The sequence below is a fragment of the Ranitomeya imitator genome, chromosome 6 (genome assembly GCF_032444005.1).
Source record: "Ranitomeya imitator isolate aRanImi1 chromosome 6, aRanImi1.pri, whole genome shotgun sequence".
NCBI lineage: Eukaryota > Metazoa > Chordata > Amphibia > Anura > Dendrobatidae > Ranitomeya > Ranitomeya imitator.
Genome location: NC_091287.1, coordinates 19,014,112 through 19,086,200, shown reverse-complemented (window position 1 = coordinate 19,086,200; position 72,089 = coordinate 19,014,112). Strand labels below are relative to the sequence as shown.

At 44.5% G+C, this 72,089-nt stretch overlaps 1 protein-coding gene across 3 annotated transcripts; it reads left to right on the top strand.

Moving 5' to 3' along the window:
- The first annotated feature begins 27,257 nt into the window (after positions 1-27,257).
- NKTR (natural killer cell triggering receptor) lies at positions 27,258-61,147 on the top strand. 3 transcript variants are annotated; one of them, XM_069729268.1, is made up of 17 exons: positions 27,258-27,365; positions 33,646-33,722; positions 38,655-38,729; positions 38,915-39,022; positions 39,539-39,583; positions 44,333-44,420; positions 44,665-44,694; positions 47,057-47,202; positions 47,599-47,812; positions 47,894-48,043; positions 48,129-48,219; positions 48,345-48,493; positions 50,763-53,381; positions 53,536-53,631; positions 53,903-53,950; positions 59,634-59,732; positions 59,814-61,147. In XM_069729268.1, exons 2-17 carry the CDS (start codon positions 33,665-33,667, stop codon positions 59,884-59,886), a joined length of 4,089 nt encoding a protein of 1,362 aa, XP_069585369.1. In that variant the 5' UTR covers positions 27,258-27,365; positions 33,646-33,664; the 3' UTR covers positions 59,887-61,147. The 3 variants fall into 3 exon arrangements, with proteins under 3 accessions (XP_069585369.1, XP_069585368.1, XP_069585370.1); XM_069729267.1 differs by having other exon boundaries at positions 53,900-53,950; XM_069729269.1 differs by lacking the exons at positions 27,258-27,365; positions 33,646-33,722; positions 38,655-38,729 and adding an exon at positions 39,951-39,978 and having other exon boundaries at positions 38,967-39,022; positions 53,900-53,950.
- The last annotated feature ends 10,942 nt before the right edge of the window (positions 61,148-72,089 follow it).

Below are 72,089 nucleotides of genomic sequence, written 5' to 3'. Positions count from 1 at the left end.
GGGGGCACACAGGAAACATGGCGACCACCCCCGAAGGAGCACACAGGAAACATGGCGACCACCCCCGAGGGGGCACACAGGAAACATGGCGACCACCCCCGAAGGAGCACACAGGAAACATGGCGACCACCCCCGAGGGGGCACACAGGAAACATGGCGACCACCCCCGAGGGGGCACACAGGAAACATGGCGACCACCCCCCGAAGGAGCACACAGGAAACATGGCGACCACCCCCGAAGGAGCACACAGGAAACATGGCGACCACCCCCGAAGGAGCACACAGGAAACATGGCGACCACCCCCGAAGGAGCACACAGGAAACATGGCGACCACCCCCGAAGGAGCATACAGGAAACATGGCGACCACCCCCCGAAGGAGCACACAGGAAACATGGCGACCACCCCCCGAGGGGGCACACAGGAAACATGGCGACCACCCCCGAAGGAGCACACAGGAAACATGGCGACCATCCCCCGAGGGGGCACACAGGAAACATGGCGACCATCCCCCGAGGGGGCACACAGGAAACATGGCGACCACCCCCGAAGGAGCACACAGGAAACATGGCGACCATCCCCCGAGGGGGCACACAGGAAACATGGCGACCATCCCCCGAGGGGGCACACAGGAAACATGGCGACCACCCCCGAAGGAGCACACAGGAAACATGGCGACCATCCCCCGAGGGGGCACACAGGAAACATGGCGACCACCCCCGAGGGGGCACACAGGAAACATGGCGACCATCCCCGAGGGGGCACACAGGAAACATGGCGACCACCCCCGAGGGGGCACACAGGAAACATGGCGACCACCCCCGAGGGGGCACACAGGAAACATGGCGACCACCCCCGAGGGGGCACACAGGAAACATGGCGACCACCCCCGAAGGAGCACACAGGAAACATGGCGACCATCCCCGAAGGAGCACACAGGAAACAAGGCAGCCATCCCCTGAGGGGGCACACAGGAAACATGGCGACCATCCCCCGAGGGGGCACACAGGAAACATGGCGACCACCCCCGAAGGAGCACACAGGAAACATGGCGACCATCCCCCGAGGGGGCACACAGGAAACATGGCGACCACCCCCGAAGGAGCACACAGGAAACATGGCGACCATCCCCCGAGGGGGCACACAGGAAACATGGCGACCATCCCCCGAGGGGGCACACAGGAAACATGGCGACCACCCCCGAAGGAGCACACAGGAAACATGGCGACCATCCCCCGAGGGGGCACACAGGAAACATGGCGACCACCCCCGAGGGGGCACACAGGAAACATGGCGACCACCCCCGAGGGGGCACACAGGAAACATGGCGACCACCCCCGAAGGAGCACACAGGAAACATGGCGACCACCCCCGAAGGAGCACACAGGAAACAAGGCAGCCATCCCCTGAGGGGGCACACAGGAAACATGGCGACCACCCCCGAAGGAGCACACAGGAAACATGGCGACCATCCCCCGAGGGGGCACACAGGAAACATGGCGACCACCCCCGAAGGAGCACACAGGAAACATGGCGACCATCCCCCGAGGGGGCACACAGGAAACATGGCGACCACCCCCGAAGGAGCACACAGGAAACATGGCGACCACCCCCAAAGGAGCACACAGGAAACAAGGCGGCCATCCCCTGAGGGGGCACACAGGAAACATGGCGACCACCCCCGAAGGAGCACATAGGAAACAAGGTTACCATCCCCGAGGGGGCACACAGGAAAAAGGGTGACCATCCCCTGAGGGGTCACACAGAAAAACAAGGTGACCATCCCCTGAGGGGGCACACAGGAAAAACAAGGCGACCATCCCCTGAGGGGGCACACAGGAAACAGGGCGACCATCCCCCAAGGGGGCACACAGGAAACAGGGCGACCATCCCCTGAGGGGGCACACAGGAAACAGGGCGACCATCCCCTGAGGGGGCACACAGAAAAACAAGGCGACCATCCCCTGAGGGGGCACACAGGAAACAAGGCTACCATCCCCCGAGGGGGCACACAGGAAACATGGCGACCATCCCCTGAGGGGGCACACAGGAAACAAGGCTACCATCCCCCAATAGTAATCCCCCGAGGGGGCACACAGGAAACAAGGCGGCCATCCCCTGAGGGGGCACACAGGAAACATGGCGACCACCCCCGAAGGAGCACACAGGAAACAGGGCGGCCATCCACGAGGGGGCACACTGGAAACAGGGCAACCATCCCCTGAGGGGGTACACAGAGAACAGGGTGATTATTCCCCAAGGGGGCACACAGGAAACAAGGCAACCATCCCCGAGGGGGCACACAGGAAACAAGGCAACCATCCCCGAGGGGGCACACAGGAAACAGGGCAACCATCCCCGAGGGAGCACATAGGAAACAGGGCGACCATTTCCAAGGGAGCACACAGAATACAGGGCGATTATTCCCCAAGGGGGCACACAATTAACAGGGCGACCCTCCCAGATGGGGTGCTCAGATCATAGAGCTCCACCATGATATCCTCTTAGGGGTGGGAGCTGCCCCCTAGACTCAGTCATGGGAGGAAACAATAATTTCGCCTGTAGATTAAAAAAAAAATAGTTTCTGATTTGGCTTTTTATCCTGTCATGCTCATTAATAAGACCCTGACAGCAGATACAGTGCCTTGCGAAAGTATTCGCCCCCTGGAACTTTTCAATTTTTTTCCCACATATCATGCTTCAAACATAAAGATACCAAATGTAAATTTTTGGTGAAGAATCAACAACAAGCGGAACACAATTGTGAAGTTGAACGAAATTTATTGGTTATTTTACATTTATGTGGAAATTCAAAAACTGAAAAGTGGGGCGTGCAATATTATTCGGCCCCTGTAACTTAATACTTTGTTGCGCCACCTTTTGCTGCGATTACAAGTCCCTTGGGGTTTGTCTCTATCAGTTTTGTACATCCAGAGACTGAAATTCTTGCCCATTCTTCCTGGCAAACAGCTGGAGCTCAGTGAGGTTTGATGGAGATCGTTTGTGAACAGCAGTTTTCAGCTCTTTCCACAGATTCTCGATTGGATTGAGGTCTGGACTCTGACTCGGCCATTCTAACACCTGGATACGTTTATTTGTGAACCATTCCATTGTGGATTTTGCTTTATCTTTGGGATCATTGTCTTGTTGGAAGACAAATCTCCGTCCCAGTCTCAGGTCTTTTGCAGACTCCAACAGGTTTTCTTCAAGAATGGTCCTGTATTTGGCTCCATCCATCTTCCCATCAATTTTAACCATCTTCCCTGTCTCTGCTGAAGAAAAGCAGGCCCAAACCATGATGCTGCCACCACCATGTTTGACAGTGGGGATGGTGTGTTCAGGGTGATGAGCTGTGTTGCCTTTACGCCAACATATCATTTGGCATTGTTGCCAAAAAGTTCGATTTTGGTTTCTTCTGACCAGAGCACCTTCTTCCACATGTTTGGTGTCTCCCAGGTGGCTTGTTGCAAACTTTAAACAACACTTTTTATGGATATCTGAGAGAAATGGTTTTCTTCTTGCCACTCTTCCATAAAGGCCAGATTTGTGCAGTGTCCGACTGATTGTTGTCCTATGGACAGACTGTCCCACCTCAGCTGTAGATCTCTGCAGTTCATCCAGAGTGATCATGGGCCTCTTGGCTGCATCTCTGATCAGTCTTCTCCTTGTTTGAGATGAAAGTTTAGAGGGACGGCCGGGTCTTGGTAGATTTGCAGTGGTATGATACTCCTTTCATGTCAATATGATCGCTTGCACAGTGCTCCTTGGGATGTTTAAAGTTTTGGAAATCATTTTGTATCCAAATCTGGCTTTAAGCTTCTCCACAACAGTATCACGGACCTGCCTGTTGTGTTCCTGGGTCTTCATGATGCTCTCTGTGCTTCACACAGAACCCTGAGACTATCACAGAGCAGGTGCATTTATACGGAGACTTGATCACACACAGGTGGATTATACTTATCATCATTAGGCATTTAGGACAACATTGGATCATTCAGAGATCCACAATGAACTTCTGGAGGGAGTTTCCTGCACTAAAAGTAAAGGGGCCGAATAATATTGCACGCCCCACTTTTCAGTTTTTGAATTTCCACAAAAATTTAAAATAACCAATAAATTTCGTTCAACTTCACAATTGTGTTCCACTTGTTAATTCTTCACCAAAAATTTACATTTGGTGTCTTTATATTTGAAGCATGATATGTGGGAAAAGGTTGGAAAGTTCCAGGGGACGAATACTTTCACAAGGCACTGTACATGCTGCCCGATCAAATCATAGATGAAAAAGGAAACATTTTATAATCAACTTGGTTCATTCATAAATCCCGACACCTCTTGCTGTCACTAATGGTCGTATGAGAAAGGTTCTGCTGCTTAATGCACTTGGGCAAATCATCAAGATCCGCTGCTGGCAGCTCCTGTGTAATCACAGACTGATGATGTCCCCAATGTGCTGGATGGAGACAATTCTGGGTACGCTGCAGCCACGGGAGCAGGTTTAGGCCACACAGGTTGCTCAAAATAGCACCAGCAATATGTGGCCAGGGGGTGTCTCGCTCTTGGGGCCATTTGGAGAAATGGATGCCCTTCCTCAACCTCAGTGATAGCAGCCAAAGCTGTAACTGTGGAGATTTGTGTAATGGGCTCAGACTACACACTAAATAATCCAGAGGTTTAGAAAATGTTGTTTCCATTCACCATTTGTAGATAATTGACGTCTCCATCCTGAGATTTCCATAATTCCAGCACTTTGCCTTCATGGTGCTGTAATTTCTCTGTTGAGGAGCGTATCGTAGGATGTGCAGGGAGCTGTTGATAAAGTACGTCTAGTACTTTATCAACAGCTCCCTGCACACAGTATGATGCCCCCCCACACAGTATGATGCCCCCACACACAGTATGATGCCCCCCACACAGTATGATGCCCCCACACAGTATGATGCCCCCCACAGAGTATGATGTCCCCACACACAGTATGATGCCCCCACACAGTATGATGCCCCCGCACACAGTACGATGTCTACACACAGTACAATGTCCACACAAAGTACGATGTCCACACACAGAGTATGATGCCCCTGCACACAGTATGATGCCCCCTACACAGTATGATGCCCCCTTCATAGTATTATGCCCCCCACAGTATGATGCTCCCAACACAGTACGATACCCCTGCACACAGCATGATGCCCCACACACAGTATGATGCCCCCTAAACAGTATGATGTCCCCTACACATATAAAAAAACAAAAAATGGGGCAAAAAGTACGGTATATAAGCTTCGCCATAAGGAAAATAGCAAAACAACAAAGAAGAAATTGACACAAGAGCTACTAAATAACTGAAAAATGTATTGACAAAATACTCAAGGATTATATTCAAATGAATAACAATCATATATAAATGACGCAATGAAAAGGGAAAAGACAGCAACCTAGTACCACACACAGGTGAAAATTGTAGCAGGACTATTATACCAGCCACTTCATATTGCATTGAAATGATACATGTAGCAGAGTAGATAGTATCAGAGTAGTAACTCTCAGTGGATAATACAATACTGCATGTAGGCTAAAGGTCCAAAAGTACCATACTGGAATAATGTGTAACCATAGATACTGGGAATATATGTAAAGTGCCTATAGTGCTAAGAATAAGTGATCCCAAACAGAGTTTCACAATATTAAATCAATCCCTCACTGAGGGTACACAGTAAAAATAGAAATTCCTATATATAGTAATTAAATACAATATCTCTATATATAAATATGTTTCATTTCTGTGTTTGTGACTTTCATCTTAACTCACAGTCAATATATGTGGGGGGCTGCCTTTTCCTTTGGGGAATTTCTCTGAGGCAAGGTAGGCTTTATTTTCTATCTCTAGGGCTAGTTAGCTCTTAGGCTGTGAAGAGGCGTCTAGGTCGTGTTAGGTTCGCTCCACGGCTATTTCTAGTTGTGTGATAGGATTAGGGCTTGCGGTCAGCAGAGCTCCCACTTCCCAGAGCTTGTCCTGTGTGAGTTTAACCATCAGGTCGTTCCGGGTGCTCCTAACCACCAGGTCATAACAGTACAGCTGGCCCAAAGTATTAAAGCATCTCAATAGAGGGATAAGAGAAGTTCTGAGACCATTTTTTTTTTCTTTGCACTGTGTTTTGTCTTTCTTTTCCCCTAAACCTTTGGGTGGTTCAAGACACAGGTGTAGATATGGACATTCAAGGTCTGTCCTCTTGTGTGGATCATCTCACTGCAAGGGTACAAAACATTCAAGATTTTGTGGTTAAGAATCCGATGTTAGAGCCTAGAATTCCAATTCCTGATTTGTTTTCTGGGGATAGATCTAAGTTCCTGAATTTCAAAAATAATTGTAAACTGTTTCTAGCTTTGAAACCTCGCTCCTCTGGTGACCCCGTTCAACAAGTAAAAATCATTATTTCTTTGCTGCGTGGTGACCCTCAAGACTGGGCATTTTCCCTTGCGCCAGGAGATCCTGCATTGCGTGATGTTGATGCGTTTTTTCTGCCGCTTGGATTGCTTTATGATGAACCAAATTCAGTGGATCAGGCAGAGAAAATCTTGCTGGCTTTGTGTCAGGGTCAGGATGAAGCGGAGGTGTACTGTCAGAAGTTTAGAAAGTGGTCTGTGCTTACTCAGTGGAATGAGTGTGCCCTGGCGGCAATTTTCAGAAAGGGTCTTTCTGAAGCCCTTAAGGATGTCATGGTGGGATTTCCCACGCCTGCTGGTCTGAATAAGTCTATGTCCTTGGCCATTCAGATCGATCGGCGCTTGCGTGAGCGCAAAGCTGTGCACCATTTGGCGGTATTCTCTGAGCATAGGCCCGAGCCTATGCAGTGTGATAGGACTTTGACTAGAGCTGAACGGCAAGAACACAGACGTCGGAATGGGCTGTGTTTTTACTGTGGTGAATCCACTCATGCTATCTCCGAGTGTCCTAAGCACACTAAGCGGTTCGCTAGGTCTGCCACCATTGGTACGGTACAGTCTAAATTTCTTTTGTCCGTTACTCTGATTTGCTCTCTGTCGTCCTATTCTGTTATGGCATTTGTGGATTCAGGCGCTGCCCTGAATTTGATGGACTTGGAGTTTGCTAGGCGCTGTGGTTTTTTCTTGGAGCCCTTGCAGTATCCTATTCCATTGAGAGGAATTGATGCTACACCTTTGGCCAAGAATAAGCCTCAGTACTGGACTCAATTGACCATGTGCATGGCTCCTGCACATCAGGAGGATATTCGCTTTTTGGTGTTGCATAATCTGCATGATGTGGTCGTTTTGGGGTTGCCATGGCTACAGGTCCATAATCCAGTATTGGATTGGAAATCTATGTCTGTGTCCGGCTGGGGTTGTCAGGGGGTACATGGTGATGTTCCATTGTTGTCAATTTCGCCTTCCACTCCTTCTGAAGTCCCTGAGTTTTTGTCAGATTACCGGGATGTATTTGAAGAGCCCAAATCAGGTGCCTTACCTCCTCATAGGGATTGTGATTGTGCTATTAACCCCTTCATGACCAGGGGATTTTTCGTTTTTCCGTGTTCGTTTTTCGCTCCCCTCCTTCCCAGAGCCATAACTTTTTTATTTTTCCGTCAATTTGGCCATGTGAGGGCTTATTTTTTGCGGGACGAGTTGTACTTTTGAACGACATCATTGGTTTTAACATGTCGTGTACTAGAAAACGGGAAAAAAATTCCAAGTGCGGTGAAATTGCAAAAAAAGTGCAATCCCACATTGGTTTTTTGTTTGGCTTTTTTGCTAGGTTCACTAAATGCTAAAAATGACCTGCCATTATGATTCTCCAGGTCATTACGAGTTCATAGACACCAAACATGGCTAGGTTATTTTTTATCTAAGTGGTGAAAAAAAATTCCAAACTTTGCTAAAAAAAAAAAAAAAAAAATTGCGCCATTTTCCGATACTCGTAGCGTCTCCATTTTTCGTGATCTGGGGTCGGTTGAGGGCTTATTTTTTGCGTGCCGAGATGACGTTTTTAATGATAGCATTTCGGTGCAGATACGTTCTTTTGATCGCCCGTTATTGCATTTTAATGCAATGTCGCGGCGACCAAAAAAACGTAATTCTGGCGTTTCGAGTTTTTTCCCGCTACGCTGTTTAGCGATCAGGTTAATACTTTTTTTTATTTGATAGAATTCTGAGCGCGGCGATACCAAATATGCGTAGATTTGATATTTTTTTTATTGATTTATTTTGATTGGGGCGAAAGGGGGGTGATTTAAACTTTTATGTTTTTTTTATTTTTTTCACATTTTTTTAAACTTTTTTTTTTAACTTTTGCCATGCTTCAATAGCCTCCATGAGAGGCTAGAAGCAGGCACAAGCCGATCGGCTCTGCTACATAGCAGCGATCTGCTGATCGCTGCTATGTAGCAGAATTGCACGTGTGCTGTGAGCGCCGACCACAGGGTGGCGCTCACAGCGACGGGCAATCAGTAACCATAGAGGTCTCAAGGACCTCTATGGCTACAATGGAGACGCATCGCCGACCCCCGGACATGTGACGGGGGTCGGCGATGACGTCATTTCCGGCCGCCCGGCCGGAAGCGGTAGTTAAATGCCGCTGTCTGCGTTTGACAGCGGCATTTAACTAGTTAATAGGTGCGGGCAGATCGCGATTCTGCCCGCGCCTATTACGGGCACATGTCAGCTGTTCAAAACAGCTGACATGTCCCGGCTTTGGTGCGGGCTCACCGCGGAGCCCTGCATCAAAGCAGGGGAGCCGGCATCGGACGGTATAGTACGTCCGATGCCGGTAAGGGGTTAATTTGATTCCTGGTAGTAAGTTTCCTAAGGCCCGACTGTTTAATTTATCTGTGCCAGAGCACGCCGCTATGCGGAGTTATATAAAGGAATCCTTGGAGAAGGGTCATATTCGCCCGTCGTCATCACCGTTGGGAGCAGGGTTCTTTTTTGTGGCCAAGAAGGATGGCTCTTTGAGACCTTGTATTGATTACCGCCTTCTTAATAAGATCACAGTCAAATTTCAGTACTCTTTGCCGCTGCTGTCTGATTTGTTTGCTCGGATTAAGGGGGCTAGTTGGTTCACCAAGATAGATTTTCGAGGGGCGTATAATCTTGTGCGGATTAAACAGGGCGATGAATGGAAAACAGCATTTAATACGCCCGAGGGCCATTTTGAGTACCTGGTTATGCCATTCGGGCTTTCTAATGCTCCATCTGTGTTTCAGTCCTTTATGCATGACATCTTCCGAGAGTACCTGGATAGATTCATGATTGTATACTTGGATGATATTTTGGTCTTTTCGGATGATTGGGAGTCTCATGTGAAGCAGGTCAGAATGGTGTTCCAGGTCCTTCGTGCGCATTCTTTGTTTGTGAAGGGGTCGAAATGTATCTTTGGGGTTCAGAAGGTTTCATTTTTGGGTTTCATTTTTTCCCCTTCTACTATCGAGATGGACCCTGTTAAAGTTCAGGCCATTTATGATTGGACTCAGCCGACATCTGTGAAGAGCCTGCAGAAGTTCCTGGGCTTTGCTAATTTTTACCGTCGCTTCATCGCTAATTTTTCTAGTGTTGCTAAACCGTTGACTGATTTGACCAAGAAAGGTGCTGATGTGGTCAATTGGTCCTCTGCGGCTGTAGAGGCTTTTCAGGAGTTGAAGCGTCGTTTTTCTTCTGCCCCTGTGTTGTGCCAGCCAGATGTTGCGCTCCCGTTTCAGGTCGAGGTTGATGCTTCTGAGATTGGAGCAGGGGCTGTTTTGTCGCAAAGAAGTTCTGATTGCTCGGTAATGAAACCATGTGCCTTCTTTTCTAGAAAACTCTCGCCTGCTGAGCGCAATTATGATGTTGGCAATCGAGAGTTGTTGGCCATGAAGTGGGCATTCGAGGAGTGGCGACATTGGCTTGAAGGAGCTAAACATCGCGTGGTGGTCTTGACGGATCACAAGAATTTGACTTATCTCGAGTCTGCCAAACGGTTGAATCCTAGACAGGCTCGATGGTCGCTCTTTTTCTCCCGTTTTGATTTTGTGGTTTCATACCTTCCGGGATCTAAGAATGTGAAGGCTGATGCCTTGTCAAGGAGTTTTGTGCCTGACTCTCCGGGTGTTCCGGAGCCGGCGGGTATTCTCAAAGAGGGGGTAATTTTGTCTGCCATCTCCCCTGATTTGCGGCGCGTGCTGCAGAAGTTTCAGGCTGATAGACCTGACCGTTGTCCAGCGGAGAAACTGTTTGTCCCTGATAGATGGACTAGTAGAGTTATCTCTGAGGTTCATTGTTCGGTGTTGGCGGGTCATCCTGGAATCTTTGGTACCAGAGATTTGGTGGCTAGATCCTTTTGGTGGCCTTCTTTGTCACGGGATGTGCGTTCTTTTGTGCAGTCCTGTGGGACTTGTGCTCGGGCTAAGCCCTGCTGTTCTCGTGCCAGTGGGTTGCTTTTGCCCTTGCCGGTCCCGAAGAGGCCCTGGACGCATATTTCCATGGATTTTATTTCAGATCACCCTGTCTCTCAAAGGATGTCGGTCATTTGGGTAGTTTGTGATCGCTTCTCTAAGATGGTCCATTTGGTACCCTTGTCTAAATTGCCTTCCTCCTCTGATTTGGTGCCATTGTTTTTCCAGCATGTGGTTCGTTTGCATGGCATTCCGGAGAACATCGTCTCGGACAGAGGTTCCCAGTTTGTTTCGAGGTTTTGGCGGTCCTTTTGTGCTAAGATGGGCATTGATTTGTCTTTTTCTTCGGCTTTCCATCCTCAGACAAATAGCCAAACCGAACGAACTAATCAGACTTTGGAAACATATCTGAGATGCTTTGTTTCTGCTGATCAGGATGATTGGGTGTCCTTCTTGCCTTTGTCTGAGTTCGCCCTTAATAATCGGGCCAGCTCGGCTACTTTGGTTTCGCCTTTTTTTCTGTAATTCTGGTTTCCATCCTCGTTTCTCTTCAGGGCAGGTTGAGTCTTCGGACTGTCCTGGTGTGGATACGGTGGTGGACAGGTTGCAGCAGATTTGGACTCATGTGGTGGACAATTTGACATTGTCCCAGGAGAAGGCTCAACGTTTCGCTAACCGCCGGTGCTGTGTTGGTCCCCGACTTCGTGTTGGGGATTTGGTTTGGTTGTCATCTCGTCATGTTCCTATGAAGGTTTCCTCTCCTAAGTTTAAGCCTCGTTTCATTGGTCCGTATAAGATTTCTGAAGTTCTCAATCCTGTGTCATTTCGTTTGACCCTTCCAGCTTCTTTTGCCATCCATAATGTGTTCCATAGGTCGTTATTGCGGAGATACGTGGCGCCTATGGTTCCCTCCGTTGATCCTCCTGCCCCGGTGTTGGTTGAGGGGGAGTTGGAGTATGTGGTGGAGAAGATTTTGGATTCTCGTATTTCGAGACGGAAACTCCAGTACCTGGTCAAGTGGAAGGGTTATGGTCAGGAAGATAATTCCTGGGTTTTTGCCTCTGATGTTCATGCTGCCAATCTAGTTCGTGCCTTTCATTTGGCTCGTCCTGATTGGCCTGGGGGCTCTGGTGAGGGTTCGGTGACCCCTCCTCAAGGGAGGGGGGGTACTGTTGTGAATTCTGTTATCGAACTCCCTCCTGTGGTCATGAATGGTACTTCGGTGAGTTCTGTCCATGGACTCCCTCTGGTGGCTGTGAGTGGAGCTGCTGCTTCTGAGGTTCCTTCCACAGGTGACGTAGTTTATTCTTTGGCTGGCTGTCCTATTCAACTCAACTCTGATCGTTACTCCATGCCAGCTGTCAATGTTCTTGTACTGGTTCAGTTCGCTCTTGGATCTTTCTGGTGACCTGTCTACTCCAGCAGAAGCTAAGTCCTGCTAGTTATTTATTTGTTCATTGTTTCCTTGTCCAGCTGGCTATCATGATCTTGCCCTGCTAGCTGGAAGCTCTGGGATGCAGAGTGGCACCTCCGCACCGTGAGTCGGTGCGGAGGTCTTTTTGCACACTCTGCGTGGTCTTTTTGTAGGGTTTTGTGCTGACCGCAAAGATACCTTTCCTATCCTCAGTCTGTTTAGTAAGTCTGGCCTCCCTTTGCTAAAACCTGTTTCATTTCTGTGTTTGTGACTTTCATCTTAACTCACAGTCAATATATGTGGGGGGCTGCCTTTTCCTTTGGGGAATTTCTCTGAGGCAAGGTAGGCTTTATTTTCTATCTTTAGGGCTAGTTAGCTCTTAGGCTGTGAAGAGGCGTCTAGGTCGTGTTAGGTACGCTCCACGGCTATTTCTAGTTGTGTGATGGGATTAGGGGTTGCGGTCGGCAGAGCTCCCACTTCCCAGAGCTTGTCCTGTGTGAGTTTAACCATCAGGTCGTTCCGGGTGCTCCTAACCACCAGGTCATAACAGCTCCCCACACAGTATGATGCTCCCCACACAGTATGATGTCCCCTACACAATATGATGCCCCCACACAGTATGATGTCCCCTACACAGTATGATGTCCCCTACACAGTTTGATGTCCCCTACACAGTTTGATGCTCCCCACACAGTATGATGCTCCCCACACAGTATGATGCTCCCCACACAGTATGATGTCCCCTACACAGTATGATGTCCCCTACACAGTATGATGTCCCCCTACACAGTATGATGTCCCCTACACAGTATGATGCCCCACACAGTATGATGACCCCTACACAGTATGATGTCCCCTACACAGTATGATGCTCCCTACACAGTATGATGCCCCCTACACAGTATGATGCCCCCACACAGTATGATGCTCCCCACACAGTATGATGCTCCCCACACAGTATGATGCCCCTACATAGTATGATGTCCACTATTCAAAGTGTGATGCTCCCCACACAGTATGTCCCCTATACAGTATGATGCTCCCCACACAGTATGATGCTCCCCACACAGTATGATGCCCCCTACACAGTATGATGTCCCCTAAACAGTATGATGCTCCCCACACAGTATGATGCTCCCCACACAGTATGATGCCCCTTACACAGTATGATGCCCCCGCACAGTATGATGTCCCCTACACAGTATGAAGTCCCCACACCGAATGATGCTCCCCACACAGTATGGTGTCCCCTACACAGTATGATGCCCTCCTGCACAGTATGATGCCCCCACACAGTATGATGCCCCCACACAGTATGATGCTCCCCACACAGTATGATACCCCTTACACAGTATGATGTCCCCACACTGAATGATGCTCCCCACACAGTATGATGCCCTCCTACACAGTATGATGCCCTCCTACACAGTATGATGTCCCCTACACAGTATGATGTCCCCTACACAGTATGATGCTCCCCACACAGTATGATGCCCCCTACACAGTATGATGCCCCCACACAGTATGATGCTCCCCACACAGTATGATGCTCCCCAGACAGTATGATGCCCCTACACAGTATGATGTCCACTATACAAAGTGTGATGCTTCCCACACAGTATGATGCCCCTACACAGTATGATGCTCCCCACACAGTATGATGTCCCCTACACAGTATGATGTCCCCTACACAGTATGATGCTCCCCACACAGTATGATGCCCCCACACAGTATGATGCCCCCACACAGTATGATGCTCCCCACACAGTATGATGCTCCCCACACAGTATGATGCCCCTTACACAGTATGATGTCCCCTACACAGTATGATGTCCCCACACCGAATGATGCTCCCCACAGTATGATGTCCCCTGCACAGTATGATGCCCCACACAGTATGATGCCTCCCTACACAGTATGATGCCCTCATACACAGTATGATGTCCCCTACATAGTATGATGACCCCTACACAGTATGATGTCCACTACACAGTATGATGCCCCCCACACAGTATGATGCCCCCACACAGTATGATGCTCCCCACACAGTATGATGCTCCCCACACAGTATGATGCTCCCCAGACAGTATGATGCCCCTACACAGCATGATGTCCACTATACAAAGTGTGATGCTCCCCACACAGTATGATGTCCCCTATACAGTATGATGCTCCGCACACAGTATGATGCCCCAACCCAGTATGATGCCCCCACACAGTATGATGCGCCCCACACAGTATGATGTCCCCTATACAGTATGATGCTCCGCACACAGTATGATGCCCCCACACAGTATGATGCTCCCCACACAGTATGATGCTCCCCTACACAGTATGATGTCCCCCACACAGTATGATGTCCACTATACAAAGTGTGATGCTCCCCACACAGTAGGATGTCCCCTATACAGTATGATGCTCTGCACACAGTATGATGCTCGCCACACAGTATGATGCCCCCACACAGTATGATGCCCCCACACAGTATGATGCTCCCAAACAGTATGATGTCCCCTACACAGGGTACAGTACGGTGGCTCAGTGGTTAGCACAGCAGCCTTGCAGCGCTAGAGTCCTGGGTTCAAATCTGCAAAAGTGTTTGTGGGTTTCCTCCGGGTTCTCCGGTTTCCTCCCACATTCCAAAGACATACTGATAGGGAATTTAGATTGTGAGCCCCAATGGGGACAGCGATGATAATGTGTGCAAACTGTAAAGCGCTGCGGAATATGTTAGCGCTATATAAAAATAAAGATTATTATGATTACACAGTATGATGTCCCCTACGCAGTATGATGCCCCCCCACACACAGTATGATGTCCACACAAGCACTGTCTAATAATAAACAAAAAAATATTTCTTCTGGTTCCCCTGCTCCGGTCTGTGCAGTGTGGACTGAGGCTATGCGTAGCACGTGCGATCTAGTGATGACACCGTGCGTTCTCTGCTAAGGCTCACACGCACAAGATGAATGAGGTCAGAGGAAGACGAGGGCTCTGTGTTTCACCACTGTGTTCATCTGCATTTGTATCCCGAGAACGTACATTAGATACCACTGAAATTGAGACACCGGGTGGGGAAACCAGCGCAGTGCGGTATGCCGCTGTTTTTAACCCTTTGGTTGTACCTGTCCATGGGTTGGACCGAAACAACCAAAAGGTGAGTTGTGGCTGTGGACTGCAGTTTGCTCCGTCTGATTGACAGGATTTTTCCCATCTTCAGACATGGATTTTGTCAGAGAGTGCATACAAGCACAAGAAACATTGCAATTTACAGCTTAACATTTTCAACCATTTTTGAGATATTAACACTTTTCTTGTGTTTACAGCTCATTGCCGTGGAGACCGACCACCGATGCTAGAAAGCAGAACATGCGCAGCGCTTACAAGCTCTAGTACTGTTTTGAATATGGCCAGGATCACTAGAGTGAACCGTTACCTCCTAATCCAGGCCAGCCTGAGTGCAGTGCTTACAAGCTAGACAGCAGCGGTGGTCGGTCCCCCAGGCAACAATCTGTCAACAAAAGAAAAGTAAAAATATCTCAAAATTGCTGCAAATTTTACTACTTAGTAAATTCCAAAAAAGTTTATATTTACAAGCACTATCGGACAATATCCATCGATGACGATAGAATCAACCCCGAAGTTCGGGTCAGATGACCCACGGCTGGTCCTGGCCTTGTGGAGGTCCATACTCCGACCGTGAAAGTAAGAAATTGGCCTGACTGCAACAAGACAGAATGGATCCTATTGTAACAAACTCTCAGCTGTAGAGAAACTAGATCAGCTTCTAGTTTCCATAATGAAAATGTAAATGAGAATGTTGTGTATTAAAATCAGAAGGTATGGAGGGGTCCACACAGCAGCAGGACCCCCCAAGTATACGGAAACATTATGGTGATATACCGTATTTAGTAGGATGGGGGCGGTGGACAGTCTGGTGTGGAGCTCTGGGTGATACAGGTGATATAATGCTGCCATATTGTGCCACACTCTGCTGCAGAAACACTAAATATCTAATATTTATTTTCATTGTCCAGAGCTGATGGCGCTCAACATTATCTCCTGCCAAAATCACGAGCCTTAAACTTTACACAGGAATGCGACACCCGGGCACCGCGACAGATCTACATGAACCCTTCAACTGCCTAGGTAGATTTTATTTAGTGAATGCGATAGATGACAGACGTGAGATAGAAATGTATGTGGTGGAAAGAGACATTGATATAAGATTATTATCCATCTTTTCCATTACTGATCCTAGAGTCCTAAACCCTCCAGGATACTACACTACATAGAGGATAGTATGTGCCCCTCCATATCCAGCTCCGGGGGCTTCTCTGACCTCCATCCTTACACATAATATGGAGTCGCTCCACTGCACGTATAACGGCTCTCGGTCTTGCGGGAAGAAATACTACTAGATTTTGGTGTCTGTGGGAATTTTTGTCCCTTAATCCAGAAGGACATTTGTGGGGTCAGGCCCTGATGTTGGGGGTCCGGGCACACAATCTCCATTTTAGGATGGGGCTGGGGTCCGGGCTCTGTGCGGCCACTCATGTTCCCTCCATGTCTATATGGACCTCTTCATGGGGGGCAGATAAGGGTCTTCCCCAAACTGTTCCCACAAAGCTGAAGCTACAATTGTCCACAATGTCTTCTGCTGAAGATTAAGATTTTCCATCACTGGAGCTGAGGGTCCGAGGCCGCCCCCTGATAACAGCACATGGCATTATCCTCCTCCAGCAACAGTTCAGGGGGCACAATGCAGTCGGGGGGTAACGTCCTCCTGGAATCACAAAACCCAGACCCCTCCATCAGCCGTAGATAGAGAAGTGCGATCCGTCACTGCACAGAACACGTCTCCTCCTGAGTCTAGCAGTGGCGGCTTTACACCACTCCATCCGACGCTTGGCATTGTGCTTGGTGATGTACGGCTGCATGCAGCTGCTCGGCCATGAAGCTCACGGCGGGGGCGCAGTGTTTGTGCTGATAATAGAGGGGGTCTGGACTCTGCAGTTATGGGGTCAGCAGAGCGTTGGTGACATTTCTGCCCTCTGCTCCTCAGCACTCGGCCCCCCACTCTGTAACATTACGGGGTCTACATTTCATGGCTGAGGTTCCTTCCACTTCTCAATAATATCACTCACAGGTGATGGGGAAGATTCAGGAGGAGAAATGTCATGGACGGACTTGTTACCCTGTTGACTCCAATTGCAAGACTGCGCTGGTATCATGAGCTCCGCACCCCCGGCCGCTCTGTCGCATGGTAGTAAAAGACGGCATATTGGGGGGCTGGAGGTTATACAGGTCCTTCTCAAAAAATTAGCATATAGTGCTAAATTTCATTATTTACCATAATGTAATGATTACAATTAAACTTTCATATATTATAGATTCATTATCCACCAACTGAAATTTGTCAGGTCTTTTATTGTTTTAATACTGATGATTTTGGCATACAACTCCTGATAACCCAAAAAACCTGTCTCAATAAATTAGCATATTTTACCCATCCAATCAAATAAAAGTGTTTTTTAATAACAAACAAAAAAACCAACAAATAATAATGTTCAGTTATGCACTCAATACTTGGTCGGGAATCCTTTGGCAGAAATGACTGCTTCAATGCGGCGTGGCATGGAGGCAATCAGCCTGTGACACTGCTGAGATGTTATGGAGGCCCAGGATGCTTCAATAGCGGCCTTAAGCTCATCCAGAGTGTTGGGTCTTGCGTCTCTCAACTTTCTCTTCACAATATCCCACAGATTCTCTATGGGGTTCAGGTCAGGAGAGTTGGCAGGCCAATTGAGCACAGTAATACCATGGTCAGTAAACCATTTACCAGTGGTTTTGGCACTGTGAGCAGGTGCCAGGTCGTGCTGAAAAATGAAATCTTCATCTCCATAAAGCATTTCAGCCGATGGAAGCATGAAGTGCTCCAAAATCTCCTGATAGCTAGCTGCATTGACCCTGCCCTTGATGAAACACAGTGGACCAACACCAGCAGCTGACATGGCACCCCACACCATCACTGACTGTGGGTACTTGACACTGGACTTCAGGCATTTTGGCATTTCCTTCTCCCCAGTCTTCCTCCAGACTCTGGCACCTTGATTTCCGAATGACATGCAAAATTTGCTTTCATCAGAAAAAAGTACTTGGGACCACTTAGCAACAGTCCAGTGCTGCTTCTCTGTAGCCCAGGTCAGGCGCCTCTGCCGCTGTTTATGGTTCAAAAGTGGCTTTACCCGGGGAATGCGGCACCTGTAGCCCATTTCCTGCACACGCCTGTGCACGGTGGCTCTGGATGTTTCCACACCAGACTCAGTCCACTGCTTCCTCAGGTTCCCCAAGGTCTGGAATCGGTCCTTCTCCACAATCTTCCTCAGGGTCCGGTCTCCTCTTCTCGTTGTACAGCGTTTTCTGCCACATTGTTTCCTTCCAACAGACTTACCATTGAGGTGCCTTGATACAGCACTCTGGGAACAGCCTATTTGTTGAGAAATTTCTTTCTGGGTCTTACCCTCTTGCTTGAGGGTGTCAATGATGGCCTTCTTGACATCTGTCAGGTCGCTAGTCTTACCCATGATGGGGGTTTTGAGTAATGAACCAGGCAGGGAGTTTATAAAAGCCTCAGGTATCTTTTGCATGTGTTTAGAGTTAATTAGTTGATTCAGAAGATTAGGGTAATAGGTCGTTTAGAGAACCTTTTCTTGATATGCTAATTTATTGAGACAGGTTTTTTGGGTTATCAGGAGTTGTATGCAAAAATCATCAGTATTAAAACAATAAAAGACCTGACAAATTTCAGTTGGTGGATAATGAATCTATAATATATGAAAGTTTAATTGTAATCATTACATTATGGTAAATAATGAAATTTAACACTATATGCTAATTTTTTGAGAAGGACCTGTACACTGGGGTAAATTAGAGGCCAGATGTTATATACCAGGGGAGCGAGTGGCTGGATGTTATACAGTGGGGTATATTGGGGGCCAGATGTTATACACTGGGGGAGTGAGGGAGCCGGATGCTATAAAGTGGGGTATATGGGAGGCCGGATGTTATACAGTGGGGGAGCGAGGGGGCCGGATGTTATACACTGGGGGAGCCAGATGTTATACACTGGGGGAGTGAGGGGGCCGGATGTTATACAGTGGGGTATATGGGAGGCCGGATGTTATACACTGGGGGAGCGAGGGGGCCGGATTTTATACACTGGAGGAGAAAGGGGGCTGGATATTATACACTTGGGGAGTAAAGGGGCTGGAATTTATACACTGAGGGAGTGAGGAGGCCGGATATTGTACACTGGGGGAGTAAAGGGGCTGGATTTTATACACTGAGGGAGTGAGGAGGCCGGATGTTATACAGTGGGGTATATGGGAGGCCGGATGTTATACAGTGGGGGAGCGAGGGGGCCGGATGTTATACACTGGTGGTGTGAGGGAGCCGGATGCTATACACTGGGGAAGTGAAGGGGCCAGATATTATACACTGGGGGAGTGAGGAGGCCGGATGTTATACACTGGGGGACTGAGGGGGCAAGATATTATACACTGGGGGAGTAAAGGGGCTGGATTTTATACACTGAGGGAGTGAGGAGGCCGGATGTTATACAGTGGGGTATATGAGAGGCCGGATGTTATACAGTGGGGGAGCGAGGGGGCCGGATATTATACACTGGGGGAGTGAGGAGGTCGGATGTTATACACTGGGGGAGTGAGGAGGCCGGATGTTATACACTGGGGGAGTGAGGGAGCCAGATGTTATACACTAGGGGACTGAGGGGACGGATATTATACACTGAGGGAGTAAAGGGGCCGGATGTTATACACTGGGGGAGTATGGGGGCCGAATGTTATACATTGGGGGAGCAAGGGCAACGGATGTTATACAGGGATGGGGTAAATGGGAGGCCGGATGTTATACACAAGAGCAGTGAGGGGGTAGGATGTTATACAGGGGGGAATAAATGGGAGGCCAGATGTTATATACCGAGAGTTAATGGGTATTTCTTTCTTTCTATTACTATATTTCTCCGTATAGCGTATGTCTGTGAGCTCACGCTATCAACCCTCTGTATGTTATGAAATGCGCCTGTCAGCCCCATTGACATCGGGAATGGGGATCGGTTATCCTCTGACAGGTGTGACATACAAGTAGGTGGTTTTCGATGGATTTGCCCTTTAATCCAGGTGTGATCTGTTCCCTGGCAGGTGAACTGTGTACACTTCTGATCACATCCCGGATACAAGATGCTCCATAATGAAGTCAGACGCGCCCACATCCTTGTCTGGCGACTTAGAAACTGTCAGAAGTTCTTCCAAGTGCGCGAGAGCCGCGTCCTGGACTAATTAAAAATGCTGGAGATCTGCCAGCAAAGTAAGGAAGCAGCTGAGCGCGAGTGGAGCAAAAATCACAGCAGCTCTCTGAAGATATATGTATAAAAAATAATAACAGTCTCTCCTGAAAATACACATTACCTTCCAAAAATCATTATACCCCTCAAATCCAAGAATAACCGCTCTCAAAAAAATATATATCAGAATACCCACCTGAAAAATACCCCCCAAAATTGGAATAGCCCCCTAAGAACAGACTTATGCAAAAATTAGAAAAATTCCATGAAAAATAGAATTGATCCCAACAATCAGAATAACCCCCCCCCCCCCGAAAAACCAGAATATGTCAACGAAAAGCACCCTCTTTTTATAAACAGGTCTCCAATTGTATTTTCCTATAAATTCTAATCGGTAACTTGAATAGCACCTCAAAAACAAAGAAAATCAGAAAAACACCATGGCAATCACAACAGCCCCCCAAAAAATCAGTGTGACCATAAAAAAAAACAGATTAACCCACCAAAAAATCAGGATAACTCCCCGAAAAACAGAACACCTCCTTATAACTACAGATGCTTGAGCTGCCGTTATCTACACATTTAGGTCACGTTCACACTTGCAGTATTAGGTCAGTATTTTACATCAGTATTTGTAAGCCAAAACCAGGAGTGGGTGAGAAATGCAGAAGTGGTGACGTCCCCCACACAGTATGATGCCCCCGCACAAGGTATGATGCCCCCGCACACGGTATGATGTTCCCGCACACGCACACGGTATGATGCCCCCCACACAGTATGATGCCCCCACACAGTATGTCCCCCACACAGTATGACTTCCCCCACACAGTAATGTCCCCCACACAGTATGATGCTCCCGCACACAGTATGATGCCTCTCACACAGTATGATGTTCCCCACACAGTAAGATGTCCCCCACACAGTAAGATGTCCCCCACACAGTATGATGCCCCCACACAGTATGATGTCCCCCACACAGTATGATGTCCCCCACACAGTATGATGCCCCCACACACAGTATGATGCCTCTCACACAGTATGATGTCCCCCACACAGTAAGATGTCCCCCACACAGTAAGATTTCCCCCACACAGTAAGATGTCCCCCACACAGTATGATGCCCCCACACAGTATGATGCCTCTGCAAACGGTATGATGCCGCCGCACGCAGTATGACGCCCTACACACAGTAAAATGTCCCCACACACACAGTAAGATGTCACCCATACAGTATGATGCCCCTGCACACAGTATGATGCCCCCGCACACAGTATGATGCCCCCGCACACATTATGATGCCCCCTACACAGTATGATACCCTCGCACACAGTATGATGCCAGCGACCAATCAGCGACAGGTGCAGTTCTGTCAGTCACAGTGCCACGAAGTTCAGTCACGTTTACTGAACAAGTTCTGTCAGTCACAGTGCCTCGTAGTTCAGTCACGTTTACTGAACAAGTTCTGTCAGTCACAGTGCCACGTAGTTCAGTCACGTTTACTGAACAAGTTCTGTCAGTCACAGTGCCACGTAGTTCAGTCACGTTTACTGAACAAGTTCTGTCAGTCACAGTGCCACGAAGTTCAGTCACGTTTACTGAACAAGTTCTGTCAGTCACAGTGCCTCGTAGTTCAGTCACGTTTACTGAACAAGTTCTGTCAGTCACAGTGCCACGTAGTTCAGTCACGTTTACTGAACAAGTTCTGTCAGTCACAGTGCCACGAAGTTCAGTCACGTTTACTGAACAAGTTCTGTCAGTCACAGTGCCTCGTAGTTCAGTCACGTTTACTGAACAAGTTCTGTCAGTCACAGTGCCACGTAGTTCAGTCACGTTTACTGAACAAGTTCTGTCAGTCACAGTGCCACGAAGTTCAGTCACGTTTACTGAACAAGTTCTGTCAGTCACAGTGTGATGTAGTTCAGTCACGTTTACTGAACAAGTTCTGTCAGTCACAGTGCCATGTAGTTCAGTCACGTTTACTGAACCAGTTCTGTCAGTCACAGTGCCACGTAGTTCAGTCACGTTTACTGAACAAGTTCTGTCAGTCACAGTACCACGTAGTTCAGTCACGTTTACTGAACAAGTTCTGTCAGTCACAGTGCCACGCAGTTTAGTCATGCTTACTGAACAAGTTGTCAGTCACAGTGCCAGGTAGTTTAGTCATGTTTACTGAACAAGTTCTGTCAGTCACAGTGCCATGTAGTTCAGTCACGTTTACTGAACAAGTTCTGTCAGTCACAGTGCCACGTAGTTCAGTCACGTTTACTGAACAAGTTCTGTCAGTCACAGTACCACGTAGTTCAGTCACGTTTACTGAACAAGTTCTGTCAGTCACAGTGCCACGCAGTTTAGTCATGCTTACTGAACAAGTTGTCAGTCACAGTGCCACGTAGTTCAGTCACGTTTACTGAACAAGTTCTGTCAGTCACAGTGCCACGAAGTTCAGTCACGTTTACTGAACAAGTTCTGTCAGTCACAGTGTGATGTAGTTCAGTCACGTTTACTGAACAAGTTCTGTCAGTCACAGTGCCATGTAGTTCAGTCACGTTTACTGAACAAGTTCTGTCAGTCACAGTGCCACGTAGTTCAGTCACGTTTACTGAACAAGTTCTGTCAGTCACAGTACCACGTAGTTCAGTCACGTTTACTGAACAAGTTCTGTCAGTCACAGTGCCACGCAGTTTAGTCATGCTTACTGAACAAGTTGTCAGTCACAGTGCCAGGTAGTTTAGTCATGTTTACTGAACAAGTTCTGTCAGTCACAGTGTGATGTAGTTCAGTTACATTTACTGAACAAGTTCTGTCAGTCACAGTGCCACGTAGTTTAGTCACGTTTACTGAAAAAGTTCTGTCAGTCACAGTGCCACGTAGTTCAGTCACGTTTACTGAACAAGTTCTGTCAGGCACAGTGCCACGTAGTTCAGTCACGTCTACTGAACAAGTTCTGTCAGTCACAGTGCAACGCACAAATATATTATAGTGTCGATGTACTTCTTTCATCCGATGATTTATTTAAATAGTTAGATATTCATGTAATGGTTTATATATTTTGATGATCTGTTTAATAATTTCGTTCAGTTGCATTAAGTTCTGTGAGCAATAAAATGTAATGATGATGTATATATTTTACCCATAAAATGCTGTGTATTCATTGCATTATTCTTAAATCTTCATAAATAATCTACATACATAGTCTAGAATACCCGATGTGTTAGAATCGGGCCTCCATCTAGTACTTTATATTCCTCTGATTGCTCCACTCCTGGTTTAGGCTTACACATACTGATGTAAAATACTGACCGGATACTGAACGTGTGAACGTGGCCTTAGGGTTCACTCGGTCCCATTCTCATCCAGAAAAGTGGGACCATTTTTTCTCACTTGTGATCTGTGTACAATCTTTTTTTTACCCAGCAGCTATAAATCTTTTATAGGACCGTTTACAATTTCCAATACTACAGAACTGTAATGGAGTGAAACAACAGCAAGTCGAATACAGCTGAGACTACGCGGATCTGCACGGCCTCAATGAATAACACTGGGCGAGTGCAGTTCGATGTTTTCTTGCATTGCACTCGTCTGATTTATACGCTCGTGTGTGTGAAACCTATATTATATGGTCAGAATAACTTCTCCAAAAAAACAGAAGAGCCCCCCACTTCCCCCCCAAAAAATAGGAATAGTCTGTCTAGAAAATTAGAATAGCCTCCCAAAAATTAAAGCACGTCTCGAAAATGTGACTATCCCCTTATAAATACAGGTCGTCATCTTTTTGTAGAAATTCTGCTCTATAATCAGAATAAGCCATCAGAAAAATGAGATTAGACCCCAAAAATCATAATCATGACCCCCAAAAATCAGAACCTTCATCATCCCAATACAACTGTCATCCCCATAATCAGAACCATCACCCCCCAAAAATCAGAACCGTCATCCCCCAAGAATCAGAACGGTCTTCCCCCCGAAGAATCAGAACCATCATCCCCCAAGAATCAGAAAAGTCATCCCCCAAGAATCAGAACCATCACCCCCAAGAATCAGAATCGTCATCCCTCAAGAATCAGAACCGTCATCCCCCAAGAATCAGAACCATCACCCCCAAGAATCAGAACCATCACCCCCAAGAATCAGAACCGTTATCCCCCAAGAATCAGAATCGTCACCCCCAAGAATCAGAACCGTCATCCCCCAAGAATCAGAACCATCATTCCCCCAAGAATCAGAACCGTTATCCCCCAAGAATCAGAACCATCATTCCCCCAAGAATCAGAACCATCATCCCCCAAGAATCAGAATCGTCACCCCCAAGAATCAGAACCGTCATCCCCCAAGAATCAGAACCGTCATCCCCCAAGAATCAGAACCATCATCCCCCAAGAATCAGAACCATCACCCCCCAAGAATCAGAACCATCATCCCCAAGAATCAGAACCGTCATCCCCCAAGAATCAGAACCGTCATCCCCCAAGAATCAGAACCATCTCCCAAGAATCAGAACCGTCATCCCCCAAGAATCAGAACCGTCATCCCCAAGAATCAGAACCGTCATCCCCAAGAATCAGAACCATCATCCCCAAGAATCAGAACCATCATCCCCCAAGAATCAGAACCATCACCCCCAAGAATCAGAACCGTCATCCCCAAGAATCAGAACAGTCATCCCCCAAGAATCAGAACCATCATTCCCCCAAGAATCAGAACCATCATCCCCCAAGAATCAGAACCGTCATCTCCAAGAATCAGAACCGTCATCCCCCAAGAATCAGAACCATCATCCCCAAGAATCAGAACCGTCATCCCCGAAGAACCAGAACCATCATTCCCCCAAGAATCAGAATCGTCATCCCCCCAAGAATCAGAACCGTTATCCCCCAAGAATCAGAATAATCATTCCCCCAAGAATCAGAACCGTCATCCCCCAAGAATCAGAACCATCATCCCCAAGAATCAGAACCGTCATCCCCCAAGAACCAGAATCGTCACCCCCAAGAATCAGAACCGTCATCCCCCAAGAATCAGAACCATCATCCCCAAGAATCAGAACCATCATCCCCCAAGAATCAGAATCGTCACCCCCAAGAATCAGAACCGTCATCCCCCAAGAATCAGAACCGTCATCCCCCAAGAATCAGAACCATCATCCCCCAAGAATCAGAATCGTCACCCCCAAGAATCAGAACCGTCATCCCCCAAGAATCAGAACCGTCATCCCCCAAGAATCAGAACCGTCATCTCCAAGAATCAGAACCGTCATCCCCCAAGAATCAGAACCATCATCCCCAAGAATCAGAACCGTCATTCCCCCAAGAATCAGAACCGTCATCCCCCAAGAATCAGAACCATCATCCCCCAAGAATCAGAACCGTCATCCCCCAAGAATCAGAACCGTCATCCCCCAAGAATCAGAACCATCACCCCCAAGAATCAGAACCGTCATCCCCCAAGAATCAGAACCATCACCCCCAAGAATCAGAACCGTCATCCCCCAAGAATCAGAACCGTCATCCCCCAAGAATCAGAACCGTCATCCCCAAGAATCAGAACCGTCATCTCCAAGAATCAGAATCGTCACCCCCAAGAATCAGAACCATCATCCCCCAAGAATCAGAACCGTCATCCCCCAAGAATCAGAACCGTCATCCCCCAAGAATCAGAACCGTCATCCCCCAAGAATCAGAACCATCACCCCCCAAGAATCAGAACCATCATCCCCAAGAATCAGAACCGTCATCTCCCAAGAATCAGAACCGTCATCCCCCAAGAATCAGAACCATCTCCCAAGAATCAGAACCGTCATCCCCCAAGAATCAGAACCGTCATCCCCAAGAATCAGAACCGTCATCCCCAAGAATCAGAACCATCATCCCCCAAGAATCAGAACCATCACCCCCAAGAATCAGAACCGTCATCCCCAAGAATCAGAACCGTCATCCCCCAAGAATCAGAACCATCATCCCCAAGAATCAGAACCGTCATCCCCCAAGAACCAGAACCATCATTCCCCCAAGAATCAGAATCGTCATCCCCCCAAGAATCAGAACCGTTATCCCCCAAGAATCAGAATAATCATTCCCCCAAGAATCAGAACCGTCATCCCCCAAGAATCAGAACCATCATCCCCAAGAATCAGAACCGTCATCCCCCAAGAATCAGAACCATCATCCCCAAGAATCAGATCCGTCATCCCCCAAGAATCAGAACCGTCATCCCCCAAGAATCAGAACCGTCATCCCCAAGAATCAGAACCGTCATCTCCAAGAATCAGAATCGTCACCCCCAAGAATCAGAACCATCATCCCCCAAGAATCAGAACCGTCATCCCCCAAGAATCAGAACCGTCATCCCCCAAGAATCAGAACCGTCATCCCCCAAGAATCAGAACCGTCATCCCCCAAGAATCAGAACCATCACCCCCCAAGAATCAGAACCATCATCCCCAAGAATCAGAACCGTCATCTCCCAAGAATCAGAACCGTCATCCCCCAAGAATCAGAACCATCTCCCAAGAATCAGAACCGTCATCCCCCAAGAATCAGAACCGTCATCCCCAAGAATCAGAACCGTCATCCCCAAGAATCAGAACCATCATCCCCCAAGAATCAGAACCATCACCCCCAAGAATCAGAACCGTCATCCCCAAGAATCAGAACCGTCATCCCCCAAGAATCAGAACCATCATCCCCAAGAATCAGAACCGTCATCCCCCAAGAACCAGAACCATCATTCCCCCAAGAATCAGAACCGTTATCCCCCAAGAATCAGAATAATCATTCCCCCAAGAATCAGAACCGTCATCCCCCAAGAATCAGAACCATCATCCCCAAGAATCAGAACCGTCATCCCCCAAGAATCAGAACCGTCATCACAACAATCATTAAACATGGCGGCTCTGATTTTCCGGTGACTTCACCTCCAGAAGTATGGAGATAGAGAAAGCCATTATGAAGAAAACCGTCCCACAATTTGGCTAGATATCCCAATATTATGGGCTAATTCCTCCTGGGAGATGTAGTTCTCCATCTCCATAAACGCAGCACTGACACGTGGCGTCACCATAGAGACAGTGGGAAACTGCAGACAGGCGATAACAGTGGCCAGCCCTGCTGACGACGGCACTCCCAGCAATCAGCGCGGCTGAGGACCCCTGTGCGGAGATCGGAGGACGGCGGAAAGGAAGAGCGGACGGTGGATGAGACGCTGAGGGGTCAGTACCGGGGCCGACACGGACATACTGTGTACAGCGGGAACGGACGGGATACGTCCGCATATCACTGTATGGGCGGGAAACCTCCTGACTACCGTCACAGCCGCAGCATATACAGCCTGTACCTCATATATGCGGTATATATTATATATACACCCCACGTATCCCCCGTATACACTGTACAGTATATATACACCCCACGTGTCCCCCGTATACACTGTACATTATATATACACCTCGCGTATCCCCCGTATACACTGTACAGTATATATACACCCCACGTGTCCCCTGTATACACTGTACATTATATATACACCTCGCGTGTCCCCCGTATACACTGTACATTATATATACACCCCACGTGTCCCCCGTATACACTGTACATTATATATACACCCCACGTATCCCCCGTATACACTGTACAGTATATATACACCCCACGTGTCCCCCGTATACACTGTACAGTATATATACACCCCACGTGTCCCCCGTATACACTGTACATTATATATACACCCCACGTGTCCCCCGTATACACTGTACATTATATATACACCCCACGTGTCCCCCGTATACACTGTACATTATATATACACCCCACGTGTCCCCTGTATACACTGTACATTATATATACACCCCACGTATCCCCCGTATACACTGTACAGTATATATACACCCCACGTGTCCCCCGTATACACTGTACAGTATATATACACCCCACGTGTCCCCCGTATACACTGTACATTATATATACACCCCACGTGTCCCCCGTATACACTGTACATTATATATACACCCCACGTATCCCCCGTATACACTGTACAGTATATATACACCCCACGTGTCCCCTGTATACACTGTACATTATATATACACCCCACGTGTCCCCCGTATACACTGTACAGTATATATACACCCCACGTGTCCCCCGTATACACTGTACATTATATATACACCCCACGTGTCCCCCGTATACACTGTACATTATATATACACCCCACGTGTCCCCCGTATACACTGTACAGTATATATACACCCCACGTGTCCCCCGTATACACTGTACATTATATATACACCCCACGTGTCCCCCGTATACACTGTACATTATATATACCCCACGTGTCCCCCGTATACACCGTACATTATATATACACCCCGCGTGTCCCCGTATACACTGTACATTATATATACACCCCGCGTGTCCCCGTATACACTGTACATTATATATACACCCCGCGTGTCCCCCGTATACACCGTACATTATATATACACCCCACGTGTCCCCCGTATACACTGTACATTATATATACACCCCACGTGTCCCCCGTATACACCGTACATTATATATACACCCCACGTGTCCCCCGTATACACCGTACATTATATATACACCCCACGTGTCCCCCGTATACACTGTACATTATATATACACCCCGCGTGTCCCCCGTATACACTGTACAGTATATATACACCCCACGTGTCCCCGTATACACTGTATATTATATATACACCCCACGTGTCCCCCGTATACACTGTACATTATATATACACCCCACGTGTCCCCCGTATACACTGTACATTATATATACACCTCACGTGTCCCCGTATACACTGTATATTATATATACACCTCACGTGTCCCCGTATACACTGTACATTATATATACACCTCACGTGTCCCCCGTATACACTGTACATTATATATACACCCCACGTGTCCCCCGTATACACTGTACATTATATATACACCTCACGTGTCCCCGTATACACTGTATATTATATATACACCCCACGTGTCCCCTGTATACACTGTACATTATATATACACCTCACGTGTCCCCGTATACACTGTATATTATATATACACCCCACGTGTCCCCTGTATACACTGTATATTATATATACACCCCACGTGTCCCCTGTATACACTGTACATTATATATACACCTCACGTGTCCCCGTATACACTGTACATTATATATACACCCCACGTGTCCCCCGTATACACTGTACATTATATATACACCTCACGTGTCCCCCGTATACACTGTACATTATATATACACCTCACGTGTCCCCCGTATACACTGTACATTATATATACACCTCACGTGTCCCCTGTATACACTGTACATTATATATACACCTCACGTGTCCCCGTATACACTGTATATTATATATACACCCCACGTGTCCCCCGTATACACTGTACATTATATATACACCCCACGTGTCCCCCGTATACACTGTACATTATATATACACCTCACGTGTCCCCGTATACACTGTATATTATATATACACCCCACGTGTCCCCTGTATACACTGTATATTATATATACACCCCACGTGTCCCCTGTATACACTGTACATTATATATACACCTCACGTGTCCCCGTATACACTGTACATTATATATACACCTCACGTGTCCCCCGTATACACTGTACATTATATATACACCCCACGTGTCCCCCGTATACACTGTACATTATATATACACCTCACGTGTCCCCGTATACACTGTATATTATATATACACCCCACGTGTCCCCCGTATACACTGTACATTATATATACACCCCACGTGTCCCCCGTATACACTGTACATTATATATACACCCCACGTGTCCCCCGTATACACTGTACATTATATATACACCTCACGTGTCCCCGTATACACTGTATATTATATATACACCTCACGTGTCCCCGTATACACTGTACATTATATATACACCTCACGTGTCCCCCGTATACACTGTACATTATATATACACCCCACGTGTCCCCCGTATACACTGTACATTATATATACACCTCACGTGTCCCCGTATACACTGTATATTATATATACACCCCACGTGTCCCCTGTATACACTGTACATTATATATACACCTCACGTGTCCCCGTATACACTGTATATTATATATACACCCCACGTGTCCCCTGTATACACTGTATATTATATATACACCCCACGTGTCCCCTGTATACACTGTACATTATATATACACCTCACGTGTCCCCGTATACACTGTACATTATATATACACCCCACGTGTCCCCCGTATACACTGTACATTATATATACACCTCACGTGTCCCCCGTATACACTGTACATTATATATACACCTCACGTGTCCCCCGTATACACTGTACATTATATATACACCTCACGTGTCCCCTGTATACACTGTACATTATATATACACCTCACGTGTCCCCGTATACACTGTATATTATATATACACCCCACGTGTCCCCCGTATACACTGTACATTATATATACACCCCACGTGTCCCCCGTATACACTGTACATTATATATACACCTCACGTGTCCCCGTATACACTGTATATTATATATACACCCCACGTGTCCCCTGTATACACTGTATATTATATATACACCCCACGTGTCCCCTGTATACACTGTACATTATATATACACCTCACGTGTCCCCGTATACACTGTACATTATATATACACCTCACGTGTCCCCCGTATACACTGTACATTATATATACACCCCACGTGTCCCCCGTATACACTGTACATTATATATACACCTCACGTGTCCCCGTATACACTGTATATTATATATACACCCCACGTGTCCCCCGTATACACTGTACATTATATATACACCCCACGTGTCCCCCGTATACACTGTACATTATATATACACCCCACGTGTCCCCCGTATACACTGTACATTATATATACACCTCACGTGTCCCCTGTATACACTGTACATTATATATACACCTCACGTGTCCCCGTATACACTGTATATTATATATACACCCCACGTGTCCCCCGTATACACTGTACATTATATATACACCCCACGTGTCCCCCGTATACACTGTACATTATATATACACCCCACGTGTCCCCCGTATACACTGTACATTATATATACACCCCACGTGTCCCCCGTATACACTGTACATTATATATACACCCCACGTGTCCCCCGTATACACTGTACATTATATATACACCCCACGTGTCCCCGGTATACACTGTACATTATATATACACCCCACGTGTCCCCCGTATACACTGTACATTATATATACACCCCACGTGTCCCCCGTATACACTGTACATTATATATACACCCCACGTGTCCCCCGTATACACTGTACATTATATATACACCTCACGTGTCCCCGTATACACTGTATATTATATATACACCCCACGTGTCCCCTGTATACACTGTACATTATATATACACCCCACGTGTCCCCCGTATACACTGTACATTATATATACACCCCACGTGTCCCCCGTATACACTGTACATTATATATGGTCTCTGGTCAGACTGCTGTTTGCTCTGTGTCTTGTGTAGATGGTTTTCTGTTCTGTTACATTATGGGTCTCGGCTGCTGACCCTGTATGTACCATCCTTATCTGATATTTGGGTTGTCCTATCTGCTGTCCTGTTTTGGGTGTTTTATCCCTGCGCTCCGCTGACTCCTGTAAGACGAGACGAGGGCTTCCTACGTCATCATCACCCTCATTCTCACACCGTGCAGTGTCTGGAGCACAATACATGGCTTGTTCCAGAAATCTCCTGTCCTGAAACTGTTAATATGCCTGACCCCGAGGGCGGCTGAAAACTTCCTCTTTCTGGGATCTGGTCCAGAAGACCCCGAGGGAACAAGAGAGCAAACCCCCAGCTATTCCCCATGAGATTAGACATGCAGAAGTTCTGACACTTTCTTACTGTATTTCCTCTGGGGGGATATTACTCCAAGACTTTATGCCTTCCCCTCTTATTAAAGGGAATGTCAGCACGGTTCATGCCCCCCACAAAGGGGCGTACCCAGCTGCCCCCCCATCACAATCCATGCCCCCCCAGCTGAGAATAAGGTCTTGTTGCTCTCTGAACGATAATGTCGTTGGTACCTTTAGTGATGCAATCTGTTGCTCCTTGTCTGAAAATTTTCTGTTTTAAATTAACATGAAAATTAAACGTTACTGACGAGACTTTTGACTGCCAAGTTAAATTATTTTTTACCTCTTTGTGTCTCATCTGTTTTAAAATCTCTATTTGCTCTGCAGCATTGTCACTTCTATGCAGGGTACGTGCCCACGATCAGTGAACGCTGCGGGTTGGACGCAGCATCCAGATGTTACAGCTTCAGTGGATGGGATTTCAAGAAATCCCATGTCCACTATGTGTCCACAGACGCCCGCGGATCACTCGCGGAGACGGACATGTGCTGCATCTATCCAATCCGCAGTATGTCTATTTATCTAGCAGACACAAACAGAATTGATATCAATATAATGTGTTGGACGCGGTGAATCCGCACGATTCAGTGATCACAGAGGAGTCACCTGCGTTCAATAGACGGCAGCACTTTGGAAAATGCACTGCGTCTAGAGCGCTAGCCGTTCCCGATCGTCTGCACATACCCTTAGAGGCTGAGACCCTGTCCTGATTTCTCCCAGCTGAGAGTTTGCAACAGTTGTTACCATTCACATTAAACACATCTGTCTCCCTCTTGTTGCCTGTTACAATGTATCATTCCGGATTCCAGGTTGTTTAGAGACACAGAATTTTTAAGACTGTGACACACTGAGATGTCCAGGTGGTTTTCAGTCTCACTTACCACTTTGAGCAAGTAAAGATCTTGAAAGTGGATGGAATTTGAAAACCAAAATTTAATATTAAGTTGTAAAACTTTTCAATGCGCAACGATGAAACTTTATATGTGAAGGATCAGACAGTCCCTTAAAGGCTACGTGCACACGGCTCTTTAAGACACTGGCGAACCGCCTTCATTCTTTTTCCAGAAGCCGCTTCGCTGCCAGTTTTGCCTTCGTTTTTGCGTCGTCTTTTTACTGTAATTTAAACTGGCGATCGCTTTCTTATCAGAAGCCGCCCATAGGATGAGCGCGTTACTTCTTTTCACCATTTCACGGTTTCCAAACCTGGAACCAGTTAAAAGGAGCACTAGACTTAACATGCGCACAATTGCTGTGCACGATCTTCTTTTTTTTTTTTTTTCAGCGGTTTTGCTGCGCTTTGTCAGGTGGATTTCACATAGAATGTATTGTGTGCACATAAGTCTCTGTGTGTCTTGATAGCTGAATGCTGAGCTCTTACCTGTGAGATGACTACTGGTATCGGGGGAGGAGGAGTCTGGTCTCTTATATAGGACAGTGCCTGCTGTATTGTGGGGTGACGGCAGGAGAACGTTCTGCTCTTTACAGCGCGGGGACTTGATCATCTCCTTTCTTCTTCTATGAAGGTCGTGTCTGAGCTGTAGGATGGCGGAGAAGGCGCGTCCCCAGTGCTTCTTCAATGTGGAAATTAACAGGGAACCCAGTAAGTACAAGCTGCTAGTGGTCATTGTGGAAAGTGCAGACCTCTGCTCTGTTTTTCTTTTTGCCTTTACACTTTTGTGATTTCCTATATATAACTTTGCAGCTGTTGCCAAACTACAACCCCCAGTCATATGGCAGATATAGCTCGGAGTTGTAGTTTTGCAACAGCTGCAGATCCACAGGTTGGTCACCGCTGCATGAAACCATTATTTTTTCGTATATGGATATGAGCATTGTTGGGTTTTAATCTCTATTTATTGGGCTGCATTTATCATTTATATATTAATGTTATTTATTTGACTTTTTTGTTACTGCTTCACTATTGTGCAGTCTTATACCTGGTGTTTGAGGTGTTATAGTTGAGGGTCTCACCCCGTATTTTATGGGTAGATTATTAGGGTTGTTAATTTTTATTTACTTATTATTCTTTGCCTATGTATTGCTGTCGTGTTCCAGAACGCTTTACAGACATCATCATTCCTCCTGTAAGGCTATGTTCACACGTTGCGTTTTTGCCGTTTTTTTTTTTCCACAGGCAAAACCCACTATTTGACAGGAAGCGTCCTTCTAGATTTTTTCCCCAATCATAAGGAATTTGATAACACGACGTCTAGACACTGGGAACACCCTGGTAAACGTTTTCCCGGGAGGAAACGTTTAGACATTTTATACCCGTTTGCCGCAGACCTTGTTAGCAAATGGTCCGAATCTCCTAAGGTAGATCCACCTGTGTCTAGATTATCCTCCCAGACAGTGCTGTCCATTCCTGAGGCAGCATCTCTAAAGGACCTCACGGACAGACAAAATTGAGGCTCTAACCAAATCTGCTTTTGAAGCTTCTGGTACCTCTCTCTGCCCCAATATCGCCTCTACCTGGGTGGCAAAAGCGGTGTCGGCCCGGGCCAAAACCCTACGCAGAGGCATTGTAGCTTCGGCTCCCGCACAGGAGCTAGCGGATTTAGCAGATCAGATTTCACTGGCTGGAAAGTACCTTCTGAATGCTTCTCTGGATACGGCTGCTTGCTCTGCAAGAGCAAACAGCAATATTGTCACCATTTGCCGTGTCCTCTGGCTGAAGGCGTGGAACGCAGATACCGCTTCCAAAAAATCCCTCACAGGTTTGCCTTTCCAGGGATCCAGGCTCTTTGGAGCGCAGCTAGACCAAATGATCTCGGACGACGGGTGGTAAGAGCACTTCTCTTCCGCAATCTAAGCCTAGGCGTCCCTTCAATAGAAAGGGACCCCATTCCTTTCGCCCCTTTCGCTCCTTCGCCTCCTCAGGCGGTGCCTCTCAGAATGACCCGTCTTCCACTCAAAGGGACCGAAGGAAGCCTTCTTTCAGGCCTACCCCTCACTGGAAAGCTAAAGGCCGCTCCTCTAAATCTTCCAGTTCTCGCGACCACAGATTTTCTTCCAAATGACGAGTCACCCCCACCGGGAAATCTTTCCAGGGTGGGAGGTAGGCTTATTCTGTTCACAGAGCCTTGGTTATCGGTGGTCGACGACGCCTGGGTCAGGGAGATTGCCACATCAGGTTACAAAATAGAATTTTCGTCGCCCCCCAGGAAGACGTTTTTTCCTCTCCCGCCCACCCAAGCAGCCCTCCCATGTCCCAGGGCTTTTTCAGGCGGTCGATTCTCTTCTCGCCTCGGGTAATTGTCCCAACACCTTCCAACCAGCTGTTTTCCGGTTTTAATCAAATCTGTTTGTAGTTCCGAAAAAAGACAGCTTTCTTCGCCCAATTTTGGACCTCAAACGGTTGAACCGCCACCTCCGGATTCGGCACTTCAAGATGGAGTCCTTGGAGTCCTCGGTGATCACCTCCATGGAACCGGAAGAATTTCTGTCCTCTGTGGACATTCAGGATGCGTATCTGCACATTCCGATTTGTGTTCAGCATCAGAGGATCCTTCGTTTCGCAATGCAGGACCAACAATTCCAATTGACAGCTCTTCCTTTCGGCTTGGCGTCCGCCCCCAGAGTCTTTACGAAGGTAATGGCAGTGGTCATGGCCATCCTTCAGTCGAAGGGGATTCTTGTAATCCCCTATCTCGACGATCTCCTCTTAAAGGGTCTGTCTCGCCGCGACTGCGGTGGCAATCTCCAGACACGTTAACCCGCCTTGGTTGGATAATCAACGAACAAAAGTCCACCTTGATTCCGACCCAGCGTCTAGAATGCCTGGGCATGGAATACGACACTATTCAGGCTCAGGTCTTCCTCCCAAGGGAGAAATTCTTCTCCCTTCGGAGGGGCATCAAAGTCCTAAAGCGTCCTACCCCTCTACCTCTACGGCTCGGCATGAGGGTTCTGGGCAAGATGGTCGCTTCCATGGAAGCGGCCCCTTATGCTCAGTTCCTCTCTCGCCCTCTCCAGCTGGCCCTTCTGTCAGTTTGGGACAGGAATCCACTCTCCTTAGACCACCCAGTTCGCCTCCCTCTCGATGTGAGACAGTCTCTCACTTGGTGGACGCTATCCACTTCCATTCTGCGCGGGAGATCCTTTCTCCCCTTCGGCTGGCAGGTCATCACCACCGATGCCAGTCTCCAGGGGTGGGGTGCTATCTTTCTCCACCTTACAGCCCATGGGCGCTGAACTGCTCAAGAGGCACGCCTCCCGATAAATCTCTTGGAAATCAGGGCTATTTTTCTAGCCCTCCTCCGCTGGCAGCCCCTCCTCTCGAGAAAACCGATCCGCATTTAGTCGGACAACGCCACAGCTGTGGCTTACATAAACCGTCAGGGAGGGACTCGCAGCAAGCAAGTCATGACGGAGGTGGCAAAAACTCTGCGGTGGGCGGAGAACCATGTTCCCTCCATATCAGCTGTCCACATCCCAGGGGTGGACAATTGGGAAGCCGACTTTCTCAGCCGTCAGGGGCTCATGTCAGGCGAGCGGGCTCTTCTCCCCGCTGTCTTCGACCAGATTTGCCAAAGGTGGGGCATGCCGGACGTCGACCTAATGGCCTCCCGAGCAAACCACAAGGTTCCCCAGTACTTATCCAGATCCCGGGATCCGAGAGCCGTCGGCTGTGACGCTCTCGTGATCTCATGGACCCAGTTTCAGATGCCTTACCTGTTCCCGCCACTTCCCTTGCTTCCAAGGGTCGTAAAGAAGATAACGTCAGAAGGAGTTCCCGTTCTCTTAGTTGCTCCAGATTGGCCCCGCTGGGCCTGGTATGCTAAGCTCGTGAACATGTTATCAGACGTACCTTGGAGGCTCCCAGACCGTCCGGATCTTCTATCGCAGGGTCCCCTCTTCCATCCGAGTTCTCGGTCTCTGAATTTAATTGTATGGCCGTTGAGGCCGCAATCCTGAAGGACTTGGGTTTTTCTCAACGTGTCATACAAACCATGATAAGAGCTAGGAAACCGGCATCTTCCCGTATCTACCATAGATGTTGGAAGGACTTTTTCCGATGGTGTGACGTCAACGGTCTCTTCCCTATGGTTTTTCCCTTCCTTTGCTTCTCGGATTTCTTCAGTCGGGTCTAGATTCGAACCTCTCCCTGAGCACGTTAAAGGGTCAGGTTTCTGCCTTGTCAATTCTCTTTCAAAGAGACCTTGCTTCTCTCCCCAGGTGAGAACATTCCTTCAGGGGGTTGCTCATGTTGCACCTCCTTACCATCCTCCGATCGCTCCTTGGGACCTCAACCTTGTGCTCGGTGCCCTCCAGTGTACGCCTTTTGAACCGATTCGGGACATCTCTTTTTCGCTTCTTTCCTGGAAAGTAGCTTTTTTGGTCGCCATCACCTCGATCAGGAGAGTTTCTGAGTTGGCGGCGTTGTCCTGTCGTTCTCCCTTTCTGGTCCTTCATCATGACAAAGTTGTCCTTTGGCCTGTCACTTTTTTTCTGCCAAAGGTGGTTTCGGCTTTTTACATCAATGAAGACATCGTCCTTCCTTCTTTGTGCCCTTCCCCAGTTCATCCTTTGGAGAAATCTCTCCACAATTTGGATGTGGTCAGGGCTATCTGAGTCTACCTTGCCAGAACTGCTTCTTTTCGCCAGTCAGACCCTTTGTTTGTCGTCTCGGAAGGTCGTCAGAAGGGGTTCCCCGCTTCTAAGTCCACAATTGCTCGATGGATCCGTTCGGCGGTCCTGGAGGCATACCGTGTTCAAGACAAACAGCCTCCCCCGGGGGTGAGGGCTCACTCTACTCGGGCTGTGAGAGCTTCTTGGGCAGTTCGTCACCAAGCTACGGCCTCGCAGGTTTGCAAGGCCGCAACGTGGTCGTCCATCCACACCTTTGTGAACTTCTACAAGGTGCACACTCAGGCTTCTGCGGATGCAGGCCTGGGTAGGAAGATACTGCAGGCGGCGGTTTTGCACCGGCCGACCTAGTTCCTTTTTCTTATTATCCTGCTTTGGGGACTGCTTTTGGACATCCCTTGGTTACCTGTGCCCCCCAATGAAGCGAGGAAGAAAGAGGGATTTTTGGTTCTTACCGTAAAATCTCTATCTTGGAGCCTTCATTGGGGGACACAGCACCCTCCCTTTATGTTGTACCGTATTGGCCAACGTGCCGTTGTTTTGGGTTGGTACATAGGTTGAGTTGTTTATACTACTGCTTTTGCACCAACTGAGTTGCCTGGTGCCTGTCGGAGGGTGTATACTGCCGGGGAGGAGTTATTTTTCTTTATGTGCATAGTGTCAGCCTCCTAGCGGCAGCAGCATACACCCCATGGTTACCTGTGTCCCCCATGAAGGCTCCAAGAATGAGATTTTACGGTAATCAACCAAAAATCCCTCTTTTCTCGTCGATGTGAGGGCTTGTGTGGTGTTCTTTTTTTTTTTTTCTCTCTTTGCCTGTCGAATTGTGAATTCTAACGATACCATTTCATTTTTGGGGTGCATGATATCTGAAGTGTAAAGCACAAGAGAAGCAAAGAACAGGAGACTAAAGTTTTAAAACTTATTTTCTTTTTCTCCACAGTTGGCCGAATTGTATTTCAGCTTTTCTCTGATGTCTGCCCAAAAACTTGCAGGAACTTCCTGTGTCTATGTACAGGTAGGTCCCGCTGTTTCTCGCAGTTGATCTTTGCACCTTAGCAGATTTTTTTTTTTTTATTATTATTCTTTTCCCTCAGATATTGAAATTAGAAACCAAGATCCGTACGTATGTAATAAACGCAGCGTACGGTGCACAATCCGAGGAATCCGGACTGTCGCTCAGGATTTTTTTTTCTCTTCTAGGGGAAAAAGGAATTGGAAAAGTTACAAAGAAAAAGTTATGTTATAAGGGTTCCACGTTCCATCGAGTGGTGAAAAGCTTCATGATCCAAGGTGGTGACTTCAGTGAAGGTGAGGATGTAGTGTGACATATACAGAACGGCATGTGGTGGTCCGGAGAGTATGCCACCAAACCCCGTTTACGTCTCACTCTGTCACGCTTAACCCCTTCACCCCCTGGCGATTTTCCTTTTTTTTTTTTTCCGTTTTTGCCTTTGCCTCCCCTTCTTCCAAGAGTCATATTTTTTCCCCATCTTCATAGCTGTATGAGGGCTAGTTTTTTGCTGGACGAGTTGTACTTAGAAATGGCATCATTTATTGCCGTCACCACTAGAGGGAGCTCAGGAACTTACTATATACAGTTTATACATTGAGCTCAATGATAACACTGTCTGCACTGAGCTCCCCCTAGTGGTGGCTGCTGGCAGGTTGAATTTAATCATTTAAATGCAAAGGATTTGGAGCTATGTGTCTGAAAATTGGAGCTCTGAGTCTTATAAATTGTAAGATTATTTGGTGCAAAATTGTGCGGCTTTTTGGTAACAATAAAGGTTTTTGTACCAATAGCTGCATTGTTTTTCATTACAGGTAATGGAAAAGGCGGGGAGTCTGTTTTCGGCGGCTATTTTAAAGGTAAGGTCACAGTCACGTTTCCCTGTATTTTTTTTAATGCTCTTGTATTTGTTTTTGTTTTTCCATTATTTCCACCCTACATATTAAAATGGTTAGAAAAAAATGTTTGATAAGATCCATCGTTAGATTTTTCCTGCATGTCTCTAATGTTTGCATGATCCCTCCATGTGCATGAATCTTCTGGACCTGAGTATATTGAGGTTTTTTTATGTTGTATTTTTTTCCTAGCTGCTTATGTGTAGACAGGGATTTTCTGACTGTGTTTTATATATTCAGTGTCATTCTCAGCATGGAGGTTAGGCAACTTTTTTCAATGACAACTCCTATCTTCCTGCCTAAAACTGTCAACATATTCTTTTATTTATAGAGAATGTGATCTATTGCAAAATCCTAAGGTAAGAAAAATGCAAGCTCAGTAAACTCGATGAATTCACTCTTCCCCTGCACCCTCCTCCCCGCAGTCAATGGACTCTTCTTCATCATTTTTTTTTCAAATTTCTGTAAAAAAAAAAAAAAGGAGGATTTGAGCATAAATCTCTTTGCCCGTAATTTTGTCCATCGCTGTTATTGTCAGAACTTGTTTCACTGTCACTTTGTCATCTCAGCTCCCATAGAGGAGCCAAGGAGTGCCCCCCACAGTGCGGCCCCTCTATGTTGCTCTAGGTATAGGACTGGAAGTAGACGATGGTTTCCTAGGAATTTGCGTTTTGCAGGGTGCATGTCCGTAGGGTTTCACTAGATTAAACCCTGAAGGGCTTGTCCGGCCTGACCTTAATAATACTGCCATCTTAGTATAACGGAAAGCTCTGCTACTTTATGATATATATTCTGTTTCCGTTCCTTACGTGTAGGACCTCTGCTGCAAGTCAGTGAATGGAAGCAAAGCTGAAAACTTGTGCAGACTCAACGGGTTTGTCTAATCTCTGGGAACTCGCACCTATCTCCAAACTCCGAGACTCCCGACGTGCAGAGGTCGTCACACAGCCGTTGTCTCTCTCCGTGCATTACTGAGAGTTCTGAATAGAGAGTATCCATAACAATGAGTGGAGAGAGACGAAATGTGTGACCACCTCTCCGATCAATGCCAGCGAGAACAGGGGATCGGGGAGTACCCCTCCGGTTCTGGAGATAGATGCAGGTCCTATCTCGGTCAGATATTTAGGGCCTGTGCACACGTTGCAGATTTTTCACATTTTTTTTTTTCCCCACACAATTTGTCACGAAGCCTGAAGGGTTTCCTGATGCCAGAAAAGTGATGAGAATCCTAAAGTTGCTTATTTTTGACCTTCAGATTTACTTCTGCAGAATGTCAATTATTTCAGAGTTTTTGCTGAAGGTTTCACCCATACTAATGAGTGGGGAAAATCTGCACCAAAAAGCAATGCTAAAAAAAAAAAAAAAAAACTTGACAAGGGTGCAGAAATTTTCTGCACCAAATTCGCAAGGTGTGCACATAGCCTTAAAGGGATTGTTATGGAGAGATAATCCCTTCTTTTAATACATCTCACAGCTAAAGGTTTTTCACAATAATTTCCAATCCGGGCAATGTTAGAAATCAAATCGTCATCGTCACCGGGTATCAGTGCACGGAAGTCTTGGATCACACTTGCGTTCGGCGTTCCCTTTTTTTTTGTTTGGTTTTATAGGGACTCCTGCCAGAAATGGCTCCGTCCTAAGTCTATGGGCTCATGCAGACGAGCGTGTTCGATATTTCCGGATATATTTCTATTCTAAACCCAGGAAATTGTGTGTGATTATCTGATTATCTCCATGTTTTAATGTAGTGGTATGAAAACAAATCATACATAGATATGAAAAACGGACACGCAGATGAAAATATAATGAATATTTAGAAAAAAAATAATCGAAGCTTTGTGCGTGAAACTTGGCCAATTTTTCAGATGCCCGCCTAAAACAACCAGCGCCGGACGGACCTGATTAGCTTTAATGCAGTCGGTTGGCTGTCATTTTATACCTCCCCCAAAAAAATCAGTGTAGCTCTAGGGCTCCATTTTTTTTCCACTAAAAATGCAAAAATTTGCGCTGAACGCAAGTGTGAACCTTGGACACTGTTCACATTATGAGGTGTTTGGAGGGGAGGATCTACCTCCGAAGGACGGCTAGCATATAGAAAAGGTATTCTATGTGATAGACGCTTTGGGACCGTACACCTGGGTCTAATGTACGCCGTCGGTTCAGCGGAGTCCTATTTGGAAATGATAACAAACCCTCAGCTGCGAGAAGTCTCTGATTTATAAGGATTCAGTGCCTGGTGATAATCCGGCGTTTCCGTTCACTGACAGTAAGCAGAGATGCGATCCAGGCGGGCGTGCAGCCCCGAGTTGCGGAGCTCTCCTTTATACGAGCCCCGTGTGCGCTCTCGGAGGGTTAGTCTGTACTCTGCTGTAGCCATGTGGCGCGGTCTGTATCCACTGAAGGCTTTCTCTTTGTTTCCTTTAAACAGTGTTCTCGGACAGGTAAGTCCTCCGCCTGCCGCCGATCCTCACACTTTGTTCGGTTCTGCTTTGCAGATATTGTGATTTCTACAATGGACGTGTTTGTTTTTGTTTCTGGGGTAAATTCTTTGTGTAGATCACTTAAAGCAAAACTCCACGTCTGAACATTAGCAAAGTCTTACCGTAACGATGAGCAACATCGCAGATGCTGAATTGGGTTCACGTCATTGGTTATACTCCAGTCACATCCAAAGCTGCATCGGCAACTTTTCATTGTGCAGTCAGTAGCACGGGACTAGTTGCCACCAGTGTAACCATCACAGAGCCCAGTAACCTGCGTGTATGGGAAGCTGGGAGAGGAAAGATCCCGGAGTCCAAGAGCAAAGTGCGATGCAGCTCTGGATGTGAGAGGATGGGATGCAACTAAAGACCAGGACAAAATAAAGACGAGTCAATGATGTTCAGAAATGCAGCCGTGCTTTATCTGCAGACTTGTAGCTTTATTCTTTTAGCTTTCAGCTCCAGGATATTGTAATCTGATCATTTTAAGACAGTTTTCAACGATCAATAATATTTTACAGTTTATGTATATAATTAATCTACGTAAGAAGGTAATTCACTATACAGCCCATATTATACTCCAGAGCTGCACTCACTACTCTGCTTGTACAGAGATCCCACCAGCAGAATAGTGAGTGCAGCTCTGGGGTATAATACAGGATGTAACTCAGGATCAGTAATGTATGTACACAGTGACTGCACCAGCAGAATAGTGAGTGCAGCTCTGGAGTATAATACAGGATGTAACTCAGGATCAGTAATGTAATGTATGTACACAGTGACTGCACCAGCAGAATAGTGAGTGCAGCTCTGGAGTATAATACAGGAGGTAACTCAGGATCAGTAATGTAATGTGTGTACACAGTGACTGCACCAGCAGAATAGTGAGTGCAGCTCTGGGGTATAATACAGGAGGTAACTCAGGATCAGTAATGTAATGTAATTTATGTATACAGTGACTGCACCAGCAGAATAGTGAGTGCAGCTCTGGAGTATAATACAGGATGTAACTCAGGATCAGTAATGTAATGTATGTACACAGTGACTGCACCAGCAGAATAGTGAGTGCAGCTCTGGGGTATAATACAGGGTGTAACTCAGGATCAGTAATGTATGTACACAGTGACTGCACCAGTAGAATAGTGAGTGCAGCTCTGGACTATAATGCAGGATGTAACTCAGGATCAGTAATGTATGTACACAGTGACTGCACCAGTAGAATAGTGAGTGCATCTCTGGGGTATAATACAGGATGTATTTCAGGATCAGTAATGTATGTACACAGTGACTGCACCAGTAGAATAGTGAGTGCAGCTCTGGACTATAATGCAGGATGTAACTCAGGATCAGTAATGTATGTACACAGTGACTGCACCAGTAGAATAGTGAGTGCAGCTCTGGAGTATAATACAGGATGTAACTCAGGATCAGTAATGTATGTACACAGTGACTGCACCAGTAGAATAGTGAGTGCAGCTCTGGGGTATAATACAGGATGTAATTCAGGATCAGTAATGTAATGTGTACACAGTGACTGCACCAGCAGAATAGTGAGTGCAGCTCTGGACTATAATGCAGGATGTAACTCAGGATCAGTAATGTAATGTATGTACACAGTGACTGCACCAGTAGAATAGTGAGTGCAGCTCTGGGGTATAATACAGGATGTAATTCAGGATCAGTAATGTAATGTATGTACACAGTGACTGCACCAGCAGAATAGTGAGTGCAGCTCTGGGGTATAATACAGGATGTAACTCGGTGTTTTTTGTATAGGGGTCTTGGTGTCACTGTATAGATTCATTAACCATTTGGAGCATTCAGCAGCATGGGTGTCCTTCCTGAGATGAGGGTAGCTATCATTAACCCCTTCTCGGACCTTGAGGTCGCTGTAGCCTGTACCTATGTGTCTTCCGAGTTTGGTGTTCTGTCGATTTATCTTGTGTGCTGGGGAAGAATGGCAGTACTGCTGCCTTCCTGTAGGGTCAGTGAGGGGTCTGTATTCTCTCCTGGTGCTATCAGGGGTCCATCTTCGCTGCAGTAATGATGAGTGCGGTGGTCCCGGCTTATGTGTGCACGCCATCGCAGCTCTCGGCTTCTTGGCACACGTTTATGGACACTTGCAGATCTCGTCTGCCCACGTTGGAATTTTCTTTGTGTCTTAAATTAGATGCATTAAATATTTATTTTTTCTTTATTTTTTCCTTCTTCTTTTTTTCTTTTTATACCACAGACGAAAACTTTATTCTCAAACATGACCGTGCATTTCTTCTGTCTATGGCAAACCGAGGAAAGCATACCAACGGGTCGCAGTTCTTCATGTAAGTGCGCACATCCCTCCTTGTGTGCGTCGTGCAGGTCGTATGGCCCCACACTGGATAAAGAGAAACGTGGAATATTATTACCCCAATGTGCTTTATTACTTTTTATTTTTCCAATTTATTGAGCCTTTTTTGGTACTTTTTAAGATAACCTTGAACGTTTGTGAATCACCATCACTAGACATTCACTTAACCAGTTCTCATTTTTATTTTTTTCCCCCCCTTCCATTAATTGTTTGAGCAGAACGACGAAACCAGCGCCGCATCTCGACGGGTAAGAGAACTGCAGTCTTTGTTTTGTTCGTTATATGATCATTATTATTATTAGTAGTTTTATTGACCTGATTTGTAAACCCGGTCTTCATCAGCTCACTGTATTGTATAATGTGAAGTTTTGCAACTTTCTAATAGAAATTCTGCAACATTTTCTCTCCATTTTCAACATCTCTGCTGCCTGACAGTGAGTTAAAACATTTTTATATCCAGATTTCAATATCTGGATATATCGGCACTAAGGGGGACTTGCCTATTTAAAGGGGTATTCCTACCTGATAAATTGAAGACATATCGTTATTATATGCCATCACTTTGTGATGGATGGAGATCTGACCTTTGGGCCCCCCACTGATCCTGAGTATGGAGGGTCCGCAGCACCTATATAGCTCCGTGTCCCTTTGTAAGTTATTCCAACCCCCTGGCTGTGTAGGAAAACCGCACTGTAACAGCGGGGTAAAACCGCCCTTATGTTCCGTTATACTCTGTGGGGGTGCCAGATGTCGGACCCCCACTGATCATATCTTAATGATCTGCTCTCACTTTCCAGGGTGGGAGTATCCCTTTAAAACCTGTTCCATTGACACATCTGCGATGTTCGTTACTGTGTATCAGGGCATTCTTTTTCTTTAACCCCCAGTAAAAACATTTACGATCATGTCACAAAACTGATGTTAAAAACAATACTCTGACCCATTTCCACCACCCAGGAATAGAGGTGGGGAACAGTGGTTAAAAACTATTTTTTTTTTTTTTTCCTTTTGATTTTCTGTTTATTTTTTGAAAATTAATTCTACATATTTAAACAAAGTAAAATGACATAGAAAAAAACACTCATAAAATAATCAACTCTAAAAAAGTTAAACAGAAATAAAATACTGCATATAAAGTATCCAATTTCACAATCTAAAATTCGACATAAATTTTTACACGAACTAAAAAAAAATCTACATAGACAAAATGCTAAGTATACGTAATGTCTACAGATATAAAATATAATTATACATGAAATAAAATCTCTCATATGCTTCACATACATAATAAACAAATGTATGTAAATACAATTGTACATGAAATAAAATTCTATTAAAATTAAATAAGGTTAATATAAATATATATAATTTGCATATATAAAAACTCAACATAAATAAAATGTTAGATAAATAAAACTACATCTACATGTAAAATACAGTTCCTACTGAAATAAAAGTATACTTCTAAAATATTGGCATAAATTAAAATGATAAATATATCATAATTTTCTGCAGATATAAAGTAAAATACTGAGTAAATAAAACTCAATATACGATACTTGTGGAATACAGTTTTACAGAAATTAAATTATACATTTATAACATTTGCATATGCAAAATGCTACATGAAATAAAATAATCTACATAATTAACATAGATAAAATGATAAATATATATACCGTAATACATATCTGCAAATATAAAGATTCTAGACAAAGCAAAAATCTATATCAATAATATGCTACAAACGTAAAATAAAATTCTACACAGATAAAATTCTGCATGAAATAAAAAATCTATGTAAATAGCATGTGCATGTATATATTGGGCAAAAAATGGAGGCAGCACACCAGTTTGTAAAGGTGAAAAACAAAAATCTTTTTAACCGGTCATAGTGGCGACGTTTCGGTTCCAAGTGTGAGCTTTTCTCAACCTTGAGAAAGGCGCACACATACATTGCTGCTGCTTTTTATGTGTATGTATGTGGAATTTAATGTATAGAATTTTATTTAAAAGTAGAATTAAATTTTATATATGTTGAGTACAAATTATATATTTAAAAATTCTACATATATAATAGTCTACATTTATAATTATCTAGATGAATGTAGGGGGAAAACTGTTTTTGTTCAAGTGTAAAATCACTTTCATTAAGTGGATAAAATGAGCTAAATGACAAAAAAAAAAACAACCCCGACTATATTTCTTTATTATTATTATTATTTTTTATTTATATAGCATCATTAATTCCATGGTGCTGTACATGAGAATGGGTTACATACAGGGTTATAGATATCATTTACAGTATAGAAATTTACAGTGACAGACTGGTACAGAGGGGAGAGGACCCCATCCTTGCGGACTTACATTCTCTTTATTTGGGATATAAATAATTTAATAAAAGATCCTGCGTATCCGGATAGCTGCAGTTCTCCTTTCTCCCTTTAATACAGAACAGGTCTGAAAATGCCGGTTTCTGAAAACGCTAGAAGCCGGCATGTCTTCGTAGATTGTCTCGCCGATACTTTCCCCTTTTTTCTCTGACTGTTGTGACATTAGTATCGGATCATCGTGTGTTTGTATCTTACACCTTTTTATCCTCTCTTTCAGCATTCACGTGGTGTTCGGACTCGTAATCTCTGGTTTTGAAGTAATTGAGCAGATTGAGAATCTGAAGACGGACGCGGCCAGCCGCCCTTATGCTGATGTCAGAGTCATAGACTGCGGTATCGTGGGATCTAAATCCACCAAAGATGGTGAGTAGATCACGCAGACGCTGAGCAAAGCACTGTGCTCCTCTTCTACGGACGTAGCCACTAGAATGAAGCCTCCATGCTTTACACTGCTGGAGCGAGAAAAGAATGCAATCTAAAATGTGAATAATTTTTGCACAACTGAGACCCGGTGTGATTTTGCTGGTTCTATGGGTATTAGTGGTCTGTCCACTTGTGACATTTGTGGTCTGAGACAGCAGTGCAGAGTATTTCAGGGGATTATCCTGATTTTATATTTCAGGAGAGAATTGTACAGATCTCACCTGTATGTAACACTGGTGCCAACCATGTCTGTGTAATCCAGAATCAATCTTACAAAGATTCATTTTCCAAAGTTAGTTAAAGTGGTTAATTCATCCTCTACTTAATATTTCCCAGAAAAAATAAAGACGCCGATTTCAGAGTCTGCAAAATCATGTTCAAGTTCCAAGTCGTCGTCTTCCTCAGAGTCTTCATCCTCGGAGAGCGAAGCCGAAGTGGAAAGAAGCAAGAAGCGGAAGCAGAAAAGGAAAACCAGAGCGAAACGCGTAAAGAGAAGGCGCAAGGAGGGACGGCGAGACGCCAAGGAAGAGAAGCCGCAGGGTCGCAGCAGGTGCGTTTTTAAGCTCCGTTTTTTAAGCTTTCCGGTTTCTTAGACTAATGTCGGGATCATGGATAATCTTCTCCTTTTCAGCTCTCATGAAAGAAACAGCACTACGGAAGATAAAGACTCCAGCGCAAAGAGGGATAAACCTGTGGTGCGGCCCGAGGAGATCCCTCCGATCCCTGAGAACCGCTTCCTGCTTAGAAAAGATGCTCCTATCAACAACCCCGAGCCTGAGCAGTAAGGCAGCCCTTACTAGTGTCACATATCGCTTATATATATGTGTTTTAAAAATCAATTTTTACTTTATTTACATTTGTTTTAGGAAAACATCTCCTGCGATTCCAGAAACGAATGAGCAGAACAAAGGCTCCATTACTAAGTCTGGTAGAAAGATCCGTGGCCGAGGCACAATAGTAAGTGTTATGCCTTTAAATGCAATAGGCTCGCAATATATATATATATATTTTTTTTTTTCTTGGGACCACCTTTCTTATCTGTAAGGTATTATTTACCCTAATGTTCCTGTACCTCTTTCCAGCGCTATCATACACCTCCGCGGTCCAGATCTCGATCAGAGTCCAGTGGCGACAGGGAAAGCAGTGAAACCCCTCCACATTGGAAGGAAGAAATGCAAAGATTGAAGTCATATAAGCCACCAACTGGGGAAAAGTGGAGCAAAGGCGACAAGTAAGAGATGGATGTACAGTTGTGCCCAAAAGTTTACATACCCCATTTCTTAATACCGTGTATTGCCCCCTCTAACATCAATAACCGCTTGATGTCTTTTGTGGTAGTTGTGGATGAGGTTCTTTATTTTCTCAGATTGTAAAGCTGCCCACTCTTCTTGGCAAAAAGCCTCCAGTTTCTACAAAAACCTGTGCTGTCTAGCATGAACTCACTTGAGAGCTCCCCAGAGTGGCTCAATGATACTGAGGTCAGGAGACTGAGATGGCCACTCCAGAACCTTCACTTTGTTCTGATGTAGCCAATGACAGGTTGACTTGACCTTGGGTTTTCGATCATTGCCATGTTGGAACGTCCAAGTACGTCCCATGCGCAGCTTCCGGACTGATAAGTAACTCAGGATCAGTAATGTAACGTACACAGTGACTGCACCAGCAGAATAGTGAGTGCAGCTCTGGGGTATAATAAAGCATGTAACTCATGATCAGTACAGATCAAAAGTTTGGACACACCTTCTCATTTAAAGATATTTCTGTATTTTCATGACTATGAAAATTGTACATTGACACTGAAGGCATCAAAACTATGAATTAACACATGCGGAATTATATACTTAACAAAAAAGTGTGAAACAACTGAAAATATGTCTTATATTCTAGGTTCTTCAAAGTAGCCACCTTTTGCTTTGATGGCTGATTTGCACACTCTTGGCATTCTCTTGATGAGCTTCAAGAGGTAGTCACCGGGAATGGTTTTCACTTCACAGGTGTGCCCTGTCAGGTTTAATAAGAGGGATTTCTTGCCTTATAAATGGGGTTGGGACCATCAGTTGTGTTGTGCAGAAGTCTGGTGGATACACAGCTGATAGTCCTTCTGAATAGACTGTTAGCTGCTTTTTTCTTGCCATAATACAAATTTTAAGTAAAGAAAAACGAGTGGCCATCATTACTTTAGGAAATAAAGGTCAGCCAGTCCGAAAAATTGGGAAAACATTGAAAGTGTCCCCAAGTGCAGTTGCAAAAACCATCAAGCGCTACAAAGAAACTGGCTCACATGAGGAAAGGAAGACCAAGAGTCACCTCTTCTTCTGAGGATAAGTTTATCCGAGTCACCAGCCTCAGAAATCGCAGGTTAACAGCAGCTCAGATTAGAGACAAGGTCAATGCCACACAGAGTTCTAGCAGCAGACACATCTCTACAACAATTGTTAAGAGGAGACTTTGTGCAGCAGGCCTTCATGGCAAAATAGCTGCTAGGAAACCACTGCTAAGGATAGGAAACAAGCAGAAGGTACTTGTTTGGGCTAAAGAACACGAGGAATGGACATTAGACCAGTGGAAATCTGTGCTTTGGTCTGATGAGTCCAAATTTGAGATCTTTGGTTCCAACCACCGTGTCTTTGTGCGATGCAGAAAAGGTGAACGGATGGACTCTACATGCCTGGTTCCCACCGTGAAGCATGGAGGAGGAGGTGTGATGGTGTGGGGGGTGCTTTGCTGGTGACACTGTTGATTCAAAATTGAAGGCATACTGAACCAGCATGGCTACCACAGCATCTTGCAGCGGCATGCTATTCCATCCGGTTTGCGTTTAGTTGGACCATCATTTATTTTTCAACAGGACAATGACCCCAAACACCTCCAGGCTGTGTAAGGGCTATTTGACCAAGAAGGAGAGTGATGGGGTGCTACGCCAGATGACCTGGCCTCCACAGTCACCAGACCTGAACCCAATCAAGATTGTTTGGGGTGAGCTGGATCGCAGAGTGAAGGCAAAAGGGCCAACAAGTGCTAAGCATCTCTGGGAACTCCTTCAAGATTGTTGGAAGACCATTCCCAGTGACTACCTCTTGAAGCTCATCAAGAGAATGCCAAGAGTGTGCAAAGCAGTCATCAAAGCAAAAGGTGGCTACTTTGAAGAACCTAGAATATAAGACATAATTTCAGTTGTTTCACACTTTTTTGTAAAGTATATAATTCCACATGTGTTATTTCATGGTTTTGATGCCTTCGGTGTGAATGTACAATTTTCATAGTCATGAAAATACAGAAAAATCTTTAAATGAGAAGGTGTGTCCAAACTTTTGATCTGTATGTACACAGTGACTGCATGAGCAGAATAGTGAGTGCAGCTCTGGGGTATAATACAGGATGTAGCTCAGGATCAGTAATGTAATGTATGTACACAATGACTGCACCAGCAGAATAGTGAGCGCAGCTCTGGGGTACAGGACCAGTAATTTAATAAAATAAAACCATTATCTTTTCTTTAGACTCAGTGAACATCTGTCCACTCATTGGGATGAAGGAAGTTTATCTCCAAGATCAAGAACGAATTCTTGGTCACAAGATGGTTATCGTTCAGACAGTAGCAGGGAGCGCGCTTCAAGCTTAAAAACTCGGAAGAAGGATAAGAAGGTGAAGCGTAAAAAGAAATCCAAAAAGATAAAACATTCAAAAAAGCACAAGAAGAAGGAAGAGTCTTCAGGTTCTCCTCGAGAAGAATCGTCAAGCAGGAGGAGAAAGTATTCCCAGGAACGAAAACAGAGAACGTCGTCGCAATCTTCTGGAGATTCTTCTAAAAGAGGCTGGTCTCGATCTGACATAGAGCAGGAATCCTCCCATCATTCCCAATCCAGGTCCAGATCTTATTCCAGAGACAGTGGAAGATCAAGAAACAAATCAATTTCTAGAGGCTGCACAAGAAGTAGATCCCGCAGCAAATCGAGATCCAGAAGCAAAAATATGTCTGGGTCACACTCCAACTCTCATTCCTCCAAGAGAACAAAGACTTCTTCAGCATCTCCCGAAAAGAAAAAATCATCCGGAAGCAAATCAGGAGCGGACGTTCAGCCTGGAAAATCTGCAAATACCAAGTCGATGGATGAGTCTGTCCTTGCCTTTGTCACAAATGAGAACGTTCATGTGTTTTCATTAAGTGATAGTCCTCCTCCTTCCCGATGGAAGCCTGGTCAAAAGCCCTGGAAACCTTCTTACGAACGGATTCAAGAAGTTAGGACCAATGCCTCTAATATAATTGTATCCCAGAGTAGGCACGGTGCGAGCAAGGTCAAAAGGGATTCTTACCGAAAGAAGCGTTCTAGCTCGGAAAGTGAACGCAGCGATTATTCTGGCGGGAGTTCAAGCTATCATCATAAATCAAAAGATCGTTCTTCTTCCCGATCTTATAGCAGATCTTACACCCAATCTCTGAGTCGCAGCAGCTCATCTTCACCCACCGAGAGAGCCATGTCCTCATCGTACAACAGTTCTTCATCCAGCGAATCCGATGATGTCGTTTCTTCAAAGGCCTTTTCATTGAAAAAACAGATTAAAGCGAAAGGAACAAAAAGACGCCACAAAGAAAAAGGTGAAATAGAAAATTCTGTGTCCCCTAAAAGCCCGGGGAGTCTTCCTAATGCCAGTTCTTCCTCTGACTCGGAAGAAGGAAAGGAGTTCACTAAAAGTTTGCTGAAAACCACCAAGGCGTTACTGGAAAATCATACCTCCGACAGTGGCAAAGAGGAAGAAAAAAACTGCGTAGAAGAGCTTAATACGGACCAGGAAAAAAACAAAACTGAGATAGACAGCACTCAGACTGTGATGTCCAACGTAGAGAAGATGTTGGAGAGCGACACGTTAGAAGAAAGTGTCAGGAAACTCGTAGACGAGGACACAATTTCTATTTCGCAAAATACAAATGTGACAGAAGAAGCAGCATCTTCTGGGAAGGAAGAAGGAGAAGCTTCTGAATCAGACTCCGAGGAAGTAAAACCCTCAAAAACGCCACCGTCCGAAGCATCCTCATTACCAAAGGCTTCTGAAAACCTTTCCAAAACTCCCCAAACTGAGACCTCCACCCCTGAACATAAAAGCAAGTCGAAGAAACACAAGCGACGCTCTGGTAAGAAAAGCACGAAGAAGAACCGATCAAAGAGCAAAGCAAAGGACAAATCCAAAAAAAATAAAGAAAAAAAGCTGAAAGCTCAGAAGAAGAAGCAAGCCTTCCACTGGCAGCCGCCACTTGAGTTTGGAGAGGAAGAGGAGGATGAAGAGACTGCAGGTGGAGAAGGTGATGTTCAGCTGAAAGAAACCAACCCAAAAGACTTGCTTCTATATAAACCATCATCTACTGAGAGCAAAAACGCAACCGATGGGTCTTTGCACATTGATAAAGTCGGCAAAGAGCCAAAGATCATGTCTATCACACCTGCCGCAAAGGCATGGGATGAAGAGCCGTTATCAAAAGTTGCAAAAAATCCACCGACGCCTATAAATGTCGAGCAAACATCCGACAATATAAAAGCATTTACGTCTCATCGATCGATGCCACAGATTAAACAAGAGGAAAGTTGTAGAGCCCGCTCTCCAGGAAATGTCATCGCTGGAAACTCTGACCAAATTTCTACTCCGTCTACAAGCGCTACCTCCGCCTCAGGGGAAAGTATACAAGTCAAAGAAGAAAATCAAACTGCATCATCAGTACAAAAAGTTGAAGCTGATATCTCCGAAACTGCCGCCATCGATAATAAATGGAAGCCAGTCCAAGGTCCTACCTTTGTGCAGAACCTAAAGCCAACCGTTGTGCCCGTGGTTACTCCTGCTGAACCGGAGAAGAAGGCTCATGGTCTGAGAATCGAGATTAAAAGTATAAACAAAGTGAGACCAGGATCACTTTTCGATGAAGTGCGGAAGACCGCTCGTCTAAACCAGCGTCCAAGGAACCAGGAGAGTTCCAGCGAGGAAAGGTCTTCAAGCCAAGAGGAGGAAAGCAGATCGAGTGGCAAGGCCAGGAGTCAAAGCAAATCCCAGACTCCTTCAAGTCACCGATCAAGATCTTTATCTTCCAGCAGGTCGAGGAGTCGATCTGCTGGATATAGTTCTTCATCCAGGTAGGAAACGCTCTGTACGTGTTCGCTGATCTCCTTCCATCAGTGGGAATCATCAGTCCAGAGTGTGAGTCTCTAGTTATGAAGGCGCCTTTTATTACAAGGCGTGGATGAATGCTTCAGTTATGGACTGAATTGGTGTCACCATCTTTATCAGGTCAAGAAGTTACACTAGAAGTCGAAGCAGGAGACACTACAGTGACTACAGATCGCGGACACGCAGCAGATCTTCCGCCAGTTCAAGAAGTTCTAGGTAAGACAAGCGCCAACACAACAACCCTAAGCATGCCCTAAAGGCATTGAAGACCGACCCATGTCTTATATTCCAGTTCCATTGCTTTTTTTTTACTGTTCCTTTACACTTCTTCACCTTTTTAATTGTATATTTTTTACACAAGTAAATATGTAAAATCCCTTTTAAGTAAATTATTATCCAGCCACAAAGACAGTAGCTAAAATGTTTTAGGTCCTTGTTCATTGTATTTACATTAGTATAACTAACGTAACTATGTTCAATATAGCAGGAGCCGCTCAAGAAGTATCTCATACGATCGTCGTCGCAAAAGATCCAGGTATGGAAGTTACAAGTAATAACGTACATGTACAGGAATATAACTACTATAATACTGCCCCTATGTACAAGAATATAACTACTATAATACTGCCCCTATGTACAAGACTATAACTACTATAATACTACTCCTATGTACAAGAATATACTATCATACTGCCCCTATGTACAAGAATATAACTTCTATAATACTGCTCCTATGTACAAGAATATAACTACTATAATACTGCTCCTATGTACAAGAATATAACTACTATAATACTGGCCCTATGTACAAGAATATAACTACTATAATACTGCTCCTATGTACAGAATATAACTACTATAATACTGCCTCATATGTACAAGAATATAACTACTATAATACTGCTCCTATGTACAAGAATATAACTACTATAATACTGCTCCTATATACAAGAATATAACTACTATAATTCTGGCCCTATGTACAAGAATATAACTACTATAATACTGCTCCTATGTACAAGAATATAACTACAATAATACTGCTCCTATTTACAGAATATAACTACTATAATACTGCCTCATATGTACAAGAATATAACTGCTATAATACTGCCCCTATATACAAGAATATAACTACTATAATACTGCTCCTATGTACAAGAATATAACTAGTATAATACTGCCCCTTATGTACAAGAATATAACTACTATAATACTGCTCCTATATACAAGAATATAACTGCTATAATACTGCTCCTATGTACAAGAATATAACTAGTATAATACTGCTCCTATGTACAAGAATATAACTACTATAATACTGCCCCTAGGACCAAGAATATAACTACTATAATACTGCCCCTTATGTACAAGAATATAACTACTGTAATACTGCTCCTATGTACAAGAATATAACTACTATAATACTGCTCATATGTACAAGAATATAACTGCTATAATACTGCCCCTATGTACAAGAATATAACTACTATAATACTGCTCCTATGTACAAGAATATAACTACTATAATACTGCCCCTATGTACAAGAATATAACTACTATAATACTGCTCATATGTACAAGAATATAACTGCTATAATACTGCCCCTATGTACAAGAATATAACTACTATAATACTGCTCCTATGTACAAGAATATAACTACTATAATACTGCTCCTATGTACAAGAATATAACTACTATAATACTGCATAATACTAAACACACCAGCGCTAACTCAACCTAAAAGTAAAAACCCCTTTGCAGCTGGACTCCAGACCAGGGAACCGCCACTCCTGGTGTAAACAAGGGATAGAAAAGACTATGTAATAGTAATGGAGATCGCGCAAAAAAGGGGGGGGGGGTACAATAGAACAAAAGGGCAATAAACAATAATACAGCACTAAATGGTATAAAAATAGAACTGAAAAGGGCCCTTAGTTACTGTGGACCAGTATGATCAACAAACGGCAATCCACCAAAATGAAACCTGAAATGTGTATACACATATAGTCACACATAGGACTGTGTCACTGAGTATATAAGGTAATCGTACCTGTAACTCCTGGGAGACCGCGTATGGGAGCTGTGCCGAGCAAAATGGCTATGGCTGAGACTGAAAAGAAAATGTCCACATGCCAGGTGCAGAGCCGTGCGTGCGTGGCGCTGCTGGGTGAAATGACCGGCGCCAATAAGGATGCGGTGGAGGGTCGGCAGATACCCGAATCAGTACTGCACTCCGGGACTGCCGGGAAGCTATGTAGAGCCAGGGAGAGCCCCGGCCGGTGGCGTCCCTGGATACAAGCACGAGGAAGATGGCCGACAGAGATCTGAGCGTGTGACGTCACAGCTAGGAAGCTACGGAGCGGCACTAGGGACAAGGTAGTAACCAATGCGTATCGAAGGAACAGCGTCCTTCTTCGTCAGGGTTACCCGGCCGCAGTCGCTCCCAGGAATATAAGCAAGACCCCTGTCAATCTCCCTGAGAAGGACCCACCCACCTATATAATTAAATGAATAAATGGTAGTGCCTACCTGCATCTACAGTGTCACAATTATTGCCATGTGGGATATTACTTGCTGGGAAAAAAATGAGCCAGACAGACAAACAACATAGCAAGCTGCTTACTATACATCCAAACCGTAAGGGGAATCACCTACCCCATAAATACTAAAACAAGGGTCTACAATATAGAAAAAATACATATAAATATATCTAAAAACAATATTTAATAATATATTACTTAAAAAGGGGAGGGGGGGGGGAAAGGAAAAGGGTTATATACCCATGAAACTCCCCATCTGAAAAATAAGAATACCACTGCAACGTATAACACTAAAGCTAAAAAAGAGAATAAAAATGAAAAATATATATATGATAAATAAAACTAATAATAAAAAACCTTTTTGAATGTTCACCAGGGTGCGGATCAAAGAGCATTTTATGAACATTCAAAAAGGTTTTTCTGGTCACCCCCTCTCGCGACATTTTTGCGAGAATCATAACAAATCTACTAAAGATGTCCGTTTTTTTTGGGATTCAAAAAATCCAACAAAATATACGGGGGGGTAACCTAATTCAGGCCATGTCCAGGGTGGAATCCAAATGGATTTTCACCCTGGACTGCCTTGCACCAAAAGGCCTGAATCATGGATTAGAACTATATGCCTTCTAATCAGTATATACACATGGGTGTTTCCGGTTCTTTATCAATGTTGTCCTTTTTTATTATTAGTTTTATTTATCATATATATATTTTTCATTTTTATTCTCTTTTTTAGCTTTAGTGTTATACGTTGCAGTGGTATTCTTATTTTTCAGATGGGGAGTTTCATGGGTATATAACCCTTTTCCTTTCCCCCCCCCCTCCCCTTTTTAAGTAATATATTATTAAATATTGTTTTTAGATATATTTATATGTATTTTTTCTATATTGTAGACCCTTGTTTTAGTATTTATGGGGTAGGTGATTCCCCTTACGGTTTGGATGTATAGCAAGCAGCTTGCTATGTTGTTTGTCTGTCTGGCTCATTTTTTTCCCAGCAAGTAATATCCCACATGGCAGTAATTGTGACACTGTAGGTGCAGGTAGGCACTACCATTTATTCATTTAATTATATAGGTGGGTGGGTCCTTCTCAGGGAGATTGACAGGGGTCTTGCTTATATTCCTGGGAGCGACTGCGGCCGGGTAACCCTGACGAAGAAGGACGCTGTTCCTTCGATACGTGTTGGTTACTACCTTGTCCCTAGCGCCGCTCCGTAGCTTCCTAGCTGTGACGTCACACGCTCAGATCTCTGTCGGCCATCTTCCTCGTGCTTGTATCCAGGGACGCCGCCGCCCGGGGCTCTCCCTGGCTCTACATAGCTTCCCAGCAGTCCCGGAGTGCAGTACTGATTCGGGTATCTGCCGACCCTCCACCGCATCCTTATTGGCGCTGGTCATTTCACCCGGCAGCGCCACGCACGCACGGCTCTGCACCTGGCATGTGGATATTTTCTTTCCAGTCTCAGCCATAGCCATTTTGCTCGGCACAGCTCCCATACGCGGTCTCCCAGGAGTTACAGGTACGATTACCTTAGGACTGTGTCACTGAGTATATATGTGTGACTATGTGTATACACATTTCAGGTTTCATTTTGGTGGATTGCCGTTTGTTGATCATACTGGTCCACAGTAACTAAGGGCCCTTTTCAGTTCTATTTTTATACCATTTAGTGCTGTATTATTGTTTATTGTATATTGCCCTTTTGTTCTATTGTACCCCCCCCCCCTTTTTTGCGCGATCTCCATTACTATTACATACTATAATACTGCCCCTAGGAACAAGAATATAACTACTATAATACTGCCCCTTATGTACAAGAATATAACTACTATAATACTGCTCCTTATGTACAAGAATATAACTACTATAATACTGCCCCTTATGTACAAGAATATAACTACTATAATACTGCCCCTATGTACAAGAATATAACTACTATAATACTGCTCCTATGTACAAGAATATAACTAGTATAATACTGCCCCTATGTACAGGAATATAACTACTATAATACTGCCCCTTATGTACAAGAATATAACTAGTATAATACTGCCCCTATGTACAGGAATATAACTACTATAATACTGCCCCTTATGTACAAGAATATAACTACTATAATACTGCTCCCTATGTACAAGAATATAACTACTATAATACTGCTCCTATGTACAAGAATATAACTACTATACTACTGCTCCTATGTACAAGAATATAACTACTATAATACTGCCCCTATGTACAAGAATATAACTACTATAATACTGCCCCTTATGTACAAGAATATAACTAGTATAATACTGCCCCTATGTACAGGAATATAACTACTATAATACTGCTCCTATGTACAAGAATATAACTACTATAATACTGCCCCTATATACAAGAATATAACTAGTATAATACTGCCCCTATGTACAAGAATATAACTACTATAATACTGCCTCTTATGTACAAGAATATAACTAGTATAATACTGCCCCTATGTACAAGAATATAACTAGTATAATACTGCCCCTATGTACAAGAATATAACTACTATAATACTGCCCCTTATGTACAAGAATATAACTAGTATAATACTGCTCCTATGTACAAGAATATAACTACTATAATACTGCCCCTATGTACAAGAATATAACTACTATAATACTGCCCCTTATGTACAAGAATATAACTAGTATAATACTGCTCCTATGTACAAGAATATAACTACTATAATACTGCTCCTATGTACAAGAATATAACTACTATAATACTGCCCCTATGTACAAGAATATAACTACTATAATACTGCCCCTTATGTACAAGAATATAACTAGTATAATACGGCCCCTATGTACAGGAATATAACTACTATAATACTGCTCCTATGTACAAGAATATAACTACTATAATACTGCCCCTTATGTACAAGAATATAACTAGTATAATACTGCCCCTATGTACAAGAATATAACTAGTATAATACTGCCCCTATGTACAAGAATATAACTACTATAATACTGCCCCTATATACAAGAATATAACTAGTATAATACTGCTCCTATGTACAAGAATATAACTACTATAATACTGCCCCTATGTACAAGAATATAACTACTATAATACTGCCCCTTATGTACAAGAATATAACTAGTATAATACTGCCCCGTATGTACAAGAATATAACTACTATTATACTGCTCCTATGTACAAGAATATAACTACTATAATACTGCTCCTATGTACAAGAATATAACTAGTATAATACTGCCCCTATGTACAAGAATATAACTACTATAATACTGCCCCCTATGTACAAGAATATAACTACTATAATACTGCCCCCTATGTACAAGAATATAACTACTATAATACTGCCCCTATATACGAGAATATAACTACTATAATACTGCCCCTATATACAAGAATATAACTACTATAATACTGCCCCTATGTTCAAGAATATAACTACTATAATACTTCCCCTATGTACAAGGATATAACTCCTATAATACTGCCCGTTTCCTTTTGCGTCTAGCACAGTATATTAGCATTATCTTCAGGTTCCTCCTTCACCGCGTTTCCGTCCTTTTCTATTCTCGTGTGACCTCCTCGGTTCTTCCTCCGGACCTGGCACAGGGACATGGTCCGCAGTCCTTGTATAAGTCTGGCACTCTCTCTTTTCCAGGAGCCGGTCTCGCACGTATGACAGCTATGACAGTCGGAGCCGCAGCCGTAGCAGAAGCCCTTCCTACTACAGATCACGCAGCTATAACCGCCGCTCCAGGTGCGTAATGACATAATATGAATCCGCTGCAGTTTTAACGCTCGGGGGTAATTTTATTTATTTTTTGTCTGCTTTCCACAGAAGTCGGAGGTCATCGTACAGCGGTAGCGATCGAAGTTACGGTCATCGCCGGCGCCACAGTGGGAGGAGCTAAGAAACTTTTTTTTGTTTGGTGTATTTGTGTTACACAGGATCTGAAGAAGTGTCCACCGGAGCCGCGTGTGCATTATTATTATAAGATGTCGGCCTGCCCGTATCTGGAGCTCGTGGGCTGACCCCCATCTATGCACATGGTCTTTCGGACCATCGGACGCCCTGAGAGCGGAGGGGCTTCTCCAGGCCTGACATAACGATGATGGATCCTTAGGATCGCTCATCAATAGCAGATCAGTGGGAGACCAACAGCCGGCCCACCCATGTCACTGCCCTGTACCATCATAGCTCCGAAAAATAGGGACTTTTTATTTTTCCTTTTAGTGCCACTTCTATAATTTTTTTTACTTGTTTACTTTGTCTAGTTTTCTTATCTATGTTAAAAAAAAAAACATACAAAATTTAGCGGACTTCTGATTGTCCTTCACTGGACCCTAAAAGGCACCGAACTGTCAGATTTTGAGACAAAGCGTAATACTTCATAAACCGCCCCCCTGATACAAGTGTGTAAAAGTGGCGCATTACTTTTTTTTTTTTTTCCGTGGCTAGTGTTACGTGGTTTCCCGTTTTCGGAGGCCCCTTATGGGTATTTTCTTTGGAGCCTACGTATCCAGTTCCTCAGTATTCCACAGATTCTTCTTCCTTTTCCGCTCCTAGACATCGTGTTAATCTGTGAGGTTATTGCAGATATTAAAGGGACGCTGTTCAGCCAGTGTTCCCTGTTATCAGCCGCTACATTATATCACATGTGCTGTGATTCTGCAGATGTCACCGATATCAGACCCGTGTCATAATATCCTCTTGTCACTTTTAATACCACCTTTCGTAACGTACATCACCGGTGCCAAAAATGTGGACTTTTTTTGTTTTTTCATCATCGCCCGTCCCCCTCTCACTTTGTGGCATGCCCCCAAAATGTATTTTCTGTGGTTTAGAAGGGGTTTCCAGCCTTTCTAACACTACAAAATTAGGTATTACCTATAAAATGTGGCGCCATATCTGATGCCGTCCGCGCTCCAGAAATGTTTTCTTTTTTTTTTTTCATCTTTTTGTAAGTGGCAAAAAATACGGACGTTCCTGCACATTCATTGGGTGGGAATCTCGGGGGCTCCGTACGTTTCCTTGGGAGGGATGGGCGGTTGTGAAATATATAGGAATTGTACTTTTTTTTTTTTTTTTTTATAAATATATTTTCAGCTTTATATTCATTTTATGCTTTGAAAAAAATATAAACCTTGTAAATAAAACGATATTAAAGGTGACACTGACTGAAGTTTATTTAAAGGGGATGTCCCCTAATATACAAATATGTAGGCACCATTTACACACTGATATAAAAATGATCAAGTGAAGACATCATTGACTTAATGTGGTCACAATGTATGGCGATGGGCACGTCCTTGCCCTGAGTGCTGGGGGTCGCACATGATCGATCACTCACCCCACACTAAGGCCTCTTCATGTCTTTTTCAGGGCAGTCAATTAATGGAGCTTCCTGCCTTCTCGTCAGGGAAGGAGCAGAGGCAGGCAGCATTGGAGAGGAACTAAAAAGGGATTAATTATATGGTTGTCTGCCAGAGGGAGAAGGAGACTGATTGTAACCAGAGCTCGCCCCCTGCAGCACTAAGGACACATGGAAGCAAAAAAAAAAAGTTGAATATTTTCCTTTTTCCCCCTTTTTTTTTTTTGTATCTCTTAACTGCTTTTCCCAACCTTTTTGTATGAAAATATTTTTTTGAGATCACCGCTTTAAATAATAATGGTGTCTGCAACTAATGTGAAACACAAGAATCACGTGAGCTTGCACTGAGCTATAGTAGAGAGTCTGACCGAGACAATTTTTGCAATTCTGACCACTGTCACTTTGAGGTTATAACTCTGGAACGCTTCAACGGATCCCGCTGATTCTGACACTGTTTTTTCGTGACATATTGTACTTCATGTTATTGGTAACATTTCTTCGATATTACTTGCGATTATTTATGAAAAAAACGGAAATATGGCGAAAATTTTTAATATTTTGCAATTTTCAAACTTTGTATTTTTATGCCCTTAAATCAGAGAGATATGTCACAAAAAATAGTTAATAAATAACATTTCCCACATGTCTACTTTACATCAGCACAATTTTGGAAACAAAATTTTTTTTTTGTTAGGGAGTTATAAGGGTTAAAAGTTGACCAGCAATTTCTCATTTTTACAACACCTTTTTTTTTTTTTTTAGGGACCACATCACATTTGAAGTCATTTTGAGGGGTCTATATGATAGAAAATAACGAAGTGTGACACCATTCTAAAAACTACACCCCTCAAGGTTCTCAAAACCACATTCAAGAAGTTTATTAACCCTTTACGTGCTTCACAGGAACTGAAACAATGTGGAAGGAAAAAATGAACATTTAACTTTTTTTTGCAAACATTTTAATTCAGAACCACTTTTTTTTATTTTCACAAGTGTAAAAACAGAAATGTAACCATAAATTTTGTTATGCAATTTCTCCTGAATACGCCAATACCCCATATGTGGGGGTAAACCACTGTTTGGGCGCACCGCAGAACTTGGAAGTGAAGGAGCGCTGTTTTACTTTTTCAATGCAGAATTGGCTGGAATTGAGATCGGACGCCATGTCAAGTTTAGAGAGCCCCTGATGTGCCTAAACAGTGGAAACCCCACAAGTGACACCATTTTGTAATCTAGACCCCTTAAGGAACTTATTTAGATGTGTGGTGAGCACTTTGAACCCCCAAGAGCTTCACAGAAGTTTATAACGTAGAGGCATGAAAATAAAAAATCGCATTTGTTTACACAAAAATGATCTTTTCGCCCACAAATTCTTATTTTCACAAGGGTAACAGGAGAAATTAGACCACAAAAGTTGTTGTGCGATTTCTCCTGAATACGTCGATACCCCATATGTGGGGGTAAACCACTGTTTGGGCGCACCGCAGAGCTTGGAAGTGAAGGAGTGCCGTTTTACTTTTTCAATGTAGAATTGTCTGGAAATGAGATCGGACGCCATGTCGCGTTTGGAGAGCCCCTGATGTGCCTAAACAGTGGAAACCCCCCACAAGTGACACCATTTTAGAAACTAGACCCTCCATGGAACTTATCTAGATGTGTGGTGAGAACTTTGAATGCCCATGTGCTTCACAGAAGTTTAGAATGCAGAGTCGTGAAAATAAAAAATATTTTTTTTTTCCACAAAAAAGATTTTTTTAGCCCCCAAGTTTTTATTTTCACAAGGGTAACAAGAGAAATCGGACCCCAAAAGTTGTTGTCCAATTTATCCCGAGTATGCTGATGCCCCATATGTGGGGGTAAACCACTGTTTGGGCGCACGGCAGAGCTCAGAAGGGAGGGAGCACCATTTGACTTTTTGAGCGCAAAATTGGCTGTCGTGTTTGGAGACCCCCTGATGTAACTAAACAGTGGAAACCCCCCAATTCTAGCTCCAACCCTAACCCCAACACACCCCTAACCCTAATCCCAACCCGATCCATAATCCTAATCACTAACCCTAACGATAATCACAACCCTTACCCCAAAACAACCCTAATGTCAACCCTAACCATAACCCTAATCAAAACCCTAAATCCAACACACCCCTAATCCTAATCTCAACCCTAACCTCAAACCTAACCCTAATCCCAATACACCCCTAATCACAACCCTAACCTTAACCCTAATCCCAAACCTAACCCTAATCCCAAGAGTAACCCTAATACCAACCCTAACCCTAATACCAACTCTAATCCAAACCCTAATCCCAAATCTAACCCTAACTTTAGCCCCAACCCTAACCCTAGCCCTAAGGCTACTTTCACACTTGCGTCGTTTGGCATCCGTCATTTTGGACAAAAAACGGATCCTTCAAATGTGCCCGCAGGATGCGTTTTTTTGCCCATAGACTTGTATTGCCGACGGATCGTGACGGATGGCCACACGTCGCGTGCGTCGTGCACTGGATCAGTTGTGTTTTGGCGGACCGTCGGCACAAAAAGCGTTCAATGTAACGTTTTTTTGTACGTCACGTCCGCCATTTCTGACCGCACATGCGTGGCCGTAACTCCGCCCCCTCCTCCCCAGGACATAGATTGGGCAGCGGATGCGTTGAAAAACTACATCCGCTGCCCACGTTGTGCACAATTTTCACAACGTGCGTCGGTATGTCGGGCCGACGCATTGCGACGGCCCCGTATGTTGTGTATTCTGCTCTTGGGCTCCCTCCGGTGGTTATGAGTGGTAGTGCGGCTCTCTCTGGATCGCTGCATTCATCAGGTGTGTTCAATTTTGACTCAGCTATTTAGTCCTGCTTGATCCTTTAGTCAGTGCCAGTTGTCCATTGTTTTTGGAGGATTCACTTCCCTTCTGGTCTCTCCTGTTTGCTGTGCTTTTCTTCAAAGATAAGTCCTGGCTTTGTTTTGCTGTCCACCTGCTGTGGACCATATAGTTCTGTGCATTTTCATGTTTTGTCTTGTCCAGCTTTGTCTGTGAAGGATTTTTTGCAGCCAAGCTGTGTATCTGGAGATGCAGATATACCCTCCATGTCTTTAGTCAGATGTGGTGATTTGTATTTTCTGTGGTGGATATTTTCTAGCGTTTTTATACTGACCGCATAGTACTCTGTTCTATTCTTTCTTTTTAGCTAGTATGGCCTCCTATGCTAAATTCTGATTTCATGTCTGCGTATGTTATTTCCCTCTCCTCTCACAGTCAATATTTGTGGGGGGCTGTCTATCCTTTGGGGATTTTCTCTGAGGCAAGATAGGTTTCCTGTTTCTGTCTTTAGGGGAAGTTAGTCCTTAGGCTGTGTCGAGGGGTCTAGGGAGTGTTGGGTACCCCCCACGGCTACTTCTAGTTGCGCTGCTAGGTTCAGGGTTTGCGGTCAGTACAGGGACCACCTTCTCCAGAGTCCGTCTCATGCTGCTCCTAGGCCCCCAGATCATAACACCCGTACCGACGTAAGTGAGAAAGAACCCTAACCCTGAATTTAGCCCCAACCCTAACCATAAATTTAGCCCCAACCCTAACCTTAGCCCTAGCCCTAACCCTAGCCCTAACCCTAATTAATTTTAGCCCCAACTGCTCTTCTCCTGCCGGCCGGCAGATGGCGAAAGATGGCGGGCGCACTGCGCATGCGCCCGCCATTTTCTTTTGCCGGCGGCCAGGAGGAGCAGCAGGAGGACCCAGGGACACAGGTGAGTATTGTAGGGTCCCCGAATCCCCCTATTTCTCTGTCCTCTGATGTGCGATCACATCAGAGGACAGAGAATTACACTTTGATTTTTTTATTTTTTTTTTTTTTGCGGTCGCCGGTAAACAGTTAATTACCGGCGATCGCAAAACAGGGGTCGGTAAAACTGACCCCGATCATGCTCTTTGGGGTCTCGGCTACCCCTGGCAGCCGAGACCCCAAAGATTCTCCCGGTGCTGGCCGGCGGGCGCACTGCGCATGCGCCCGCCATTTTGAAGATGGTGGCGCCCACCGGGAGCCACGATGAGCACCGGGGGAGATAGGTGAGTATCGGGGGGCAACCTGGGACCCCTTTTCTCTGTCCTCTGATGTGCGATCACATCGGAGGACAGAGAAATTAAAAAGAAATCGCGTTTTGTTTTTTTTGCGATCGCCGGTAAACGGTTAATTACCGGCGATCGCAAATGCGGGGTCGGTAAAAAAAAACCCCGAATCATGTTCTCTGGGGTCTCGGCTACTCCTGGCAGTCGAGACCCCGGAGAAAATCCGACTCTGGGGGCCGCTATTTACTTTTTCCATTGCGCCGTTAATTAACGGCGCTGTGGTTTAAGTACCCTTAGCGGCTGCCGTTAAAAGGCATATCGGCGGTCGCTAAGGGGTTAATACAGTCAGATTCAGCTCACCTCATAGATTTATACAGATTTATACCACCACCACTAGAGGGAGCTTAATACATACAGATTTATACAGACACCACTAGAGGGAGCTCACTACATACAGATTTATACAGCCATCACTAGAGGGAGCTCACTACATACTTTTTCTTTATTTTTTTATATAGCGCTAACATATTCCGCAGCGCTTTACAGTTTGCACATTATCATTACTGTTCCCGTTGGAATGTGGGAGGAAACCGGAGTACCTGGAGGAAACCCACTCAAACACGGAGAGAACATACAAACTCTTTGCAGATGTTGTCCTTGGTGGGGTTTGAACCCAGGACTCCAAGGCTGCTGTGCTATCCACTGAGCCACCGTACTGCCCAGATTTATGCAGCCACCACTAGAGGGAGCTCACTTCATATCGATTTATACAGCCACCACTAGGGGGAGCTCATTACATACAGATTTATACAGCCACCACTAGGGGGAGCTCATTACATACAGATTTAGGCTATGTGCACACGTTCAGGATTTCTTGCAGAAAATTCCTGAGAAAAACCTGAAATCTGCATGCGTTTTTGGTGCGTTTTTTTCCAGACATTTCCCAATGCATTTTATAGTGGGAAATCCGCAAAAAAAAACCCCGCAAAACTAATGAACATGATGCGTTTTTTACCGCAATGCGTTTTTTTGTGGAAAAAAACGCACCATGTGCACAAAACATGCGGAATTCATTCTAAATGATGGGATGCATATTGTATGCTGTTTTTTGTGGTTTTATAGCGTTTTTATCGCGAAAAAAATGCGAAAAATCAGCAATATCTGCACACAGCCTTATACAGCCACCACTAGGGGGAGCTCACTACATACAGATTTATACAGTCACCACTAGGAGGAGCTCACTACATACAGATTTATACAGCCACCACTAGAGGGAGCTCACTACATACAGATTTATACAGCCACCACTAGGGGGAGCTCACTACATACAGATTTATACAGCCACCACTAGAGGGAGCTCACTACATACAGATTTATACAGTCACCACTAGAGGGAGCTCACTACATACAGATTTATACAGTCACCACTAGGAGGAGCTCACCACATACAGATTTATACAGGCACCACTAGGGGGAGCTCACTACATACAGATGTATACAGTCACCACTAGGAGGAGCTCACTACATACAGATTTATACAGCCACCACTAGAGGGAGCTCACTGTATACAGATTTATACAGGCACCACTAGGGGGAGCTCACCACATACAGATTTATACAGCCACCACTAGAGGGAGCTCACTGTATACATATTTATACAGCCATCACTAGGAGGGGCTCTGAAATTTGGAACTACTGCCATCTGGAACATCAGATTCTCATTGAATTTGGATGATGCAATGAGGCCGGCACAATATTTCCATGGTTGTGATTGGTGCAGTGTATGTCCTGGCAATGATAGGATGCAATGTGATTTCTGAAGGACATCGTATAAGAGTACGTTATCTGATGGCCGCCAGCGATCTCGACTATTTTGGAAACCGGTTTGGAAAATCAGGTGGAAATTTTGTTGGTCATTAATCTGTCTATCACCTGAATAATGATTAATGATTTACTCGTTCATATTCATCTGCACAAGGCTGGGAAAAGGTAAAAGGGGTTGTCCAGTAGTGGATACTAGTAATTAATAAGGGGTTGTCCAGTAGAGGATACTAGTAATTAATAAGGGGTTGTCCAGTAGAGGATGCTAGTAATTAATAAGGGGTTGTCCAGTAGTGGATACTAGTAATTAATAAGGGATTGTCCAGTAGAGGATACTAGTGATTAATAAGGGGTTGTCCAGTAGTGGATACTAGTAATTAATAAGGGATTGTCCAGTAGAGGATACTAGTGATTAATAAGGGGTTGTCCAGTAGTGGATACTAGTAATTAATAAGGGGTTGTCCAGTAGTGGATACTAGTAATTAATAAAGGGTTGTCCAGTAGTGGATACTAGTAATTAATAAGGGTTTGTCCAGTAGTGGATACTAGTAATTAATAAGGGGTTGTCCAGTAGTGGATGCTAGTAATTAATAAGGGGTTGTCCAGTAGTGGATACTAGTAATTAATAAGGGATTGTCCAGTAGTGGATGCTAGTAATTAATAAGGGGTTGTCCAGTAGTGGATACTAGTAATTAATAAAGGGTTGTCCAGTAGTGGATACTAGTAATTAATAAGGGTTTGTCCAGTAGTGGATACTAGTAATTAATAAGGGTTTGTCCAGTAGTGGATACTAGTAATTAATAAGGGTTTGTCCAGTAGTGGATACTAGTAATTAATAAGGGGTTGTCCAGTAGTGGATGCTAGTAATTAATAAGGGGTTGTCCAGTAGAGGATGCTAGTGATTAATAAGGGGTTGTCCAGTAGTGGATGCTAGTAATTAATAAGGGATTGTCCAGTAGTGGATGCTAGTAATTAATAAGGGATTGTCCAGTAGTGGATACTAGTAATTAATAAGGGATTGTCCAGTAGTGGATACTAGTAATTAATAAAGGGTTGTCCAGTAGTGGATACTAGTAATTAATAAGGGTTTGTCCAGTAGTGGATACTAGTAATTAATAAGGGGTTGTCCAGTAGTGGATACTAGTAATTAATAAGGGATTATCCAGTAGAGGATGCTAGTGATTAATAAGGGGTTGTCCAGTAGTGGATACTGGTAATTAATAAGGGATTGTCCAGTAGTGGATACTAGTAATAAATAAGGGATTGTCCAGTAGAGGATACTAGTAATTAATAAGGGGTTGTCCAGTAGAGGATACTAGTAATTAATAAGGGGTTGTCCAGTAGTGGATACTAGTAATTAATAAGGGGTTGTCCAGTAGTGGATGCTAGTGATTAATAAGGGGTTGTCTAGTAGTGGATACTAGTAATTAATAAGGGGTTGTCCAGTAGTGGATACTAGTAATTAATAAGGGATTGTCCAGTAGTGGATACTAGTAATTAATAAGGGATTGTCCAGTAGTGGATACTAGTGATTAATAAAGGGTTGTCCAGTAGTGGATACTAGTAATTAATAAGGGGTTGTCCAGTAGAGGATACTAGTAATTAATAAGGGGTTGTCCAGTAGTGGATACTAGTAATTAATAAGGGGTTGTCAAGTAGTGGATACTAGTAATTAATAAGGGGTTGTCCAGTAGTGGATGCTAGTGATTAATAAGGGGTTGTCTAGTAGTGGATACTAGTAATTAATAAGGGGTTGTCCAGTAGTGGATACTAGTAATTAATAAGGGATTGTCCAGTAGTGGATACTAGTAATTAATAAGGGATTGTCCAGTAGAGGATGCTAGTAATTAATAAGGGGTTGTCCAGTAGTGGATACTAGTAATTAATAAGGGGTTGTCCAGTAGTGGATACTAGTAATTAATAAGGGGTTGTCCAGTAGAGGATACTAGTAATTAATAAGGGGTTGTCCAGTAGAGGATACTAGTAATTAATAAGGGATTGTCCAGTAGTGGATACTAGTGATTAATAAAGGGTTGTCCAGTAGTGGATACTAGTAATTAATAAGGGGTTGTCCAGTAGAGGATACTAGTGATTAATAAAGGGTTGTCCAGTAGTGGATACTAGTAATTAATAAGGGGTTGTCCAGTAGAGGATACTAGTGATTAATAAGGGGTTGTCCAGTAGTGGATACTGGTAATTAATAAGGGGTTGTCCAGTAGTGGATATTAGTGATTAATAAAGGGTTGTCCAGTAGTGGATACTAGTAATTAATAAAGGGTTGTCCAGTAGAGGATACTAGTAATTAATAAGGGGTTGTCCAGTAGAGGATACTAGTGATTAATAAGGGGTTGTCTAGTAGTGGATACTAGTGATTAATAAAGGGTTGTCCAGTAGTGGATACTAGTAATTAATAAGGGGTTGTCCAGTAGAGGATACTAGTGATTAATAAGGGGTTGTCCAGTAGTGGATACTGGTAATTAATAAGGGGTTGTCCAGTAGTGGATATTAGTGATTAATAAGGGGTTGTCTAGTAGTGGATGCTAGTAATTAATAAGGGGTTGTCCAGTAGAGGATACTAGTAATTAATAAGGGGTTGTCCAGTAGAGGATACTAGTAATTAATAAGGGGTTGTCCAGTAGAGGATGCTAGTAATTAATAAGGGATTGTCTAGTAGTGGATGCTAGTGATTAATAAGGGGTTGTCCAGTAGAGGATACTAGTAATTAATAAGGGGTTGTCCAGTGGATACTGGTAATTAATAAGGGGTTGTCCAGTAGAGGATACTGGTAATTAATAAGGGGTTGTCCAGTAGAGGATACTAGTAATTAATAAGGGATTGTCCAGTAGAGGATACTAGTAATTAATAAGGGGTTGTCCAGTAGAGGATACTAGTGATTAATAAGGGGTTGTCCAGTAGAGGATACTAGTAATTAATAAGGGGTTGTCTAGTAGTGGATACTAGTGATTAATAAGGGGTTGTCCAGTAGTGGATACTAGTAATTAATAAGGGGTTGTCCAGTAGAGGATACTAGTGATTAATAAGGGGTTGTCCAGTAGAGGATACTAGTAATTAATAAGGGGTTGTCCAGTAGAGGATACTAGTGATTAATAAGGGGTTGTCCAGTAGTGGATACTAGTAATTAATAAGGGGTTGTCTAGTAGTGGATACTAGTGATTAATAAGGGGTTGTCCAGTAGTGGATACTAGTAATTAATAAGGGGTTGTCCAGTAGAGGATACTAGTGATTAATAAGGGGTTGTCCAGTAGAGGATACTAGTAATTAATAAGGGGTTGTCCAGTAGAGGATACTAGTGATTAATAAGGGATTGTCCAGTAGTGGATACTAGTGATTAATAAGGGATTGTCCAGTAGAGGATACTAGTAATTAATAAGGGATTGTCCAGTAGTGGATACTAGTAATTAATAAGGGATTGTCCAGTAGTGGATACTAGTGATTAATAAGGGATTGTCCAGTAGAGGATACTAGTAATTAATAAGGGATTGTCCAGTAGAGGATACTAGTAATTAATAAGGGATTGTCCAGTAGAGGATACTAGTAATTAATAAGGGGTTGTCCAGTAGTGGATACTGGTAATTAATAAGGGGTTGTCCAGTAGTGGATACTAGTGATTAATAAGGGGTTGTCCAGTAGTGGATACTAGTAATTAATAAGGGATTGTCTAGTAGAGGATACTAGTAATTAATAAGGGATTGTCCAGTAGTGGATACTAGTGATTAATAAGGGATTGTCCAGTAGTGGATACTAGTAATTAATAAGGGGTTGTCCAGTAGAGGATACTAGTGATTAATAAGGGATTGTCCAGTAGTGGATACTAGTGATTAATAAGGGATTGTCCAGTAGTGGATACTAGTGATTAATAAGGGATTGTCCAGTAGAGGATACTAGTGATTAATAAGGGGTTGTCCAGTAGAGGATACTAGTAATTAATAAGGGGTTGTCCAGAAGTGGATACTAGTGATTAATAAGGGGTTGTCCAGTAGAGGATACTAGTAATTAATAAGGGGTTGTCCAGTAGAGGATACTAGTAATTAATAAGGGATTGTCCAGTAGAGGATACTAGTAATTAATAAGGGGTTGTCCAGTAGTGGATACTAGTAATTAATAAGGGGTTGTCCAGTAGAGGATGCTAGTAATTAATAAGGGGTTGTCCAGTAGTGGATACTAGTAATTAATAAGGGATTGTCCAGTAGAGGATGCTAGTAATTAATAAGGGGTTGTCCAGTAGTGGATACTAGTAATTAATAAGGGATTGTCCAGTAGAGGATGCTAGTAATTAATAAGGGGTTGTCCAGTAGTGGATACTAGTAATTAATAAGGGATTGTCCAGTAGAGGATGCTAGTAATTAATAAGGGGTTGTCCAGTAGTGGATACTAGTAATTAATAAGGGATTGTCCAGTAGAGGATGCTAGTAATTAATAAGGGGTTGTCCAGTAGTGGATACTAGTAATTAATAAGGGATTGTCCAGTAGTGGATACTAGTGATTAATAAGGGATTGTCCAGTAGAGGATACTAGTGATTAATAAGGGGTTGTCCAGTAGAGGATACTAGTAATTAATAAGGGATTGTCCAGTAGTGGATACTAGTGATTAATAAGGGATTGTCCATGTCACGATTCCCCTGACCGCTGACACCACTGGGTCAGGATTCACACCGTGACCGTCACCCCTACGTCACGGATCAGGGTGACTTTAGGCCAACAGACGGCTATCACATGTGCAGGGGGGCTTATCTTAGTTATCCCTCCACTGCTAACAATGTGATGAAAAACCACACACAAGGCTATTGACCTCTTAGTTTACAGCAGGGGCTTATTCTAGGTATCCCACTGCTTTTCTATATACC

Excerpts from the sequence above, each read along its gene's own strand:
- NKTR (XM_069729267.1), top strand. The coding sequence starts at position 33,665 with ATGGCGGAGAAGGCGCGTCCCCAGTGCTTCTTCAATGTGGAAATTAAC. Across the intron at positions 47,203-47,598 it reads ATCTAAATCCACCAAAGATG|AAAAAATAAAGACGCCGATT; the intron begins GTGAGTAGATCA and ends AATATTTCCCAG. Across the intron at positions 59,733-59,813 it reads AGCTATAACCGCCGCTCCAG|AAGTCGGAGGTCATCGTACA; the intron begins GTGCGTAATGAC and ends TGCTTTCCACAG.